Source organism: Mytilus edulis, chromosome 8, assembly GCF_963676685.1.
Source record: "Mytilus edulis chromosome 8, xbMytEdul2.2, whole genome shotgun sequence".
In the NCBI taxonomy this organism is placed as follows: Eukaryota; Metazoa; Mollusca; class Bivalvia; order Mytilida; family Mytilidae; genus Mytilus; species Mytilus edulis.
In genome coordinates this window covers 79,175,716-79,234,464 of record NC_092351.1, presented here as the reverse complement: position 1 = coordinate 79,234,464, position 58,749 = coordinate 79,175,716, and the positions used below count along the sequence as shown (strand labels likewise).

The following is a 58,749-nucleotide window of genomic DNA, read 5'->3' as shown; positions in this document are numbered from 1 at the left end:
GAATAAAAGGAGGACATGCTGGCACCCTAAATTTATGCGAACAAAAATTTGAAAAAATATGGCTGATTTACTAAGGGGGTATATAGATTTATAAAAAAAAGTGCACACATGGTCAGTTTTGGTCAACACGGTCAAATAATTTTGTTGCACAAGTCAGCAAGAGGTATCAAAACTACTGAAATTTTGTTACGTATCAATATTTTGAATAAAAGGAGGACATATGCTTGCACCCTTAATTTATGCAAACAAAAAAATGTTGTTATTGTATAGCAATATTGCTGTCCATTGTAATATACATTGAATCCTGACATAACAAATATGGCTGATTTACTATGCTGGTATATAGATTTACAAATTAAAGTGCACATATGGTCAGTTTTAGTTGATGCAGTCATATAATTTTGTTGTACAAGTCATCAGTATGAGGTATCAAAACTACTGAAATTTTGTTACGTATCAAAATTTTGAATAAAAGGAGGACATGAGGTATCAAAAATGTAACTAAATTTGTTTACGCATCAATATTTTGAATAAAAGGAGGACATGCTGTCACCCTAAATTGATGCGAACAAAAATGTGTAGTCATGTGTTAAAATGATGCTTTCCTCTAAAATACTTCCTTTCATAGATATACATATAAATAAGGCACTGGCTACGGTTACATGGAAATGTAACAATAATAAAAATATTATTGTTACATTAGAGACTAAATGCCGGAATGCATGGTTGGGTAAGAACCTGATTAATTATGAATGTAACAATAATTATTGAGGCTACGGTTACATTGCGTTATTGTTACATAAAAAAACCAGAAATGTACGATGGAACTAGTAATATTATATACTTAATAATTAATGTTGAAGACATTTATTTTATATTTACGATATGTACAATTATTACATACAATTTCTTTAAATTTTTATTTACAATGACAGTTTCTACATATCCAGTAAGTGGTTTTTGGAGCATTTTAATATAAGTCCGACACATTTATTATTAAATCACTCCAAGCGGCCATCACACACTAGTGATGCCGCATTGTGAACGTCTGTATCGCAAAGCGTGCAATTCCATTCTGCGCGGATATCCCTTTTAGAAGATAAGGCAACCTTTAATGTTTGCCATGTTTCTGTTGAGAAATACTTTTTTGCTTTAACAATGTTGATATCTTCATACAATATTTTGGTTGGAAGCATGTGGTGTAGTTTCATTTCGTCTTTCAATGTGATCGTATTACGGATTTAAGGTTTACTGCAGATTTCAATATCCAACTTAGCATAGCTGGAGAAAAGACCCAATAAATCATAAAAATGCAAGTAAATTGTCAAAAGTTCATCAAGTATTAATAAATAGCGCCGTTGAATTATTTTCCTTTTTTTCTTTTTTTCAAACTGACAACGCCATGGCTAAAAAATAAAAAGACAAACAGACAAATGACAGTACACAAGACACGCCATAGAAAACTAAAGACCAATCAACACGAACCCCATCAAAAATTGGGGGATATTCACTGTCCGAATTTTAAAAAAAAGTTATTTACCTTCTTCTTTTTCCTTTGATAGTCTTTTCAGAAACGGCATGACTCTCTTATTTATTATTTATTATTATCGCTATTTTGTGCATTTTTCTTTTGATCTTTTTTTGTGATAATTTTCATCTCATGCTTCTCGCTTGAGATGGAAAATTATCGCTAAAAACTAAGGAGGCCACGTGGCGTTGCTAACGAAATTGACATGAAATTGACAAGGTCGTCATAGGTAAAATAGCGATAAACAGATTATCATTGGTCATCTCAACTCGATTGCTTTTCTCACTTTCGCTGTACCAGCTCAAGCGAGAAAATTAATCTCGTTGAGATGATCAACGATAATCTATAATTATTACAATTATTATTATTTAGTACATGATATGAAAAAAAAAAAATAAGCAACAAAACTATAGAGGATTTCACTTTAATAAATCTAGCGTACATTGCTGTTTTTCATGTAGCAATAACGTTAAACACAATGTAACCGTAGCCTCAATAAATATTGATCATTATTGTTACATTCGTAATTAATCGGTTCCTTACCCAACTTTGCATTCCGACAATTAGTTTCCAATGTAACAATAATATTTTTATTATTGTTACATTTCCATGTAACCGTAGCCAGTGCCTGTAAAGTGCAAATATGGTTGAATTTGATAGGTATTATTTGATTGGAATATATATTCAGTGCCCGTTATCATTGTAACCAAGATCGTTTTTTAATTTATAGATTGGCAGATCACAGATAAAGTGTTACAAGCAACGTTTTATGCGTACTTTATTTTCAAATATTTGTATTAAATCCTGTTTATATAACGGAAGTATTAGTTTTACTTTATTTTCGATGTTTATACTACGAAACAAAGATATTAAATTTTTGTTTTTTAAAATCGATGTAGATGCTTGCACCGAATAAAAAAAAATTATACAGTTGTATTAGTTCTGTTGATTGATGAAATGTAATCTGTGAACTTACTTAGACGTACCGTATTTTTTTTATACTTTTTTTTAAATTTCGTGTCTGTAATTGAAAACTTACCTATCTGGTTTTGAAACTTTTGTAAACACTATTCTTACAACACAGCATAGGATCCGTAGGTGGTCTGTTGCAAGGTAAAATTTCTGTCCATATCCATTATACCCTCATTTCTAGTTCAAATTTTCCCGACCCTAGATGGCCTCTCTTGTGACAAGACCTACTTATTGTATTTATTGTGAACTTGTTCTCGTCCTGAATATGCATGAAAAATTAACACTGGACGCTAAGCAGCCAACAATCAATCAATCAATACAACACAGCATATACGAAAAAGGACAAAAAGGATACTCTCACTGCTCGGGGCTCTATTCAAAAATATTTGCATATATACTTTTTTTTAGCCAGAATGGAACTAACAGGAATGCTCGTCAAAAACTAATTTTGAAAATTCATGAACTAAAAAAGCAATGCCCAATTATTTGTTTAATATAGATAAAACGGCAGTTATGATTTGGAAAGGAGTAGAGGTTATTTCAGTTGAACAAGACATTTTAAGAGACTTAAACGTTTTTGGAAAGGACTGATCAACTGCTCAACCACAATGTCTATTTTATAAATAAAAAGATTCTTCAATACCAATTAATATGTTATACTGCTTTCTTCATGTAATAATAATAAATCGAAATTGTTAATCAAAGTTTACCGAAAGTTTAAGTCGAATGACATGTGTAAGCTATACAGAATTATAAAAGTATGTTTAGTAACAAAAACAAAAAATACTCAAAATATCAAAAAGATAATAACTAAAAATATGTAAAAATATGAGAAAAAAAAATATGAATAACCAAACAAAACATGACAATACGGATTTTTTTTGGGTTATTAAAATTTGCTGTTACAAAATGACAGAAATTATTATAAATTAAGGAATTGGGAAAAAATTTGGTTGCTTATATAGGGAATCGTTGAAGCGTGACTAGAGCGGGCCCCCACTTATGAAAATTTCTGGATCCGCCACTGTATAGCGTTTACAACATGTACAAGTTTCGCCTTAAAACCGGAATAGCTAATACACGCACTTCGCCTAACCAAAATGGCCTAGATACATTTCTACCAAAAAATGAAATGCATCAATCAATAACAGGATGTTTTTGTGTAGAGTTGTAACAACATGCGATTGTTTAACTCTTTACCGTTCCTATGACCCGAATTCGGGTCATAAGCACTTTTTTGCGTAAAATTTAGATTAAAACCTTAAGTTCTCTGTCATTTGACTATCAACAGATTTCACCAAGGGCTTAAATGAAACCTGTGAGTTTCAGCTACACATTAAAACGCCAGTTGTGTATTTTGGGGTTGATCTTTATGGTAAAATAAAGCAATTAAACTATCGTCGTTTTTTTTAAAAATCTGCTAAAATTTTGTAGAAAAAACTTTAGGATTGTGTAAATCTTGAATTATCGAAACATTGTGTTTGGTTTCTATAAACTGCAAAAATCGGTTCTTAATGGATTGTTTTCTTTCAGTTATGTTTTGAGCTTTATAAAATGAAGGTTCAATAAGTTTTCTTATGATTAGTTTCTACGAAAAACGGATACAAACAGTTAACATTGTCAATATGTCAGTAACTTTCAGCAACTATTTCTTAGAATTTCTGCCAATACCACTTAAAAACGTGCATATTGTTGTGCCAGAGGCCAAATAGTATAAATAAAATGCATTTCTTACTACTTGTGTTACTTGGTTTTGACATTAAATCATAAGTACCCCCCCCATCCCCCCCCCCCCTTCCACCCTCTTCCCTATTCTCTCCGGGTTCACACACCATTCCACATTGTGTGTTGTTTTGAAAATGTAAAAAAATGCAGTTTTGACGTCTTTCTTAGTATCTTATTATAATCTAATATTTGTATGTTAATGGTCAACTTATAAATAAATATTATAAATAACATTGAAAATAAGTATGAATTTAATCGAATTTAACTGTCTGCCTCCGTAGCTGAGGGGATGCATCTAAGGCTAGTAATCAAGCGATCTGAGTTCGCATCCCGCAATGGTGAATGTACGGTTAAAAAAACCCAACACAAATATTAAATATCTTGACTTGACTATGGCGCTTATTTGAATATTCTTTCAACCATTCAAATACTACATATAATATCAAAGTTCTCAAAGACCGTGTCATAGTTTGCATGATGGCTCAGCATTACAAGGTAAGATTTCAAAATTTTATATGTAATGAGGAATTTAAAAATTCTTCTGAAAGAAATAATATTTCTATGGGTTCCGAGTCATGTTGGAATCGTTGGAAACACAGCTGTAGACCTTGAGGCAAAGAATGCCCTGGGTGACCCTCTATCTAACTGTGATATACCATATACTGATTTTAAATCTAATATTAGAGAATATGTTTTTAATATATTGAAAAATAAATGGAGTAAAAAAGATGATAATAAATTGCATGAAATTAAACCTAATTTAGGCAAACCTTTTAATAATATTATGTGCAGAAAAGATCAATGTGTTATTACTAGATGTCGTATTGGTCATACTAGAATAACACACGAGTATCTTTTAAAAAATGAAGATGAACCACAATGTGTTCCTTGCAACTGCAAGTATACTATTAAACATGTTTTAATTAATTGTATTGACTTTGCTGATATTCGTAAGAAGCATTTCAATGTCAATAATATGTATGATTTATTCAATAATGTTCCATTTACAAATATTGTTGCATTTTTAAAAGAAATTGGAATTAAGAAATTGGAATTTATTATAGAATATAACTAGAGGCTCTCAAGAGCCTGTATCGCTCACCTGATTCTACTTGGGGTTTTGAAATCATATAAAAAAATATAAAATTTGGCTAAAAGTGACAACACAACCTCATTTATAAGGAAAGGAACATGTTTAATTTCATTCAAAAGTCCCCCACTGGCGGTCATCTTGGATGACGGATCGGCTACAAAGTAACAACACTTGGTCAGCACCTCATAAGGAACATTCATGCCATGTTTGGTTTTATTCCATTCAGTGGTTCTCTAAAACAAGTCATTTGTATGCATTTCCCATAGGGTCATATGTTAAACTAAGTCCCCTGCTGGCGGCCATCTTGGATGATGGATCGGCTACAAAGTAACAACACTTGGTCAGCACCTCATAAGGAACATTCATGCAATGTTTGGTTTTATTCCATTCAGTGGTTCTCTAAAAGAAGTCATTTGTATGCATTTCCAATAGGGTCCTATGTTAAACTAAGTCCCCCGCTGGCGGCAATCTTGGATAATGGATCGGCTACAAAGTAACAGCACTTGGTCAGCACCACAAGGAACATTCATGCCATGTTTGATTTCATTCCATTCAGTGGTTCTCTAAAAGAAGTCATTTGTATGCATTTCCAAGAGGGTCCTATGTTAAACTAAGTCCCACGCTGGCGGCCATCTTGGATGATGGATCGGCTACAAAGTAACAACACTTGGTCAGCACCACATAAGGAACATGCATGCCATGTTTGGTTTCATTCCATTCAGTGGTTCACTAGAAGAAGTGATTTGTATGCATTTCCATTAGGTCCTATGTTAAACTAAGTCCCCCGCTGGCGGCCATCTTGGATAATGGATCAGCTACAAAGTAACAACACTTGGTCAGCACTCCATAAGGAACATTCAAGCAATGTTTGGTTTAATTCCATTTAGTGGTTCTCTAGAAGAAGTCATTTGTATGCATTTCCCATAGGGTCCTATATTAAACTAAGTCCCCCGCTGGCGGCCATCTTGGATGATGGATCGGCTACAAAGTAACAACACCTGGTCAGCACCCCATAAGGAACATTCATGCTATGTTTGGATTTATTCCATTCAGTGGTTCTCTAAAAGAAGTCATTTGTATGCATTTCCCATAGGGTCCTATGTTAAACTAAGTCCCCGGCTGGTGGCCATCTTGGATGATGGATCAGCAACAAAGTAACAACACTTGGTCAGCACCTCATAAGGAACATTCATGCCATGTTTGGTTTCATTCCATTCAGTGGTTCTCTAAAAGAAGTCATTTGTATGCATTTCCCATAGGGTCCTATGTTAAACTAAGTCCCCCGCTGACGGCCATCTTGGATGATGGATCGGCTACAAAGTAACAACACTTGGTCAGCACCCCATAAGGATAATTCATGCTATGTTTGGTTTTATTCCATTCAGTGGTTCTCTAAAAGAAGTCATTTGTATGCATTTCCCATAGGGTCCTATGTTAAACTAAGTCCCCTGCTGGGGGCCATCTTTGATGATGGATCGGCTACAAAGTAACAACACTTGGTCAGCACCACATAAGGAACATTCATGCCATGTTTGGTTTCATTCCATTCAGTGGTTCACTAGAAGAAGTCATTTGTATGCATTTCCAATAGGGTCCTATGTTACACTAAGTCCCCGCTGGCGGCCATCTTGGATAATGGATCGGCTACAAAGTAACAACTCTTGGTCAGCACCCCATAAGGATAATTCATGCTATGTTTGGTTTTATTCCATTCAGTGGTTCTCTAAAAGAAGTCATTTGTATGCATTTCCAATAGGGTCCTATGTTAAACTAAGTCCCCCGCTGGCGGCAATCTTGGATAATGGATCGGCTACAAAGTAACAGCACTTGGTCAGCACCACAAGGAACATTCATGCCATGTTTGATTTCATTCCATTCAGTGGTTCTCTAAAAGAAGTCATTTGTATGCATTTCCAAGAGGGTCCTATGTTAAACTAAGTCCCACGCTGGCGGCCATCTTGGATGATGGATCGGCTACAAAGTAACAACACTTGGTCAGCACCACATAAGGAACATTCATGCCATGTTTGGTTTCATTCCATTCAGTGGTTCACTAGAAGAAGTCATTTGTATGCATTTCCAATAGGGTCCTATGTTACACTAAGTCCCCGCTGGCGGCCATCTTGGATAATGGATCGGCTACAAAGTAACAACTCTTGGTCAGCACCCCATAAGGATAATTCATGCTATGTTTGGTTTTATTCCATTCAGTGGTTCTCTAAAAGAAGTCATTTGTATGCATTTCCCATAGGGTCCTATGTTAAACTAAGTCCCCGGCTGGCGGCCATCTTGGATGATTGATCGGCAACAAAGTAACAACACTTGGTCAGCACCTCATAAGGAACATTCATGCCATGTTTGGTTTCATTCCATTCAGTGGTTCTCTAAAAGAAGTCATTTGTATGCATTTCCCATAGCGTCCTATGTTAAACTAAGTCCCCCGCTGGCGGCCATCTTGGATGATGGATCGGCTACAAAGTAACAACACTTGGTCAGCACCTCATAAGGAACATTCATGCCATGTTTGGTTCCATTCCATTCAGTGGTTCTCTAGAAGAAGTTCAAAATGTAAATTGTTAACGACGACGACGACGGACGACGACGGACGACACCGGACGACGACGACGGACGACGGACGCCAAGTGGTGAGAAAAGCTCACTTGGCCCTTCGGGCCAGGTGAGCTAAAAATGTTATTATATTTAAATCGTTTTTAATTTTTATCACGTTATTTTACTGTTGATTTTTATTTGTATATAATCAATTTGCTTTAGTCAAGAATTTTAGTATATTGAAGGACTTTTTGACTTATTTTAAAAATATGCTTTAAATTGTAAAAATATTCGAATTAGCTCTCGCCGCGATAAAGCCTTTTTGTGCTAATGCGGCGTAAAGCAACCAACAATCAATCAATCAATAAATATCAAAGTTCTCAAAGACCGTGTCATAGTTTGCATGATGGCTCAGCATTACAAGGTAAGATTTCAAAGTATTCAGTAGTATGTAGTTTTTTCCTTTGCTTTTGTGCATGTTTAACATGTCTTGCCATCTGATGCATCCATCTTTACTGCTGAAGCAGAAGCAATAATTTTGGCTTTGAAATTTATTGCTTCTTTAGATAAATCAAAATTTATTATATGTTCGGATTCACTTTCATGCTTACAAGCTATACGAAATACTAAAATTAAAAACCCAACAATTCTCAAAATTTTATATGTACTGAGATATTAAAAAATTCTTCTGAAAGAAATAATATTTCTATGGGTTCCGAGTCATTTTGGAATCCTTGGAAACACAGCTGTAGACCTTGAGGCAAAGAATGCCCTGGGTGACCCTCTATCTAACTGTGATATACCACATACAGATTTTAAATCTAATATTAGAGAATATGTTTCTAATATATTGAAAAATGAATGGAGTAAAAAAGATGATAATAAGTTACATGAAATCAAACCTAATATAGGTAAACCTTTCAATAATCGTATGTGCAGAAAAGATCAATGTGTTATTTCAAGATTTCGTATTGGTCATACTAGAATAACACAAGAGTATCTTTTAAAAAATGAAGATGAACCACAATGTGTACCTTGCAATTGCAAGTACACTATTAAGAATGTTTTAATTAATTGTATTGACTTTACTGATATTCGTAAGAAGCATTTCAATGTCAATAATATGTATGATTTATTTAATAATGTTCCATTTACAAATATTGTTGCATTTTTAAAAGACATTGGAATTTATTATAGAATATAAAAATGTTATTATATTTAAAACGTTTTTAATTTTTATCACGTTATCTTACTGTTGATTTGTATTTGTAAATAATCAATTTGCTTTAGTCTATAATTTAAGTATATTGAAGGACTTTTTGTCTTATTTTAAAAATATGCTTTAAATTGTAAAAATATTCGAATTAGCTCTCGCCGCGATAAAGTCTTGTTGTGCTGATACGACGTAAAGCAACCAACAATCAATCAATGTCAATATTGTAAAATGTTTGACTGATAGTTAGTTGCTTATCCTCCAGTGGCAAATAATTCATACATGTTCAGGACGAAAATTATTACAATATAATTTTTATCCATAATGTACAGTAAATTAAAATTATGTTAACCAAAGTACATAAAATGGTTGGTTTTGATTTGATAACTTTCTAAAAGATTAAAGGAGTATTAACTGGTATCTGTCAACTGAACAAAGTTACTTACTCACTAGAAACGGCAAAACTATTTACACATACAGGTAAACAAATAAACGTCGGTATTACCTTAACACCACTGCAGAAGGTGTATCTAAAGACTGGTGGCTCTTCAAATTTATCCTGTCCTAATTTTTAGCGAAAAACGATATTAAGTAAAATCGTTTACATATGACAAACATAGCGTCGTGAATGTACACGATAAATAAATAAATTGCATCTATCATGATTATAAAATAAAATGTAAAGATGGAAAAACGTTTTTTGTTGTTTTTGACTTTTAGGTGGCACCCATTGTCATGTTGGTTCCATGGAAGTAATGCAGTAAGTTTATTTTTTGCCAAAAAACCCCAGAATTTCACATTACACATGGAATAGAATATTAACTTTGATATACACAAAACTGCAGGTTCGGAGAGGAAAAAATGACGGTGTCCACATGGAAAAAAATCTAGCAGAGATATACAACATAAACAAATTGGTTCATAAGAAAAGCTAAACATAAATCCTGGAAGCATGATGGACTCTGCTGTGTCACTGAGCAAGTTACCCTCTTTGCACCAGCATGAATTTATATTTTAAGCTCAGGGAGGGAATTGAACCCTCGTACATAGCCCAACATTTAAAAAGGTATGACAGCTGAAAACACTTTCTTAGAACGTGAATGAATAAGTTAGTGGAGAAAAACACATGTGGCAAACCTGAATATTTTTCACTTCAGTCCTACATGTCAGAAAATTATCAATACTAAAATCAACTTTTGAGACCCTATTTAGCCATGAAATTTTCATTGAAGACTAAAAACTAGAGGCTCTAAAGAGCCTGTGTCGCTCACCTTGGTCTATGTGAATATTAAACAATGGACACAGATGGATTCATGACAAAATTGTGTTTTGGTGATGGTAATGTGTTTGTAGATCTTACTTTACTAAACATCCTTGCTGCTTACAATTATCTCTATCTATAACAGTACTTTCTGTGGAAAATTGTTAAAAATTGACTATAAAAGGCAATAACTCCTTAGGGGGTCAATTGACTATTTTGGTCATGTGACTTATTTTTAGTTCTTACTTTGCTGTACATTATTGCTGTTTACAGTTTATCTCTTTCTATAATAATATTCAAGATAACAAAAAAAACAGCAAAATTTCCTCAAAATTACCAATTCAGGGGCAGCAACCTAACAACCGATTATCCGATTCATCTGCAAATTCCAGGGCAGATAGATCGTGACCTGATCAACAATTTTATTTCCTGTCAGATTTGCTCTTAATGCTTTGGTTTTAGCGTTATAAGCCAAAAACTGCATTTTACCCCCATGTTCTATTTTTAGCCATGGCGGCCATCTTGGTTTGTTGGCCGGGTTACCAGACACATTTTTTAACTAGATACCCCAATGATGATTATGGCTAAGTTTGGTTAAATTTGGCCCAGTAGTTTCAGAGGAGAAGATTTTTCTAAAAGATTACTAAGATGTACGAAAAATGGTTAAAAAATTGACTATAAAGGGCAATAACTCCTAAAGTGGTCAACTGCCCATTTTAGTTATGTTGACTTATTTGTAGATCTTACTTTGCTGAACATTATTGCTGTTTACAGTTTATCTCTATCTATAATAAAATTCAAGATAATAACCAAAAACAGCAAAATTTCCGTTTGGCTGTGCGGGATGTATCAAGTTCGCAGTCATGTCCGGTCAGAAGGGGGACGTTAAATCCGATGTCTCGTGTAAGGAGAGTGCCACGCGCTTTGCACGTTAAGAACCCTTGCAAAAACTCTTTGAGGGGTCCGTAGGTGGCCTGTTGCAAGGCCAAATTTCTGTCCTTATCCAATATATCCTCATTTTCCAGTGGCAGTCCAAATTTCCCCGACCAAGATGGCCTCTATTACAACAACCTACCTATTGTATATTTTGTGAACTTGTTCTCGTCCTGAATATGCATGAAATATTTGCCAATGGACGTTAAACAACCAACAATCAATCAATTTAGGAAGTTATAATGTTTACACCAACTCTGATCATGTTTTTGTTTCTTTCTATTGACTGTCAGCTGGTATCCATCCAAAAAAGGCAATACATATGATACTCATCCCCACCCTTTCCCTTTTCAAATGTATTTTTTACAGAACAAATATAGAAACTGGAAAGAATATTTCATTAAGATTTTATAATTTGTAGGGAAAAAGAAAAGGGAAGGATGGCTAAAATCTAACTTAAACAATTTAATGGTTGATCACACAGACCATCAGTTGATCATCAGAGAATCACATTCAGAAGCTCGTGAAGCTAGTCAAGCTACACCAAAAAAAAACCAGAAAAGAGAGATAGTGATTGATTGATTGATTGTTGGTTGCTTAACGTCCAGTGGCAAATATTTCATGCATATTCAGGACGAGAACAAGTTCACAATAAATACAATAGGTAGGTTAATTTTTGTTGTAATAGAGGCCATCTAGGATGATGGTCGGGGAAATTTGGACTGCCACTGGAAAATGAGGGTATATTGGATAGGGACAGAAATTTAGCCTTGCAACAGGCCACCTACGGACCCCTCAAAGAGTTGTTGCAAGGGTTCTTAACGTGCAAAGAACATGGCACTCTCTTTACACGAGGCATCGGATTTAACGTCCCCTTCTGACGGACGTGACTGCGAACTTGATACATCCCGCACAGCCAAACGGACGCCCCACTTCAGCAAGCGTTTTACTGCCGGTCGGGAGAAGACCAAGTGACCATATTTCTATACCCCAGTCACCCTTGGGGATGAGAGATAGTGATGTAACAACTGAATTGGAAAAGAAAAAAAAAAGATTATGAAAAAGAAGAGCGAGATGTTAATGGTAATTTCGATATTTTGTAGGCACATTTATATCTTGAAATCAGTAAGCATATCAATCTTATACCATTCAATTTTATCTTTAATGATTTTCTCCATGAACATATGTCATTTGTTGCTGAACTCAGCAAGTTCTAAAACGGCAGTCAGACGGAACAATTTTGGACTAGGGCCTACATGTACCCTTTTCAACTTAAATTGTCCAGCAAAGTATTAAGTCCCAAAGAGGTTAGGTTAAGACAGGTTTCACTGCACTGTATGTAGCTTTGGTACTTCAAGAGATACAGTCAATTAAAAAATAATGAAATAGATTTATTAATGTATAAAATGAACTTTTTGCAATAAAAGTGTTTCTCAAATACTATAAGAAATTGGTATACTATATTTGGTGCATGCAATGATTGTATGGTACATTCAGTTTGTATAAATGTCTGTCTGACTGCAAGGATTAATCTGACCTTAATTTGCCTCATTTACATGGATCAATGTTTTAGTATAACCTACCTCTTCAGGACTTCAACATTAATTAAATCATTATGTCGCAGGTCAATGCAGAGTTACATATAGAGATCAGTATCTGTGTCATCATTGTCCATGTAGGCATCACACTCATTTAAGTCTACGTGGGGCAGTCTTGCTTTTGGGCTCGAATTTATCCAAATGTGCTATAGTGGTAATACAATGTGTAACAACTTTTTTGCTATTTCTCATCAACTTCCTGTTTTAACTTGTTGTTTCTTGCCGACATATGTCCTCCATCGAATACTCACATCAGTAAAGCAGGCATTTCAGCTTTTAAGTAACCGTCTAATTGTGTTTAACATTTTACATGTTTGATAAAAACATAAATGAAAAGTTATTCTACAAGTAACTGTTGTACATAATGTAGCAGCATTTGTCTATAACTTTATTGATCTCTTTCAGTTGTGTTTCAGCAAAACAGTTCAGTGAGCTGAACGAGGAAGTGGGGCGACTACGGAAATAATCTCGTTTGATAATCGTAATTTCTCGATCGATTAATAGTAACTGAAAAATAATAAACGTGTCTGAAACCCGCTGCAATTGTGTGCACCTGTCGTAAGTCGGGAATCTGATGTTCAGTAGTTGTCGTTTGTTGGTGTGATTCTTATGAGTGTTACTCGTTTCATACATATATATATATATAGCCCAGGTGGTCGTGTGGTCTAGCGGGACGGCTGCAGTGCAGGCGATTTGGTGTCACGATATCACAGTAGCATGGGTTCGAATCCCGGCGAGGGAAGAACAAAAAATTTGCGAAAGCAAATTTACAGATCTAACATTGTTGGGTTGATGTTTAGACGAGTTATGTATATATATATATATATATATATTTAAACGCCTAAAAAAGTGTACACAACAACTCCAAATACAAAAAAAAAGGTAACTATAAATGTAACTATTTAGAAATATTTCGGATAACAGATATCCTTCGTCAGTCAAATTAGATTGATGGTAAATCACCTGATTCCCAGATGTTATTCATGAGCTGCAAGAAAGCTTCTAGCGAGGAATCTGGCAAGTGTTTTAAGAGTTGGTAGTGAATATTATCAGGCCCACAAGCTGTATCATGGGCTTTTGACAGAGATGTTTTAAGTTCTTCAAGAGAAAATAGTTTATTATAATTTTCACCATTTTTTTATTTAAAGTTTAATTTAATTTTTTCTTTTTGTTTTTTTACTTTTTTAAAGTCTTCCCTGTAGTTGTTACAAGAAGAAGATTTCGCAAAAGTTTCACCAAGCTTGTTGGCAATATCCTTTTCAGATGTTAATAAATCATTGCCGTCTTTCAAATGTTTTACAGTGGCTTTAGAAGTTTTACCTTTTATTTTGTTTACCATATTCCAAACTTTTGTCATCGGAGTGCGAGATGTAATCCCCGAGACAAATTTTTTCCAGGATGTTCGTCGGGCTTGCCTACAAGTCCGCCGTGCCTTAGCGCGAAAAATACGGAAATTATTCAAGTTTTCCGTCGTTGGTTGTTGATTGAACCGTCTTTCAGGTTTTTTACGGTCACCTATGGCTTGATCACAAGCGTCATCAAACCATGGTTTGCTGTGATGTTTCGGATTTGTCGAGGTCTTAGGAATAGTTCTGTCAGCAATTGACGTCAAAACTGTATTAAAAGTTAAAATTGAATCGTGTACAGTCTCAAACATCTTTGACTGAAGTTCCGCTTGACAGAGATTCTCAAACAAGGACCAGTCCGCCTTGTCAAGTTTCCAACGTGGTACTCTCTGTTGGGCAGAAGTAAAAAGATGTTCAAGTACTATTGGGAAGTGATCACTTCCACATAGATCATCATGAACACGCCATGAATAATCCAGAAGCAGAGAGGGGTCGCAAATAGTGATATCAATAGAAGAATAAGACCCGTTTCCAAAAAGATAAAAAAAAAAAAAAAAAAAAACCCGAGTTTTTAAGTTAGTTATGCTTCTATCATTTATGGAAACTTTTATTCTTTCGTTTATAGATTGTTAGTATTATTTTTTAGATATAAGATTGCAAAATTAATAAACACTCGGTTTCTTATGGATTGTATAATGTGTTAAAGGACTATAACATCATAATTGGTTACATAGCAAAGTGTTTTAAAGGGTAAACAACCCTTATTATGCCAGATAATATACATGATTTTAAGGAAGATCTTTTTGACTTGCATTTAAGAGCATCTCTAACGCGCAGACACATGGATGTTCACAAGTTAGTATACATACATCATGAAAATACAAACAAAGTAACTTAATGAAAATTAATAACATTTCTCAACAGTTGGGTATAAGAATATTTTGTCCGACAGAACCTTGACATTAGACACCAGTCGTTAATCTTAATAGGAAAAGGGGGAGGGTGTTTAAAAGTAAACCAGCGTAGACTCTTAATTCTTATTATTTTTTGAAGTAACAATGTATATGAGAAAAGTCATATGAAAATATATAACTTATAACAGGATGATTAATACATCTTTTTTTTTAATTTTTCCAGATGGTAAAGATGCTGCAGACATCAGATATCACTACTGGACGAAAAAACAACTGTCCATACCAGTAACAGTCGTTGTACGACTGTCTTAGTCTGTAAAAGACAAGTAATGACTGTCAAATCTGTCATGTTTCGTTGCAACAGTTCATTTATGTCTGTCCCAACTTTTCTACGGGTTGTGAAAGTCAAAAAATGCTACCATCAGTCATTTCAGAACTGTTGCAGTGGTTTACGGTGTTGTCACAGTCAAAATATATTTATTACAGTCTTTCTAATAGTTGTGGCAGTTGCATAATGTCCGTCCCAACCTTTTAATAGTTGGGACAGTTAAAATTTGTTTGTGTCAACTTTTCAGACGTTGATGCAGTCAAAAAATGTTTGTCACAACGTTTTTAGAGTTGGGACAGTCGTTAAATGTTTGTTACAACTTTCTAAAGGTTGGCACAGTCATTAAATGTTTATTACAACTTATAAAAGGTTGACACAGTCGTTAAATGTTTAAAACAAACACTTCAAAGGTTGATACAGTCGGTAAATGTTTTAATACAAATATTTTAGCGTAACGGTAGTCCATCAGTGTAAAAAAAAATCACGTCTGACCCGGCTCTCAAGATTTGATTTTGTTGTGAAATAGTCCATTACTTATACTATTATCGTCTATCGGGCGATTGTAAACTTGTTTTGCTGTTTATTCACTTATTTTGCGATCGTTGTTTGTCTTTTGTCGTTTTCCATTTATTGCCGTAGCATTGTCCTTTCATTTTTGACAGTCATGTGCGCTTGACTTTAAATAATCCTTTTGATATCCTTACTTTTTATTTTATAATATCTGTTTTATAACATTTTCGTTCATAACTGGTTTTAAAAACCAGAAGCTTTCGTTTAAAATAGAGTTTTAATATTATTGCAGAAGAATGAGAAGATGATAATGGATTCATTCAAATTCATATTTGATAAATTCTGCGCAATAGAAAAATGTACAAGGGTGTACCTGAAATAAATTTAAAGATTATGACTAAGTTACCAATATTGTACAGCATAATAAACCCGTTTTAATTCGAATTACACCAAGAGGGACATTTCCGATGATTAAAAAAAGGCCGGCACCGGCTAAATAGCAAATTTGCTATTTGACCGGCACCGGCAAAATAGCAAATTTGCTATTTAGCCGGCACTGAATAAAACTTCATTGATGTAATAAGTAGAAAATAAAAAAGCTTAATAATAATTTAAAATCATTTTATCACAATATCAAGCATTAAAAATACAGTACAATAAAAAATAATAATATTGAAGATGTGTAAAATCTATGGTTTAAATATCCTGCCATGCTATAAAAATAGTGTTATGTAAAACTACACCGTACATCTTAAAAAAGACAATATTAAAAGTTGTTTGCTACGAATTTCAAAAGGACACATGATTTAACATTTGCAATTGTTACAAAACCAATTCTTTGCCTTTGGAAGTTGTTTTAATCTAGCACAAGATAAATGTTGCCACTCCAAACAGGAACTTCACATTACACTGGCTTCCTTTGAATCTGCATCATGTGTGCATATGTTGCATATGTAGGTAGGGTTCTTTTTCTTCTCTTTATAAACGCTCTTAATAGCTTCTCATGCATCTTTTCGACAATAATTAAATCAATGTTTACAACAGCCCATTTGCCAATTACCGATTTGATTCTATTATGACACACTTTTTAAGACTTTTGTTTGTTTGTTTCTCTGTCCTATATTTTCTCCTATTTATCTGTTTATTTATTGTAACCCTGTCGTGTAATGTTGTCATATTAATGTTATAATTAACCACGTAATTAACAGTCATTAAAGCGGGAGGTTTGGCATGCCACAAAACCAGGTTCAACCCACCATTTTTTCATAAAATGCCCTGATTTCTGTGGAACTTTTCTTATGAAATGGCACACAATTGCTTTTTCGGGTACTCTTTTTTTGAAGACCGATGACAGTTTGGGTCAAACCTTTTGGCCTTCCACGTTTCTTCATATTTGGTGGAAGTAATATATGCGAAACACACGATCCACAAAGTTCAACTGGAATCCAATAGGTGTTCTTCTTGTTGAGCAGTATCTCGTTCTTCTTCTTGCGAAACTAGTTTTCGTGATTTTTCGAATATATGAACATTATCAGTATCATTTTCTTTATTGTCTGTTACATTTATATCATCATCATGTAACAGAATTTGTGTCTCCCTGTGTTTTGTGCTTTGAGAAATTTTTCTCACTCTTTTTGGTGTACATATGATAGAGCACACTGATGACTGGCAGTGGCGGATCCAGAAATTTTCATAATTAAGTGGGGCCCACTGACTGACCTAAGAGGGGGCCCGCCCCAGTCACGCTTCAATGATGCCCTATATAAGCAACACATTTTTTTCCCAAAAAGGGGGGGGAGGCCTGCCCCCCACTAAATCTGCCTCTGACTGGTATCATCAAATAATCTATGTGATGTCCTGACTGTGTTAATCTTCCAACGATCTGACACTGCTTCAACAAACAAATTTTCGTGATTAACTTCTCTTAGTTTGAGTATATGCCTACACGGGAGAAGCACACTTTGATGAAAGATACAAGAGTAACTTTTTGAATTGACCCTCATTTGGCCTTGGCTTGTTGTAGCTGTCCATATAATCTCTCTTTCTGCTCCAGTTTTACTTCAGACCTGAGTGAAAACTGTTTCAGGATATATGCCCAAGCATATGGTGTCACCAACTCTTGATATCTATATTCAGGTGAATCATTCCGGAGAATGCTGAAACAGTCCTCTTTTGAAATATACCACTTGTCTTGAGGTCTCGTTCTGTTCGCAAAGAATTTAAGGCGATCAGAAAGTGTTCAGCAAAATCTGGTAATGTGGAGTAGTGATGTGTAGTACAGATTTTTTATAAATATTTTTTAGTAAAAAATATATTTAGTAATGTTACATACAAATGTGTTTTCATGCTTTTAATTATTATTATAAAGTTATAAATTATTTATTTATGAACATCTTCAATAATTTTTTTTATTGTACTATATTTTTAATGCTTGATATTATGATAAAATGATTTTAAATTATTATTAATCTTTTTTATTCTCTATTAATCACATCAATGAACAGTTTTATTCAGTGCCGGCTAAATAGCAAATTTGCTATTTTGCCGGTGCCGGTCAAATAGCAAAATAATTAGTAAAATCTGTCAAGTTTCATTAAAAACGGAAAACAATTCTTCACCGTAAACGATTTATCCACTTTAATTTTTTGTCGGCAAAAAAACAAAAAAACCGGGACCTCAGGTCGGCAAACTATATTTTTACACAGGTAACTACAGATGTTAGACCACATGTTCAATAATCTGAGCTGGAAAATACAATCGGTGAGTAGAAATTATCAATATTTTAAAGCATGTCTATCGAATAATCATGGATTCATAATTTTGAAGGGAAAATGTGCACATTTGTCGGCTTACAGATCTACCTTACAATGTGTTCTCATTGGCGGATCCAAAGGGGGGGGGGGGGGGGTTCCAAGGGTTCGAACCTCCTTTGTTTTGGCCGCTCAATGCATTTAAATGGGGACATATAGTTGGACCCCCCCCTACCCCTGTTTCGTTCTGGGTTGGACCCCCCCCCTTTTTAGAATGGCTGGATCCGCCACTGATCCTACGGAATCTATATTGAGATACTCCGATAGGCTATATATAGCTATGAATCGACGTTATATATTACCACACTCGTGCATAGTTGCATGTTCCAGGGAAAATATAAGCTTTGAGCCACCTTTAAGCTTCAATGTTAAAGTTGTGCTTAATAATAAATCATTGAAAGTCATGAAGGACACCGTCCCCCCCCCCCCCCCCCCCCCCCATTATCATGTGTGTGTCATTTATTCCCTTAATTATTTTGCATACATCACCCTGAGTGGAATACATAAAAGGTTACTCTATATCTTCCCCTTTTTTGTGGGAATAATTTGGTCGATTGTATAGGGAATCACTCAAGCATGACTGGATCCGTGACCCTAAGGGCAGTCAGGGGCCCTGTCCCTTATGAAAAGTTCTGGATCTGCCACTGACCATGCTGACCTATACATCATGTAGTGTACATATTGTATGTTAAAGTATTGCTAACTCGGGTCATAAATTTGCATGAAATACTTGTCACTGGACATTTTATAACCAACAACCAACCGATCTTTACATGTACGTATCCATATAAATGTGTTTCTTATCATGCTTATGCTGGATTACTAGTATTTCCCTAGTTTTGCTTTATCAGCTGATAGTTTTTGTTCTATTTAGAATGCATTGTGACGTCACGATTTCGATTAAAAAAAACCATGCATAGTACAAACACATATGATTTGATCATAAAATGTTAAGAAAATTATTAACTTTAAGATTAAATAGTGACTTATTTAGCAAGTGTCCATTTTCATTTAGATTTTAAATAATTCTCAAATCATGGACAACAAAACATTAATATATTTGATAATACATTTGTAGCATGCATATGCCAGGCATTGAAAGTGAATAGATATTTTAAAAATGGTTTAAAATAGCATTAATCATCAAAATAAAACAATATTATTAAATTAATGTTCCTGAAACAAGGCACAGAGTCATAAACAGTTGTCATTTAAACACAGTTGATTAAACAAATTGTGCTAATTCAATTAGTAATTGTTTTATCATGTACTACATTGTTTAAAAAACACATATTAAAAGAGCAAAGCTAGCATCATAATTTTATTCTTTTTAGATTTAACATAGAATTTATATTAAATCACTATAATTTGTTAATACTTTGATTGAACCCAAACTATATATTTTCATGTGAAATTTTTATATAAATTGTGCCCTGTTAGCATTGTTTTTCAAAATTCATTTGTGCCATACATGTTATCTAACTAACAAGTAGTAACATTCAATGGTCATTATATTTATTCCGCAATGATTAAGGACCTTCTAATCATAAGTCATATATATTTTTCGACAAGCATTCGGCCTAAATTAAAATATTGTTTGTTTGCCCTTTTCCGACCCTATGTTTTGAAACAGGGTAGGTAGGTAGGTAAAATATTTTATTTTTTTCCCAAAAAAAAATAATTTGGCTCGGTATATTTTTTGTCATGGGTAGGCAGGTAGGTATAATATTTTATTTTATGTTGCAAAAAAACATGAAACCCTGACGGGTTAAAATGCAAACATAGTACATTGTATACACAACATTGCACAAGTGACAAGAAACATAATATACAAAATCTGCATAATGTCATTTTTGTCTGTTTTGCTTTTGCTAATAAGTTGATGGGGCTATTAGTATAATAGTCCCAGGAAGTTTTGAAAAAAAATATCATGTAGAATGTGAAGTTAATTCATATGCAAGACTACTTTGTTTTCAAATATCAAAATATAGAGCTGTGCCGCATATTTTCAACGTGTATATGCCTGGAACTTTGAAGAGTTTTAACTTGCACTAATATTCTGTACTACGTACCTTGTACGCTGACCTCTACCTAAAGGTTTTCTGTATATTATAAGCGATTACTTTGTCCTGGTAAAATATGTCCGGGCAGAGATACATTACTAGTAGAAAAAGTCTCTAGAGTGTTTAAATTTTCGTGTTTGTCTGGGTTTCCAATAAAAATGCTACAAGACTTGAACTCAATTTTGAATCTGAATAAGTACGTTGCAGGGCCAGTATATATGGCATCAGTGGCAACGGGAGAGAGGCGCTGGAAAATTAATCCAACGTTGTGAGAGCAACCGAAGTTTAAAGCTCTCAATTGTCTTAGCACACACGAGATTGTCTGGTAGTCTATTCCATTCGGGTACGTATTCTACATCGCAATTTATAAATGATCTGTTTGGAAAACTTGGGAGCTTTTACTGCCAAATATTCTCCACTTTACAGGCTTTTGCCATCTTTGGTTCATGTCAGATATAAATAATACAGCAATGCTGGTCGAAGGCATCTTTAACATAATCATCCTGATCTACGGATCACAAAAGGCCATCCCTACTGTAGATACATAGAATACAACGTCCGTTTACAAAAAAGTTTGTACACACGTTGATAATTTTGTATTAAACGAACTTTTTTGTAGGTGAACCCTGCTCTCCAAGTATAAAGATACAGAGTAACGTACGTCATATCTAGCTGCGAAAACGTAGCTCTATTGTCCTTTGATTTTATTTTTTTTGCCATAGATCTATGGTCCGCAAATATCAAAAATCATCAAAAGGACCTTAAGAGCTACGTTTTCGCAGCTAACGTCATATCATCATGTTTTCTCAAAGCGTTCAACATCGATTTCAAACAAATGCTTTGAAACTCTATATGCAAGTGTTCATGTCAAACGCTCACGAGATACCAAACGGACTAGGCCTTATACGGTAAAGATAAAACCCGAGGATTCCGGTAAAAAAGTTTTGAGCGGGAAATACAAATATAAGATTTTTGGTAGGAACGAAAAGATAAAATAAAATAAAATCTTGCTGTTAAATACAAATAAAAGATTTTCAGGCGGAACGAATTGACAGGGTCGGTCGGTAAAGGGCAAACAAACAATATTTTAATTTAAGCCTAACAAAAAAATCTATCTGTATGCATATTTTTTTTATGTTAACATGGTATAAACTTTTTAAAAGTATTTTATGAAGCTCAAAATATTTTTTATAGATATACACAAATGTAGTATTATCCAGTAAGTTCTCATAAAATTTACTGTGTTAACTGCATTGTATGTGTTGTATCTACTAATTTAGTCTAAAACAATTTTTTTTTAATTCAAATTCAAAATTAACAATTAAAATATTTGTATTTACTGAATATGACCATGCAAATGTGACATTAAAATAGGTAATAATCAGGATGTTAACACTGGATATGCGATAGGTAATAATCAGAAATTCTTATATACATGATCTAGCTAATATACAAATTAAGACACAATAGTTTATTGCCCTGGGGGATGATATTTAATCTGTCATTGGTATAATGATACAATTTTATAATAATGTTCACAAATTATCATGATTAAAATTGTCCTCTTCAAAATTTTGATAACTTTTTCAAAACAAATTATAATTTAAGAAAAATATGAAACAGCAGGATATATATTATTTTGGATATTAAAATGCAAATTTTAAAAGTAATCTGAATATTGATTTATTAAAATAAAATTGGGTAAATAACTAAATTAAATAAAAAAGTGAGCTGCAAAGCAATATTTAATGCAAGCTGTTATAACAAATGAATAAGTAAAAAGTATTCAGGGTAACACAAAAGATGTAAAAATTATTAAACTCAAGGATTTAAAACATTAACTGGGATGGTTAAGTCTTGGAACAATATTTTTACATCACAAAGGTTTATTCATTATATGCACTGGACAAAGGTAAAGTCAATATCATCTACATGTATATAGTAACAGGGCATTTATTTATTTTATTTTTTCGTTCCTTAAACTTTTCTTTGTCATGTTTGTAGTATCAATATATTTCATATTAAATCATAAACATAATTAAAATAAACAAAAGAAATAACCTGTTGTGTTTTAGAGAGGAATAACTATGTCCATGATGTCTGCATGACTTTAAAGAATTGATGACAAAAAGTATGGTGTGAGCCTCAATGAGACAGTAACCCTTCAATGAAAGTACATAATCACACTTAACAAATCATTAATGCAGGAAAAAAGACAATACTATATAGAATTTAGACCCCCTTAGAAGATTTATTTTTCTTGTTAATAGGGACTTGAAAATAGAATTGTATTAGTGCTAGAATTTTTTGGTCAATCAAATGAGAAGTGCTAGTTTTATCTAGGTAAATACAGTTATTGTAATTAACTTTCTTATTATTGCACAATGTATATACATGTAGTATTATTTATTTATTATTAGTTAAACATTTACTGTACTTGAGTCTAAATGTATATTTTATTTTGTAGAATCATACTGAATATGTATTGGTTTGACCATGATTCCCACTTTAATAGAATATGACACCTGCTAGTACATGTGCACTTTGATGCATAGAAAATGTAGATGTCACTGAGTCGCTGTATAGCTGCAAATTGTGAAACAATGGATTAATTCATTATTTAATGCTAGTTATCTATTGTTTTTGGAAATTATGAATATGGCGTGCAGCATTATTCCATGATGATAATGTGATGTTCTGATTAAATTGGACAAGAAGAAAATTGTGCCTTGTACAAATAGGAAAATTACAAATTGTATTAAAGGAGGACCACATTACTGGAGGACTAATTACCTTGGATTATCATGATCAATTGTGAATTTGGAATAACAAAATTTCGTAGTTGCAGTGAATATTAATAGTGCGATCATACATGTACATTATTTCTGAATTCCATGAATACCCAGGATAACTATTCATTTGAAATAGCAATTTGGAATAATGAAAATGCATAGTTTCAGTGAATACTACTAATAATAGTGCATCATATCTGAATTCATGAATACTTTTAATTAGTGGATAATCAGTCATTTTAACATAATAACAATATGGATAATGTGAATTTCTAGTTTCAGTGAAATTAACAAAACAGTACATGTATATCACATCTGAAGTTTATGTTGGCATTGCAATTGTTAACTACCGCCAGCATGTCCAGGGTGTGTAAAAAGATCTTAACCAACTATGAGGGTCTCGTGCAGTCCGTGTCAATTGTTTAGAGTCAAATGACTGCTTGCTGTACTTAAATTATTAAAGTCTGAATTAGAATTAAATAAAAATCTTAATTAGCATGATTAGTCATGTTAGTGGCCAAGTGTTCATGGTTTTTGAAACAAATAAACCATGCACATACATTAAAGTATAATTTTATTATCCCTCCTGCAACAAAAGTTGAAGTACATGCATGCAAGCCAAGAAATATGTATTACAATCTGGCAGTGGCTACAGCGTACCGTTTTGTATTTAAGCTTCACCAGATACATTTTAGAAGCTGAAATGCCTGTATACTTCCTTTAAAATGTTTTGAAGTTTCTGTTATTTAATTGGTCATTGCACTTCACCTAGTTTTCATGGTACACTACATGTACATGTAACTGTTTACAAAAAAATATTACTGTTTGAACAGTCACAGTGAAATACACTTGAAGTCTTAAATGTATAACGTATGTATATTAATTGAGTTACTGGATTAATTGTTATGGTATCTTGAAAGGTGTACATGTCTCAGTGTCTGTCAGGCAGGGTTGGCCTGATCCTGACTTCATTTCATGGATCAGTGATTAAGGTTACTTCAGTTACATGTAATTTGTCAAGTTTGTTTCTCACACATGTTTAAAAATACTACAAGCAGTAGGAAAAGTAGGTCAACTATATTTGGTTTATGAAATGAGTGTAAGGTGAATATGTCTAATTGCAAGACTTACATCAGACTTTGACCCCAATGAAAATGTCATGGTTCATTGAACAATGCTTAGTTTTTGTGGTTTGATCTATTTCAAATGTTTCTCAGATGCTACAGTATAAACTACATGTATATGCATGACATGTATAGGATCAATATTTTTGGCATATTATTGGATATTCATAAGTTAGTTTTCATGGTTTGGATGTTAAGAATGTTAAGTCTATTTCACAGACAGTATAAATCGCTAAATTTTGGGTATCATGGGTATGGAATGTCAGTTTGTAGGGTGTACATCATCTAGCTGTCTGGCATGGTTAATTTGACTGCAACTTCATTTTCAAAGGTTAATGAAAATTGAAAGTTTATGTGATACTTGTACATGTAGTAAAACATTCATACATGTAGGCAAAGCAGAGATGACATTTCAGCATTTGCACAGTCACTCTTGTTTACATCTGACACCAGTGATCATGTCTACATCTTGATTATACACATGTACAGTAGCTGCTTTTTGATAACAAAAGTCTGACAACTATTAACAATTGTTATAATTCATTTGATAATACTAGGTATTTTAGTCTTGTATAACATATAAAAAAGAAGATGTGGTATGATTGCCAATGAGACAACTATCCACAAAAGACCAAAATGACACAAACATTAACAATTTAAGTAACCGTATGGCCTTCAACAATGAGGAAAGCCAATACCACATAGTCAGCTATAAAAGGCCCTGATAAGACAATGTAAAACAATTCAAACGAAAAAACTAACGGCCTTATTTATTTTAAAAAATGAACGAAAAACAAATATGTAACACATAAACAAACGACAACCACTGAATTACAGGCTACTGACTTGGGACAGGCACATACATAAATAATGTGGCGGGGTTAAACATGTTAGCGAGTTCCCAACCCTCCCACTAATCTGGGACATTGGTATAACATGTATACTGTATGATAACCAGAATAAGGAGATGTGGTATGAATTTCAATAAGACAACCATCATGAACCGTAAACCAAGACAGGGATCTCCATGGATGAACATTGAACGATGGAGGAACTTCAAGTGAAGTGATGTTATTGTTAGTAACTGTACATCCTTCAACTATGAGCAAAATCAGTTCCCCATAAGTGTGATAATGAAAAACCTATAACAGGCCTACATGTAGCTATATTAGATAATGTAACACCGTGTAAACAAGTTCAGATGAGAAACCCAAGTTGGATTTTTATACCATGTATACAAAAGCAACATTGATACGTCAGTGATGACAAATATAATATTGTGGTTAATCAAAGACTTGTACTATAATAGTTGATCATCTGCCCTTTAATATTCATGTTTTTCTACAAATCAATTCTATCTGCTTTTGAATAAATGCCTTCTTAATATATATCCCAAGATGTTAAGCAACATTTTCCCATTGTTTTCCATAGACACAATAAGCATTACAAAGTCATACATGTATAAAGCACTAAACCATTATAGGTCAATGTATAGCCTCAGGCGTGGATCCAAGGGGGGGGGGGGGGGGGTCCAGGGGTTTGAACCCCCCTTTTTTGGACGATCAAGGCATTTGAATGGGTACATATAATTGGAACCCCCCTTTGTCTTGGGTTAGTAACAACTCCTTTTTAAAATGGCTGGATCCGCTCCTTGGCCTTCAACATGGAGCCTCGGCTCACACCGAACAAAAAAATATAAAGGGACCCAAAATATTGTCTATTTAATTATCTATCTATCTATCTAGTAACATTGTTAGTTTTCTTTACTGATTGAATAATATGTCATTATTGTACAAGCATTTATGGGATTAAATAATTTGAATTTGAACAATTGAAATTGGAAAATATTTTGGATAAACGTTAGTACATCTGATCAACTGAAACCACACAAGAGAATCCGATGTCAGTCTTTAGAATTTAATAAGACCGGAGTCTAAAGAATACATCAAGTTCTAAAAAGTGATGTGAAAAAAATAAAAGAATTAAGATTTAATTTCCCTGTCTTAAACAATGCGAGTTTTCATGTTTTGAACATTTGAACTTTCACTTGCGCTAGTTATTTTGTCGGGTCTTGAACAGTACGTCCATCTACTAGTATTTACATAAATTATGTATGGTAAATTCTTTGCGAAAAATCTGGTGAAAATATGAATTTTTCTCGCGAGTGATAATATTTGTTTACCTCAATCATGAATGCTGACGTGCTATTTACCTGTATCATGTGTATCAATTACAATTGAACTTCAAATAGACCATTCCGTACAATGTACAATACAAAGTCGAGTTAATATTGACCAATTCAAAAATAAAATACGGTAAAATAAAATAAATTAAATTCAGATAGATTGAAGATTTGTTTTCCATAGCTGCAAAAGATGTGTTAAATGTCTGATTTTTTTTTTACATGTATAGAAATCAAAATGATTATACGGCAATATTTATAATTTTACAAGAAATGTAGCCCCCCAAATATTAGTGTGTGAAATAAGCCCTCAAGAAAATATAAAGCAGTTTTATGTGGGGATAAGTTTGACAAGTGCGTGTATTAGGAGTTCCCCGCTAGGTTTAGAGTATATCATGTATATTCAGCGTTATTATGAAGTGATGTGATTCGTAAAACTACGGGTATTGAAAACAACCGTGTATGCATGAATGATTTTACACCTAACTAATTTAATAGAAAAATAATTAAATTGTTATTTAGATGATATAAAAATTGTCAACTTTTAATTCAGTTATAAAGATACATTTGGTAACAAATATATTGGGTAACGTTTTTCGATTTTTCTGTTAGTAGATATATCTTTTATCTAGTGAAATTGCAGGTATCTAGTGCTGGTTCCGATTTTATTGGTTCGAAGAGATAAGGGCGAGGAAGTGTTAAAAAATATATAAATTCAGCACATTCACTAAATAACCGAGGAATACAAAAATGTGTTCAGCGGCAAATATTTCAAAATACTTTTTTTTTTAAATCAATATCTATCTAAAATTAATGTATTACATTGGAGTGATAGTTGTTTCTCTTTGTCACAACCTTATATTTCACACAGTAAATTTTTTTTTACAAATAATTGAACCTATATCCCTGACTGTTAGACATTTTGTATCCGTGACTTTTAAGTGTACATGAAGATCAATGTTTGGAGTTGCTACGCCTATAAATTAGCTATGCCTATACAATGGTTGTAGCTATCATATTTTAACTGTTACAACTTTTTCTGCGTTTAAACAATTTATTTATGACTGTTTCAACGTTTTCCGTGTTGGTACAGTAATTAAATGACTGTTACAACTTTCAAATGGTTGCATCAGTTTTAGTACGACTGTGACAACCCTTTAGGCGTTTAATCAGTTTAGTTATGACTGTTGCAACGTTTTTCGAGTTGGGACAGTTGTAAATCAACTGTTACAACTTTGAAATAGTTGTATCAGTCCTTTAATAACGGTGACAGTTATTTCTTGCGTTGTTACAGTCGATTTATGTTGTAGACAAACACTTTTAAAGTTGGGACAGTTACAAAAAAACTGCAGCAGTGAAATTTAACAACTGTTACAACTTTAACAAACATTATCAGTCTTAGAACGACTGTTACTGGTATGGACAGACGTTTTTTCGTCCAGTAGTGTATACAAGTAAGGCGGGGTGTTTGCGAAAGGCCAATATGAATGAAAGTAAAGGTGCACCTCAAAAAACATCTTTTAAGCTGGCTAGTTCATTGCTGCTCCTGTTATTCTCTTGGATGAACTTGCCAATTCATGTGGCCAAGGTTTAAAGAAGGAAATAACTTATGATAAAACCATAACCCCACCTTGAAGTTAGATAGTCGTTCCCTTACTATTATGAGTAAATAGGTTAAACAGCATAATTTCTATTCTGAAAAGTACATTATGTTCATGTTTTCAAGTACTTGTACAGTCAACTATTAATACTTGCATGACCAAATAAAGATAGAAATACTACTGTCTGCTCACCCCTTGATATTATCAATAACTAAGTTATGCATCAGGTTCAGGTCATTGACCTGAACTATATATATACTAATCAATACCTCTGCATTCCTGCAGTGAGTATTGACAAGCTAAAAAGTAAGTATAATGCTATATATACATGTAATTGATGTCAAATTGCATATAGCTGAGAGGAATCTAAATAGCAATCACACTACATGAACATACTCTTGTAATACCAACTCCATTTGTTTATTTATATATCTCTGAAATAACTGAATTCAGTATCAAGCTATCTTCTTAATAACCTATGTATAAATGTTCTTATAAGACTTACTAATTTTACAAGCTAATATAGTACCTTGGATTTTACTTCCAGAATGAACACAATACAGGCTCTCAAGACAAATTGAAGGAACCAACCCTACCATGCCCTGCTTAAGGCAACTGTTGCAAAACAAGGGCAAACAAGAAACTACCAGCTAGATGGAAGAAGCAAATCAACCACCAAAATTGGCCTTGCTATTTTACGATTTTCCGTTATTTTATATTATCTTATATAGCAATTATACTATGACTACGATTCCGATTTTTAAACTAAAATGGTCGAAAGATTTCAGAGTAGACAAAAAAAAACTCTATGGTCGGGTTCTTGTCGCTTTGACACTTTCCCTATTTCCTTTCTCAATTTTAATGTCCATTTGTACACGGACAGAAGCCTAAACACAATTTATACATTCGAGATAGGTATTGGCATTTATATGTAAGGGGCTTATATACTCCTGTTGTAATGGCTGTCGTCATGATAGGGCAAATTGGCTGCTATGCAAATTAACCCAAATTTTGACATGGGTATTTTATAGAAATATCGCCCCTACATCTAAAGCATGTTGACCGGAAGTAGATGGACATGTGGCATTTTCTTTTCATTAAATCTACTGGTCAACTTAAGCCAATGTTGTCCTTGGGTTCAAAGTTAATTCGAATATCTCGGTGATTATATCCTCACTTGCGTAATAAAATAGTTATCAAAGGTACCAGGATTATAATTTTTAAATACACCAAACGCGCGCTTCGTCTACATCAGACTCATCAGTGACGCTCATATTTAAGTTAAAAAAGCAAAACAAGGACAAAGTTGAAGAGCATTGAGGATCCAAAATTCCAAAAAAGGTTGTGCCAAATACGACTTAGGTAATAAACTGGCTGTTCTTTCTCAATCTAATTAAAATTGAATCTCTCACTCGCTCATTTTTTAATGCTTGGTCGCTGCGTGGGAGATCTAACAACATCCAGTTCAAGTTCACGTCAGAGGTTAACATCGATTATCCAATCAAAATCAAGCTCCCAAAATCTTCGCTGTGAAGTAGACTGACCCAGTCAGTTGCAATTTTCATCGACTAACCGCAAAGGGAGATCACTAATAGCAACATCCGGAACAAAATGGTAGCCTCCAGTAAAAATATCACAAATGACTTCAGGTGAATTCTCTACACCTAGACGAATTTTAGTCGATCAAACATCTGTTCTTTGTGTGTAATTTTTTATTTATTGTGACAGAAATTGACCAAAATGTTGAAGAAATAGAAAAGAAGCTCTTTCATGAAAAATATAAATTGACATCCGAGAGAGAATTTGCAATTCGTAAAGTAATCCCCGATTTTCAAACTGATGTTAATATTACAAACAATGGGGTCTGCAAGAAATGCTTTCGCCGTATTGAAAAGGTGAATCACTTACGAGAAGAGGCAACACGGCATGAGGCTGATATTATATAAACGTATTCGCAGTGTTCGTCTAACGTTTCCAACATTTCTTTGTCAAACAAAAGGCTTTTAAGATCCACAGCAACACCTGATCCAAGTTAAAAAAAAGAACAAAATTTCTCTAGTTTAAAGCCAGAAAATTGGTGAAAATACCGAACTTGTAAAAGAGGGACGAAAGATACCAAAGGGACAGTCAAAACTCATAAATCTAAAACAAACTGACAACGCCATGGCTAAAAATAAAAAAGACAAACAGAAAAACAATAGTACACACGACACAACATAGAAAACTAAAGAATAAACAACACGAACCCCACCAAAAACTAGGGGTGATCTCAGGTGCTCCGGAAGGGTAAGCAGATCCTGCTCCACATGTGGCACCCGTCGTGTTGCTTAAGTGATTACAAATCCGGTAAATAGTCTAATTCGGTAGGTCATATTCATGAAAGGGAAGGGGATTGTAGTTACGACGTAATGAACATATCCGATATCATTTGTGAAACGGTTATTCCATAACGGTCAACCAACTCGTGATGGCGTCCGTAAAATTTACGAAGGGATGATTTCAACTTCACCATTTGGAACTCTTGGTTTAATAGCTTCCTTGTGAGCAGCAAACCTCTATCAAGAAAATCATGATAGGAAATGCAAGCACGGGAATATCGTATCAATTGGGAGATATATACCCCGTATGCAGGTGCTGCTGGAATGTTGCTACTTAGAAATGGAAAGTTCACAATTGGAAAGCTGAAATCATCTCTTTTGTCGTAAAGTTTTGTTTTCAACCGACCCTCATTGTCAATTTCTAGATGTAAGTCAAGATATGAAGCCGACTTAACTGTATCTGTAGTATCCTTTATCTCTAGTTCGATTGGATAGATGCGTTCCACATAGTCACCAAATTTTGAATTGTTTAGTGAAAGAACATCATCTATATAGCGGAAAGTAGAGTTAAAGGATATTGCTAACTTCTTATCTTTCTTCCTAAGAAGTTCCTGCATGAAGTCAGCCTCATAATAATAAAGAAACAAGTCGGCGAGTAGAGGGGCACAGTTTGTTCCCATTGGAATGCCGACAGTCTGTTGAAAAACACGTCCTCCGAACGTAACAAATATGTTGTCAATCAAGAAATCAAGCATCTTGATAATATCAGTTTCAGAGAATTTTTTGTTTGAATCAGAGTGATTCTTTACAAAGTAGGATTTATCCCTCCCTAAGACAAGATACTTGTATCTACGTTGGCCATTCTTTTTTATGAAGCAAAGTAATATCAACTCTTTCAATTTGTCTTTTAGTTTGGAATGTGGAATACTTGTGTACAGGGTAGAAAAGTCAAATGTTTTAATACTGTTACAAGATGAAAGAGAGTTAGATTGTATGTACTCTAAAAGATCTTTTGAATTTTTAAGTATCCACATCTGATTCTCGCCACCTCTAGAATAGGCAGTTTCACAATAACTTTGAAGCCCGTCTTTGATTGCTGATAAAATAGATGTTAATAATTTAGAAAGAGGTTTCGTGGAGCACTTGGAAGACCCAGCAACTTGCAACTTTAAATCAGAAGACCCAGTAACTTGCAACTTTAAATCAGACTCACAGTCAGAGTCGTGGTGGGGTTAGACCCCTGCAACCTACATGTACCAACTTGCCAGAAGCAACCATTGCATTGCCGCTTAAAGTAACACAGAAAAGCACTAATATTTGAACATTGGTATACTACTGTTGCCTTTAATGGTCAGTTTACAATAATAAGATACACAAATATGGGGCTCAAGTTTGTACCTGTTGCTACTACAATGTAGTGCTTTTTAAAAAAAAACACTGTTCTTTATTTCATGCAATTGGTCCACTATTGGGCAATAAGGGAGGCTTGGGATATAAATGTTGCTTTTCAATTAGTGATTGACCCCCCCCCCCCCCCAAGGTTAACTGGGGAATAGAAATATGGTCACTTGGTCTTCTTCCGACCGGCAGTAAAACGCTTGCCGAAGTGGGGCGTTCGTTTGGCTGTGCGGGATGTATCAAGTTCTGAGTAACGTCCGGTCAGATTGGGGACGTTAAATCCGATGCCGCGTGTTAAGAGAGTGCCACGCTCTTTGCACGTTAAGAACCCTTGCAACAACTCTTTGAGGGGTCCGTAGGTGGCCTGTTGCAAGGCAAAATTTCTGTCCCTTTCCAATATACCGTCATTTTCCAGTGGCAGTCCAAATTTCCCCAACCATCATCCCAGATGGCCTCTATTGTGACAAGACCTACCTGTTGTATTTATTGTGAACTTGTTCTCGTCCTGAATATGCATGAAATATTTGCCATTGGACATTAAGCAACCAACAATCAATCATTCAATCAATTAGTCTTTGCAATACTTCTATGACTTAGTTCTTTCACTTTGGGGGCACTAATTGGAAAAAAGGCATTATTTCAAATGCTATTTTTAGCGACATTGAGGTCCTTGACCACCACTGGAGGGATATAATTTATCATGTTTGCCTTGGTCATAACCCCTACCCCCTGCTTTGGCAGGAGATGTAATGGTATCAAATGGAAATCAGAAAAAAGCTAACTTCTGTAGCGGAATAAGGAAATCATTGTTTGTAAATGATGAGACCCCTGGTATTTTAGCTATTTCCCGTTGCGAAAAGCGGATAGATTTGATCGACTGGATAGCAAAGGGAATCGATTTCGGACAAGTTCCATTCGGCGGAAGGATCAAATGCCTATTCCACATATTATATGAAAGTCTCCGAACAAGCATGGAAGGGAAGCTAATCTGTACGCCATAGTTAAAGGTGGTACATATTGCGCCAGAGCGCCAAGCACTTTGTGTAATGAATCATTCGTCAGCAAAAACCGGATCCGTGGGATCAATGTATACTTCTGGAGTTTTAACAACTACCACACCAAAAAAATGCAAGAAAACTTGTTTTCGTATAAGTAAATATTTTGCGATGATATACAGTATTATGATTACTTAATGTTGTTCATATTTCGCTATGTGGTCCCACGCATAGATGCACTACGCGTTGAAGCAAGGGCCAGTGTAAATCCCAGTTATCTCCCCTGAACAACCAATCAATAATTATCTTGAGCATTTCGAAGCTGTGGTATCTCGTGTAAGATTTAATTCCGTTATGGTTCTTAAACCGGCTATCAAGGGGGGCAACGGTTAGGATTCCGTGCAAGGGCGGTTTTTCCATTGTTTAGAATTATTTGAGGTAAATATATTTATGTATTGTTTAACATGTGTATACATGTACTTTGAAAAAATAATTGTGAAAGCAGAATATGTCTTCAACTTATATTTCAGTGTGAGGATATAAACTGACATTCAGTCAAGCAGAAGTCTCCGACGAGTTGGTATGCCATGCCGCTATGTGGTCCCACGCCAGAGCCGGACCAAGAGCTAATCTCAGTTACCTCCCCAGAGCCAGTCCCAGTTAGCTCAGTAAGCATTTCCAAGCAGTTGTCAATACTAATGTAGAATAAGTTTCAAAAATATGAACCAATATATATTTTTTTAAAAAATCCATGTATATCTATTAAACCAAAATAATGTTTATATTTTGTTTTACTTATTTAACAGTGATTAATCAAATGAAGACTATGAAAAATCAAATGGAAACAATGAGGCTGACACTTGATAAAGTGGCAGCTGTCAATTTAAAACAAGAGGAAGAAGTTGGGGGAGTCTCTGGAAGAAGTTCTTTCAGAACAGATCAGCACAGCTACCATGATGCATGATCTTGAAACAAGACTTAAAGAAGATGGGGAGTTCCAAACGTTTATTTATTTACTGGCTGTTCTTGATTTTTTGTCGCTCCCTGTATGCAAAAAAGTCAATCTAAAGTCATTTTTGACGTTAGAAATATAAAATTTTAACAAAAACATGACCACGGCAGACAACGGTATTTCGATGAGGTTTGTTCTCCTCTTTCCAATGATATAAAATATAGCCGTGTGTTATTCCGTTATGGCAAATCGATTAAATTTGTTGATTGGGCAGCCTACTGTAAAGTTTTATTATATTTTTGTAGAATTAACTGCCAAGACACAAACCCTCTTGTTAACGAAGCTTTTGCAGTAAATAATTCTATGTCTGAAGTTGGTATACTTTTGTCAAGCATATTTTAAAGAATTAAATATTGATGGAAAATTTACTGAAATTTTAACCATATTGTGAAGAAAGAGTATAATATATAATTTAGTGCTCGCCTACATTAAATGATGGTTACCGATTTGATATAGAAGAATATGGTGCCAAGACCGATGAAAAGGTTAACCAGACGACACTGACACAGTAGACAGTAATTTGGAATCTGTTATAGATTCGGTTTTACACAATATATGTGAAACAGTTCAAAGATGGAATCGAACGGTCTGATTTTAAAACAATAGATGAGGACCATTTGTTATAGATTTTTACACAACTTCCTTACATTCTAAGATTGGTAAATATTTTGCGATGATATACAGTATTATGATTACTTAATGTTGTTCATATTTCGCTATGTGGTCCCACGCATAGATGCACTACGCGTTGAAGCAAGGGCCAGTGTAAATCCCAGTTATCTCCCCTGAACAACCAATCAATAATTATCTTGAGCATTTCGAAGCTGTGGTATCTCGTGTAAGATTTAATTCCGTTATGGTTCTTAAACCGGCTATCAAGGGGGGCAACGGTTGGAATTCCGTGCAAGGGCGGTTTTTCCATTGTTTAGAATTATTTGAGGTAAATATATTTATGTATTGCTTAACAAGTGTATACATGTACTTTGAAAAAATAATTGTGAAAGCAGAATATGTCTTCAACTTATATATTCAGTGTGAGGATATAAACGGACATCCAGATGATCAGAAGTCTTCGACGAGTTGGTATGCCATGCCGCTATGTGGTCCCACGCCTAGAAGCACTACGGGGTGACGCCAGAGCCGGACCAAGATCTAATCTCAGTTACCTCCCCAGAGCCAGTCCCAGTTAGCTCAGTAAGCATTTCCAAGCAGTTGTCAATACTAATGTAGAATAAGTTTCAAAAATATGAACCAATATATTTTAAAAAAAAATCCATGTATATCTATTAAACCAAAATAAGGTTTATATTTTGTTTTACTTATTTAACAGTGATTAATCAAATAAAGACTATGAAAAATCAAATGGAAACAATGAGGCTGACACTTGATAAAGTGGCAGCTGTCAATTTAAAACAAGAGGAAGAAGTTGGGGGAGTCTCTGGAAGAAGTTCTTTCAGAACAGATCAGCACAGCTACCATGATGCATGATCTTGAAACAAGACTTAAAGAAGATGGGGAGTTCCAAACGTTTATTTATTTACTGGCTGTTCTTGATTTTTTTGTCGCTCCCTGTATGCAAAAAAGTCAATCTAAAGTCATTTTTGACGTTAGAAATATAAAATTTTAACAAAAGCATGACCACGGCAGACAACGGTATTTCGATGAGGTTTGTTCTCCTCTTTCCAATGATATAAAATATAGCCGTGTGTTATTCCGTTATGGCAAATCGATTAAATTTGTTGATTGGGCAGCCTACTGTAAAGTTTTATTATATTTTTGTAGAATTAACTGCCAAGACACAAACCCTCTTGTTAACGAAGCTTTTGCAGTAAATAATTTTATGTCTGAAGTTGGTATACTTTTGTCAAGCATATTTTAAAGAATTAAATATTGATGGAAAATTTACTGAAATTTTAACCATATTGTGAAGAAAGAGTATAATATATAATTTAGTGCTCGCCTACATAAAATGATGGTTACCGATTTGATATAGAAGAATATGGTGCCAAGACCGATGAAAAGGTTAACCAGACGACACTGACACAATAGACAGTAATTTGGAATCTGTTATATATTCGGTTTTACACAATATATGTGAAACAGTTCAAAGATGGAATCGAACGGTCTGATTTTAAAACAATAGATGAGGACCATTTGTTATAGATTTTTACACAACTTCCTTACATTCTAAGATTGGGATATGCACAAAGAACAAGCCTGTTACTGCTCATAGAGTCCTAATTTGAAACAGTTGATTCCAAATCATAGTTTTGTTTGCCTCCTATACAAATCCTTGCTCAAACACAAAAAAAAAAACAACAAATAAAATGCTGATTAGACTTTGTTTAGACATGTTTTTTTCACTTGTAGGTGAAAGAACATAAACCGGAGAATTTGAACCTGCAAGTATTGGAATAAAATTTGATCTACATAATTTAATTGTCAAGTACATTCAACTATGTTATTTTGTACCAAATTACAGAGAAAAAGAAGATGAAAGTATTTTTATAACATGGCCGAGACAAAATGAGGTTCCGGTAGATTAGAAAAACTAAAAGCAATGCAACAAACTAATTCTGAGTTTTTGTCCTGTGTGATTTTTTTTCTTGCGACTTTTTGTTTGTTTACCCCATGTACGAGCAACGACAACATTGTTTACCTGTGTGATCTAACTAGATGAAATCTATGATGTTCATCGATTCATATTTGCTATTCAAATTCATTAATGCTTACGACACAATGTTTATGATATAATATCGATGCTGTTGTAATTTACAGCCGGCTTACTTTGAAGAGCAATTTGTATTAATTGAGTGATGTGCATGTACTAGCAACGACTATATTTATTTTACATGCGAGTGTAAATAAATTTGTCGTTGCTTGTAAGTAAGTGATTTATCGAGCTGGCAGAATCCAGTTTCTTTACAAGATATCTTAAAAATGTTATGGATTTATATATGATTCAATTGGCTCGAAAAATCTTTCAAGCTTTGTCAAGTATGTCTAGTTCAATGGCTATATCTTGATTATGTCTCATACGGGATTCTATGGATATATTGCAATATAGTCAACAGACTAGCAACGACTAACTTTTTACATACACAGTTAAAACAAATTAGTCGTTGCTAGTAAATACATTTTGAATGTAGGACAGAAAGTCACAGGACAAAAAGTCACAGACAAAAAGTCACAGGACAAAAAGTCACAATTCAGTTTTGAGATTATTTTTCTTTGAACAAGATTACACTATTTTTTTTAATATATTTTTTGTTTTTTCTTGAACTATTTTATATGAAGCAACTTTGTAATTCAAAATGTGTTCAAAAAATATCAATTATGATCAAATAATTGTTATGAAAACAAAATTTCACAGTGGCTAATTACCTAAATGGCTTCATTCTGCCAAGAAATATGTCCTTTGTATGATTAATTTTAATAAATTTTCATTTATCAAGGCTTATGAACAATTGCCTAAACTTAGAAATAAATATATGTTACAAAAAGAAAATATTTCAAGATCTTTCTCTCGTATATTCAATCAATTGTCAACAAATTATTTGTGACTTTTTGTCCTATCAAATTTGTGACTTTATGTCCTGTGACTTTTTGTCCTGTGACTTTCTGTCCGTTTACCTAAATACACACCATTACACAAGGTCAATCTAAAGATAAGTAGCCTATCAAAGTAACCCTGTCATAATTTTAACGATAACGATATCAGGTTAAATAGTTTCAATATTATATACATGACGTCGTAAGTATACACCAATTTTTGACATTGCATATAAACTGACAATACATGGTACAATTACAACATCTTCTCACTGGACAGCATTGGACCAACGGCAGAAATGTGGGCGGATCGCGAGATTGTGGTACTGTTGCATCACTCATTCTTTAATATAAATATTAATTACAACAAAAACGCTTAAAGTCATTACCCTTCAAGTAATTATTAAGTATTATTACATACATATTTAGATACGCATGAGTATGACTGTCCCTCTGGTATTTTTCGTCCCTCTTTTGTGTATGTTTGATTTTATTTTTGCTTATATTATTTGTTTCAAACTTATTGTTCAAAGTTTACATGACAACAAATATTTCAATTGAACTATTATAACACACAGTCAATATCATGTATTTACTTTCATGGTCGAAACACAAATCTGAAAATCTTTTGATCACCTACAGTATAATTGATTGTTGTTTGCTTAACGTCCAGTGGCAAGTATTTTATGCATGTTCAGGATGAGAAAACTTAAACAATAAATACAGTAGGCAGATCTTGTAAAGATGGAGGCCAACCGGGTGTTTGTCGGTGGAATTTTGACTACCACTGGAAAATGAGGGTGTTTTGGATAGGGGCAGGGATTTTGCTTTGCAACAGGCCACCTGCGTACCCCTCAACGAGTTGTTTCAAGGCATCGGATTTTACCTCTCCGTTCTGACTGGACGTGGCTGCAAAAAAAAAAGGAATATCACAGAAATAGAATGTATATGTTTGATACATTTTAATTCTTACTTGTTTGACAATATTTCAAGTCATGAAAGTTATGCCTTAAAGTAATAAATGTTAAGTGAAAAATAACTTAAAATTCTTTTTAGATGTTATTGTTTCATTCCTTAAAATTGCATCGTAATACTGTATAAACTTACCAGAAGCTACATGTACTGATGTTTTTTTGTAGACTTGCCATCTGAGTCAACAGACAACTACCAGCACAACATACCTGTACAAGGTAAATGACAGAGTAAAATGTTTCTCAATACTACTACAATCATGCTAATATCAATGATCAATCTTAAGGTAGATAGGGTGTCTTCTTCCATCTTGGATTTCGGAATACCAGAAAACAAGGTCTAGATCTTTAATAGAATGTGCAAATTTTGAGAGTAGTAGGTAATTCATGTGTAAGAACTTTTATTTCAATATAGAAAATGGCATGTTGTATCATATTTAGGGTTGTATTTTACAAAAAACAGTAAACTTTTGTTAAATTACTTTTTTTCTAATTTTGCCACATAAGGGGAGGCAACTCAAATGCAAGGGCAGATAATTCAGATTAAGGTACTTTAACAATGGAATGTTTTAGGAATTTACCTGTTTTATTATGTAGCAAGAAAACGGGTCTGGTGACCCCATTTTTTCTTTTTCTTTACTGAAAGCACACTATTAAAGTTATATTCTCATAGGTTATCTCAAAATTCTATGGCGTAGATTATGATTTATGGTCCAATTATTAAAAAATTCTATGAAATACAATTAAGACACCCCATCTACCTTAAGTTAAACTTGTTTTTCTCCATTCATGTTAGTTGATAGACAAATTTTATGAATCTGGGAAAAAAACAAACACAGAAATAGTTCTTTGTATAATAAGTTATAAATGTGTCTTTTTATCTTTTTATTTTGATATGGAGAAAGTAAACTTGATCGTTGGTTTTCCTGTTTGAATGGTTTTACACTAGTAATTTTTGGGGCCCTTATAGCTTGTTGTTCTGTGTGAGCCAAGGCTCCGTGTTGAAGGCCGTACATTGACCTATAATGGTTTACTTTTTTAAATTGTTATTTGGATGGAGAGTTGTCTCATTGGCACTCACACCACATCTTCCTATATCTATTTTCCAATTTGTATACTGTCTTTCATGTCAATTGTATAGCATATGTATATATAATTATGTCTATCGAGTTTAGCAAGATCAACAAAATCAATATTGGACAGAAAAACTGTTCAGTATGATTATAAGCATCATAATTATAATTCCTTACCTGCATTTTTTTGTTTATTTTTATTCTCCATAGAATTTCAAGGCAGTAGTGGCACCAAAGAACCTGCCAACGAGGATCAACCATCAACTTCGCCTGAAAAGAATTTAGAACAAGGTATATTACTACAAAGGAAATAATGTATTAATATGATGATTATGTTCTTAAAAGGTGCGTGTTAACTTCATTTGATTGTTTATCTAATATAAATTCAATCACCAATAAAGTTCATTTCGCATATTAAAAACACAGGATTATAAATACTTAAGATTCTTCAGGCAAGAAAGGTACAGCCTACAGGTTAATATCCTAATCATATTTTGCCCTTTTTTGTTGACACTTTAGTTTAACATTCCTTTCAGAAAATGTTATGTAATCTGCATAAATTTTATTTCAGTAATCTACATAAATTTTATTTCTTCTTAACATTTATCATAGATCCAGATCAAATTCCAGACATAGAAAATGAACTTGAGACCAGAGAGGAAAGAGAGAGGAAACTGCTTGAGAACAACATTAAACATTTGTACAAATCACATATTAAAGGTAATTAAATAATTCAAATCAAGTAGAGATTCAAATTGATGTGACCATTAAGTAACCTAGAACAAAATTGTATTTTACCACAAGAGAACAGATTCATACAGACACCCACACCAGGAACATGCCTACCTAATAATAGTGTAGGCATAGCATAAAAAAGACTTCTAAAATTCTTCTGCGCTTTTTTTTTTTATTGATGGACATGATGGATTTATTCCTGCATCATTAACATACATACATTGTTCCTACATGATGCCTTTAATAAAACATTTTTTTTATATTCTTGTACAAATATATAAACAATAAGCATCTGTTAATGACATATAATTTTATATATGTTCAAACTTCCTGGATTCATATTACTTCATAACTCAACATCTTATAGCATGTATAGTTTCTGTAAAGGCTACTCCATTAAAATGGTAGGAGGGTAGAAGTTTAATTATTCCATGGTTTTTTTGTTTACCATTATGCATAATCATCTTCCACCTACATGCATTTAATGAAATAGCCTTAATAATATCATAAATTTAATAACTATTTTAAAGGAATCTATTTAGTTATATCTATTGACAGGTTTCCAAATTAATATATGTTTAATTTCAGTTTTAAAGTGGACTATACAGCCTAGCAACATCAGTGTCCATGAAAGTGTTACCACCCAACGAACAGGTATGTATAGTCATTTTACTTAAACTTCAGACTCTCCTTCTTTAGTGTCTTATTATTGTATATATATATATAAATAAACCGAAATTACATGTATGCAAATACTTTTCTACTTTGTTTTGTTGGATTGCTGTCTCATCTGCCTTTTCCATACATGAAACCATTATTTTTAATTTTCAGTTAACCGAAAACCATCAACGTGCAAAAGAAAATTGTTCGAATCTGAAATTTCGAACACTGAGACTGGTAAGTAAAGGTTTCCTTATATAAACTTTCTCAGCTAAAATAAAGAAAATTGGCAATATTTTGTGACAAAACATTAACTATAAATACAAAAATTAATCACTGATTAATATAATGCATGTTGTTAATTAATATTGTTACAAGCTTAAGTTGTGTGCTAAATTAAAGATTATTATTAGAATGATAGGTATGCAGCATCTAATATTTTAGGAATAAAACATACATTTTCATGTAGCTATTTTTGTAATTTGACTAAATTAAAAAAAAAAAAAAATAAAGAATACTTGTGAAAAGGGATGTACGTTAAAATTCAGTATAATTTTACTGTGATAGTATTTACCTTTTTATGCTTCAGCACCACGTAGAAAGAAGACAACATTCGATCTTGTTGTCCAACTACTCGGCCCATCATCAGATGTGGATGACTGCATTAAGTACAGGGAATTGAAGCTAAAACACCCTGGTCATAAATCCTTCGTATCAGCTTTTGATCAATCTTTCACTAAGCTACAGATTGAGGTCAGCAAAAGGTATTTTGCCCTGAAAGATAAAACAGCAAAAGATGAGGGAAAGGAGAACAGGGAGAATCTGTGAGCCGACAAAGAGATTGCTCAAAAGCTGCTTGATCACTGGGGAGTGTACTACTTTTAATGTCCAGTGCACTACATAATAATTCTTAAAATGTTTAAATGTTGCATATAAAATAATATTACTAAATGCCATACCTACTAAAGTTTTAAAATAAAGAGATGTGGTATGATTGCCAATTGCTACAATGCAATGACTAAAAGGACATACATGTAGATGTAAGCAGCTATTGGTCACCATGGAGCACAAGAAATTCAAGAAAAGGCAATTTTCTAAATTCTACTTTATCATACTGCCTGTTTTATAGCATTTGACTTTTGTTATTTCTTAAAAACATCCAATGTAGGCACAATATATGTATCATAGCATGATTCAATTGGAATTTATATTTTAATACATAGTGAGTGCCAATGAGACAACTCTCTCATCCAAGTCACAAATTGTAAAAGTATTTAAAGGTCAGTGATGTCTTCAACACAGAGCCTTTGCTCACACAAAACTGCAATCTATAAAGGGTCCAAAACATGATTTCAATGGTAAAACCAACGGTCTTAAAATAACAAGAAAAACTTAAAAACCACATCAACAAACGACTACTACTTAACATCAGGTTCCTGATTGAGAACAGGTGCAAATACATGGGTTTAAGTTCAGATAAATTCCATATTTCTTTAGCATCTTGGCAGTTGTTTAACCGCAAGTGGCAAATATCACATGCATATTAGGACTAGAACATATTAATGTTATATGCTTTAATTTATACTCAATAACCACTACATTAATGCACATTTAATAGTGAATTGACCAATCATACAATTATATAGAGTACTTTAATATGTAAAATGGTGCACTGGATATGTTTTGTTTGTGCACCCTTAGTGGCTTGGATCATAAGGCTATTTTCATAAAGGCAACTTATATAAAAGGGGAAGGGGGCAGGTTGTTAAGAGCATACCCTGGTAACACTTTGAAACGGGGAATAATAACAAACTACTAAAATATGTGTGTTGAATCCTCAGAATAATTTCTACTGCAGATGTATCATGATAAGGGCTGGAAAGAGGCAAGGAATAAGGAAATGTGATATAATTGCAAATGACACAATTATTCTTGGTAGATTGACTGGAATGTAATTTCCCATTAATATTAGTATGATAAGAATAAGGTAATGTGATAGGATTGCAAATGACACAATTATTGTTCACAATACATGTATAGTCATAAAATCAGAATAGAATATAATTGTAGATTATTGTTTGGGAGGGCCTTTAACAATGAGCAAAACCTATACCAGGAAGCAAGATTCAAATCAAATCAGTAAATCTATTGCCCGATAAGTGCTATTTAAAGCAAAATATAAAAAAATTAGGCCGACAGCATCCCATGTAAACAACAAAGAGACAAAACAAATGGTAGTTTTAATGGCTGCTCTTCTATGTGAACATTAATCACAAACTGACCTTCGATAGGAGCATTTACTTAACCATGTTGCAACTATATTCATTTTCAAAGCCTGCCCCTGTATTTTTAAATAGATCTTGTGGTTAATATGAAAGGGGAACTCTTCAATAGACAGACATGGCTGATACTGTATTCATCTGTAGTATAAACTGTTTGAAATTAATATATTTTGTAATTAAGTCCAGGAGACTGCATACCTGTAAATCTGAAGAACAACCTATCAAGAATATAATATTGAGACTTATAAGTGTAAGGAATAGAAGTCATTAACATGTTTGATTTCAATATAGTTTCATACAATTGAAAGTTTGATTCAAATACAATTTTCAAATACATGTATTTTAGGTGTATAATGAGAATGTTAAATTCAAGTTTGGTTTAATAATAAGCATGGTTGGAATCTTTTTCCTAAATTCCTTTTTAAAACAGTGAATACAGCATCAGCCTCATTACCTGTACTTAAGTTACTGCCATGAGTACAACCAGAGATTCGTATACCAAGCTTCCAATAACATCAGGATGATACCGCTGTCAGGATATGACAAAAATTTACCTAATACATGTATGACTAATATACTTGATATGACAATGATCTACTCAATAATCCCAGGGGTGCAGAAATTCTCAGTTCAACCCATAGGACACATATATTCATGCAACAGGACAAGTATGTTTAAACAAGTTATAAGACAACATCTGAATTTAAGAGTCCTTCCTTTAACTATCAGATATGACTAGTATCATATCGGTCAGTGTGGGATTCCGCGCTATACCATATATAGGAGAAGCTAGGTCATAGATAGGGTTCTGAAAGAATTTTGGGTCAGTGTGGGTTTTCTACGCTATACCCTTATTCAAATTCTTTGCTCAGAAGGAAATTTTGGAAGAGACACAAAGATCATGAAACACCTCATCAACCATGTATCTAGAATTTAGACAGAGACCCTTGTACATACTTGCTAGATGGATGCTGCATTAGACTTTCAGTACCAGACACCCCTGGGATACGACAACATAGTTTACCGAATATGACTTTTCTCTTGATTTGACAACAATTAATGGATATGACTTGACTCAATAATGTCAGAAAAGTGTTTTAACTTTTCATCTACGATTTCATAAATAATCTACTAAAATTTGATGTTTATAATCATTAAATAAAGTTTAAAGATGTTAATGTTTTGTACACAGTTCTTGTGTGCATTAAAAATTTCTCCTTTTGAATAGTTAAGTTTAGAATATTATCATATAAACAAATAACGATCGAAAAAATATTAAAATAAATCAAAGGACCAAGTATTACAAAAAAGGCCAACAATAAAATCAGAATGACTGGCAATATAGCAAAAATTTATAAATGATTTTTTTAAATTGCAAATTATTTAGTTTATTTGTTTCAAAGAAGCCTGAAGGTGCAATAAAAACAGTCGTTTCAAAAAAGAAGTAATAAAAACAGTGGTTTCAGAAAGATGTGAGTGGCATTTAAGGGTTTACTTGCTGTGTAAAAATTCTCAATGCTACATTTCATGCTATATTTTGTCTTGCAATATTTCATCAGTCCAAGTCAAGCACTTTCAGGAACTTAAATCAAACTGATTTTTTTCTCTCCTCATATATAAAGTTTTATAAATACAATGTAGAGTAAATGATAAACATGAGAGTAAGTCATTTCTTTCTTATAAATTTAAATATAGGTCAATGTTTTAAAAAATATCAATTATGTCTGCATGTAACCATATTCTTCAAATGATAGCAAGCAGATTAACTGCATTTAATTTGTTTAAAAAAACGTAAAAATAACAAGTACATTTTGTAATTGAAATCAGTATCGTTTCTTCAGACTAAAATAATAAAGGTTGGCTTCAAACATGGGAAAGTTATGTAATCATTTTGTTATAAAAATTACAATTAATACATATAGATAGAAAATTTAACTAATTTTTACACAGCCATTTTGATAAAAGTTAAAAGTATAAAATAAATTCTCTTGGACTGAATTTTGCAGTGTGGTGGTGGGTGGGGAATGCAGCCAAGATATTTAAAATCTTGCCAGTCACAAGCCTGGAAGGAAGGTAGCTTCAATAGATATGGAAGTAACCTTCTGAATGCAGAGTGAACCACCATAAGAAGTTGAGTGTTATTTTTCAGATTATATAATAAATTTGTAAATAAAAAGAAGATTCTGTCTATCATCTTCATTATAGTTTACTTTTTAAATATTTCATCTGGAACCATATAGAATGACCATGAATTTGTCATTTTAGAATAGAAATAATTCATTGAGTTATTTTTAGACATGGTATTCCCCATCTGCCATGGTATTTGCTAGGGTATTTCCCATCTGCCATGGTATTTGCTAGCTAAAAATTTGGACCCTTTTGGACCCTAATTCCTAAACTGTTGGTACCAAAACTCCCAAAATCAATTCCAAACTTCCTTTTCAAGTCATTAACATGTGTTTGAATTTCATAGATTTCTATTTACTTTTGCTAGTTATAGTGCAAAAACCAAATGACTTCATACGACGACGCCAACGTCTTACCAATATACCGCAAAACAATTTTCAATTTTTGCGGTCGTACATGTATATATATGACTATAGAGAGCAATAACTCCTTATGGGGTCAATTGACAATATTGGTCATGTCTGAATTATTTGTAGCTCTTATTTTGCTGAACATTATTGCTGTTTACAGTTTATCTCTATCTATAATAATATTCAAGATAACAACCAAAATCTGCAAAATTTCCTTAAAATTAATAATTTCGGGGGCAGCAACCCAAAAACAGGTTGTCCGATTTGTCTGAAAATTTCAGGACAGATAGATCTGAACCTGATAAACAATTTAACCTCTCATCAGATTTTTTCTAAATTCTTTAGTTTCAGAGATATAAGTAAAAATCTACATTTTACCCCTATGTACTATTTTTAGCCATGGTGGCCATCTTGGATGTTTGGCCAAGTCGTCAGACACATTTTAAAACTAGTCACACCAATGATGATTGTGGCCAAATTTGGTTAAATTTGACCCGATAGTTTCTGAGGAGAAGATTTTTTAAAAGAATACTAAAATTTTAGAAAAATGGTTAAAAATTGACTATAAAGGGCAATAACTCCTTAAGGGGTCAACTGACAATTTCGGTCATTGTTACTTATTTGTAAATCTTACTTTGCTGAACATTATTGTTGTTATAGTTTATCTCTATCTATAATAATATTCAAGGTAAAAACCAAAAACTGCAAATTTTTCTAAAATTACTAATTTTGGGGCAGCAACCCAAAAACGTGTTGTCCGATTTGTCTGAAAATTTCAGGGCAGATAGTTCTTGACCTAATAGACAATTTTACCATTTCAGATTTGGTTTCCTAGTTGTAAGCCAAAATCTACATTTTACCCCATGTTTTTAGCCATGGCGGCTATCTTGGTTGGCTGCATGGTCAGGCCACACATTTTTTAAACTAGATACCCCAATGATGATTGTGACCAAGTTTTGTTAAATTTAGCCCAGTAGTTTCAGAGGAGAAGATTTCTTTAAAAGTTTATGGACTACAGACGCCGGACGCCAAGTGATGACAAAAGCTCACTTGACCTTAAAGTTAAATCTATTTCAACATGTATTATACTGTCATGATCAAAAACTTAAAGCTACATAATTCAGTGGCGGATCCAGGGATGGAAAGGGTGGTTGCCCCCTCCTTTTTTGGAAAATTTGTCTCTCCTCCAACCCCATCCCCCCTTTTTTAATTGTCTGATTCCCCCCTATTCGCCCCTCTCTCCCCACCCGACTTTTTTTTTAGAGTGTCTGGATTCGCTGCTGATTATACACAATAAAAATTAAAACTACATGTACTTACATGTTGTGCAAATTCCATATTGAAGACAGTTACCATCTGTCACAGAAAGTCGACACACAACTTCACTTGAGAGACATATTTTCTTTTCTTTTGGTTCATCTAAAAAGTAGTAAAAACATATATTCTAATGGAAATTTTGATTGGACAGTAATTAAAATTTCAAAGCATCATATGTACACGATTTACAGTACACGTACATGCTTAGTGAGTCCAAGGTTTCATTAATATAGAGATAACCATATTGCATTTCAAAATCACAGTAATAAAAGCATTTTAGAATTAACTGTTTATTTTTTAAAATGCAGTATAGAGAAGGGATCTTAAAAAAACACATTTGTGCTCCTTTCCTAAATCAGGAGTATTTACTTCATTGGTTTGCCCTTGCATTGTACATGTTAAACCTATTATTCTAAAAAAAAAAGATATCTCATAATCTGGCCATGTGCTGTGTCCTTAGGTTTAATTGCTCTTTTTTTTGTTTTGGGGGAGGGGCATTCAGAGCTGGCCGTCTGTAAGTGGGATATATATATACCCTGCTCCATTAAAGTACATGTTGTAAGCACTCAATTTCTTTTGTATTGCATTTAGTAATTTGTTGTAAAAATTAAATTTGTTTTAAAATATGAAGAGTTTGCCACTATCACGGCTATCTTTTAAAAATTAATTCCTACATTGTGCTGTGTATTGTCAATAACTTGCATAAAGAAGTTTTAAATGCAACCTGAACATCACTTTATATATATACATGTACAACATGATTCTTGTTCGCTCATCAAAATAACTGATTTTTTTTTAATTGAACATGATGAACAAAATGTCAAATGATTTTTTTTACATACCATCTTCTATGTTTGACTCTTCATTGTCTTCATCACAAAATGTGAATTTCAATAATTCTTTGCTGTGTTCTTCTCTGCAGCCTCTGCATATACCTGTAAATTATAAAGAATGACTTTTTATATGTGCATGTAAGTTAGCATGAATAATTCATTTTTGACTATTGTTCTTGTTTGTTAGTTTTAAAGAATTATTACTGATTTCACCAAATGAAAACAAATTATGCCAACAATGGGAATTGGGGGTGGGGCACTTTAAAATTTGTTTAAAAGTTAGTACAGGTGTGCCTCTGGAAGAGCTCTCTGGAATATGAGAAACACATTCATATATTGTCTGTAGCCTAAGACCAAAAAAATGACCTATTCATATATATTTTGCATAAAAAAATGTTATCTACATACATGTAACCATATATTTAGTCCAAAATTTCAGCCGGGTCATACATTTGTCTGAAAATTAAAGCCCAGTCATACATTTGTCTGAAAATTACAGCCAAGTCATACATTTTGTTCTAAATATTTGGGTCTAGTCATATATTTCGTTTGAAATTTTCAAGCCAGCCATATATTTGACATCTTGAAAAAGCGACCCATAAAAGCACCAAATTCTGTTCCTACTCTCATAAATGAAAATTAGTGTGCTGCTTCATAAAAATAGGTAGATGATATTAGGTAGACAGAGTGTCAGATTTAAATATTTTATAAAGATTAAAATGGGATACATGATGATGATGTATTTTTTTTTGCTTTAATGGTGGATTGGCCTTTGCCAAAAACATGGTAGTTTGGTAATGGTCAAGACTGCTTCTGTAGGGATCCACCATTTATTGAAATCATTTGGATGGCCTACATGAAACTGAACAGCTTACATGAAGCATTTTTTAACCCCCCTAATATTTTCTTGCAAAATTTCTATCCCTCAGATACCAAATATGACACTTACCCCTCATTTTTACATAAATATATAGATGTTCCGGACCATATGAGTATTTGGACCATACGCGTATGGTCATGACCATATGGGTATATACTCATATGGTCCGACCATACGCGTATGGTCGGACCATACGCGTATGGTCGGGGTAATTAACACGTTTACTGTTAAGACTTTACTTTTAATAAGGTATGATCCTTCTAGTTGTCACGTCATTGAGAAGACGCTATCAAAGGTCGATTAATTAATTAATTAAACAATTATCTTAATACAAATAAACAGTTTCATATACGCAACATCATTCAAGTATAAAGGTAACCCCATATGAGGCGGTCTTTGGTCAAAAGGCAAGCGATGGGGTATTTGTAGGAACTAACGCAACTGACGAATTTATCAACGAAGAAGCAATTGAAATGTTTATAAGCGAGGATATACCAACAGACATAGACTCACAGACGGAAAACGGTTCACAGACCGACATTGACTCACAGACAGACAACGATTCACAGACCGACATAGACTCACAGACGGACAACGATTCACAGACCGACATTGACTCACAGACCGACATAGACTTATATTTACAGACGGACAATGACTCACAGACCGACATAGACCTACAGACGGACAATGATTCACAGCACGACATTGACGCACAGAATGATCATGAAACCTTTGAATTATAAAATTAATCTATTTTCATGTTACCAAGATTGTGTTTTTTTATGGTAAAGTTTATTGCATAATTTCAACGTTTCTTGTACATATTTGTAAAATACCTATATGGTCCAAATACTCATATGGTCCGGCCCGTTTATAACCAAACGAGTATATACTCATATGGTCCGACCATACGCGTATGGTCGGACCATACGCGTATGGTCGGACCATATGAGTATACCCATATGGTCATGACCATACGCGTATGGTCCAGATACTCATATGGTCCGGAACATAGACAAAGGACTAACAAGAAAACAAATTGGGTAACCCTTAGATATAAACAATGCTATGACTTTTGATACCACTCACTCAGAAAGTAACCCCCCCCCCCCCCCCCCCCCCCCAAGTTTCGTTTAGATTTTTAGTGGAATGGCCATTTCTTTATAGGCTACAATGCATAAAGTGTGGATCCCCAAATGTTTTAATTTTTTATCTAACCAAAAATATAACATACCTGATCCAATGGGCACATGCTCTCCCCAAAAAAGGAAAATCTCAACCGAGCGCTTCAGTGAAATTCCTCTATCAGCCTTTCGTTTGGACGAACCATGCAGTGGATGCTTGCAGCCATTTCTGTTTGATCTTTGCCAATAGATACCTAGAGTGTCTCTGTGGGCTTGGCATATGTTATATGTACAACTATAATTGAAAACCGCTCCGACACGAGATAAAATAAGTGTTGATTCAGAAACGTCTGAGTTCAGATTATATGAATGTAGTGATCTAAGATGGGCATCAGTGTTCTTTTCACATTCATTAAGCTTATAAAATTGTTTGGTATCGTTGTAAAAGTTAGAAAAGCCACAATCCACAGCATTAAACTTAGAAAACAAACATTTGCCACTCATCTCACTCATCTTCTGCTTCTCTCCATCATTTTTCTGATGCTATGTTGTTATGGTTATCTCCTAAATTGAAGAGCTAATGCCATTTAGCTAAAAACCAAAACAGCAACAAGAGTAACAACCTTCCTCTTTGAAATAGAGATTTGGTCCTAGCAGCATTTTTTTTGTAGAAATGTGAATAATTCGTGGAAAAAGGAAAATGATAAGGTTATTACAATAATTATGCAAACATCTTGAGGAAACATATCAATTTATTTCAAGTTCAGAAAACAGGGACCTAGAAAAGTGATCTTATAAGTCAATGGTAGATGAATTTGTCTATTGTGGTTACTTGTTATTATATATCTCCACTAAATAGCATAGGTGTAATATTTTAACCTGAAAAAAATCTCATTTTTACTCCCTAATGTTTCATTTTTCTCAAATTCGGTTACTTAAAATCTAAAAACTGAGGCATAATAAAACGGTTGCCATGGTAACGTTAATAAAGAGCCCAGCAAGAAAAACCTGTCATAAATAAAATAATATCCTAATATCAACATGCAATTGCAATTTCTAAGTTTTGTTTTGTATATTGATAGAAAACGATTTTTTAAAACATGCAATATTGCAGATTATTGAAAATAGGTCAAATGGTCATATTTTGGGTTATGGGGGGAGGTTTTTTTTAACAATTTGAAAAGTTTGATAAATAGATTATTTTGAAGAAAAAACATCATATTTCATATTCCTTTTAAAAAAAACCAGAAAAAATAAGTTTTATTCAAGTTTTAGAAATCTCCATTTTATAACCTTTTATCATGATAATATGGCAAAATACTCTTCAGTTATAGATGGCGCTATAATTCTATAAATAGTAACATTTTCAATTTTTTTTTTTTGCATAATTTTTTTTTATCTCATAATGACCCTTTGTACTAATTTTCATCAAAATCGGGGGATGTTGCCTGTGGCACCTCTTATTGACATATTGCATGGTTCTATGGTGGATTTGGTGTTAATATATAAATTTGCTTTAAAAATAAACTGAAATATATATTTATTTTATGATTCGATCTGTGATTCTTGAATATAATTTGAAACATGCTACTTTTAATGTAAAATTACACATGGTTTTCATTTTTAGCCATGGCGATGTCAGTTTATTTTAGATTTACGAGTTTGATTGTCCCTATGGTATCTTTGTCACTCTTTTCAAGCGCAGGTGGCAATGGCTCCATAAAGGTTATCATGGTTATAAAATATTAATCCCTGTGGAAACAAAAATATTCCAGAAATTAAAAAAAGGTAACTGTGTACGATAAAAATGTTGATTCGGTTTTGGATGTGTTGGAAGTCAATTTCAAAGATTTCATTGGTCAACCTAATAAAAAATGTTCAATAAAATTAAGAGATAACTGTATTGTATTTGAAGCTTTAAGGATGTCCATCAGTAGTTTTACTGTCGCAAATTTAGGAGATAGAGAATTTTACGCTTACTGTCATCCAATCAGAACCATTGATACAAAATAATTGCATTAGAACACAAATCCTCCTTAGGATAGTATGTAAGCTTTAAACAAACTACAAATGCAAGAAAACACAAAAAAGAGATGAATCCACAGCATATTATAATTTTGGAATTCTTTTGAACTTTCACTTCATGAAAACTCTCAGGCACTAAAATTTCAGATGTCCAATGCATGTTTGTACAGAAACAACCTTTACTTCTCATGCTTGTAATAATATTATGAAAAAAATTCAAAATAAAATTCAGGAGATTTGGTATAATTGCCAATGAGAAAAATTATCCAAAAGAATCCAATTGACATTGATTTAATCAATTCTAGGTAAATATATACAACCTTTAACAATGAGCTGAAACCATACTATGTAATAAGAGGGCTCATATTATCGACAAGTCAAATCAAAACTTTACTCATCCGTATTAAATTGTAATTAGTGATATTTGTATAATTTATACATATAAAATCAGAAGATGTGCCAATTATCAGGGAAAAAAAATTCAGAGAGAAGATCACAGTTTAACTATATGTCACAGTGTGGCCTTCAACATTGAGAAAAACCCATACGGGAGGAATAGGACCTTTATTGGGACTCCAGGATCAGGTGTAACCACATAGACAAATGACAACCACTGAATTACCATGATTACAGGCTCCGGACTTGCAACAGGCACATACCTAACTAAGCTACATGTGTGAAAGGCATGAAACATGTGAAATGACATAACAAATGTAAAGCAATTTAATTAAAAAAAATATATATAAAATGACCATACAGCATAGATAAAGGAGATAAAAATCCAACAAAATATTCAACGGACATCTAGAGGGAGATTTTGCTACATTTTTACTGCAAACTGATACCAGAGAAAACAAGGTTGGCAAAAAAGTGGTCAATATTGACCATGCCAGTGGTAAATACCAGTAATTACCGGGAAATACTGGCAAATACTGGGAAAAACCGGCAAATACTGGTCGATTGAAATTTTGAGTGGTCATTACTATGTAAACCATTCTTTACCTGGTCAATTATAATTACTATCAATAATTAAATATAGAAAGTGTTCAAATCATTTTTAATGCTTTCAATTCCATTTATATTGTAAATTCAAACAGGGATCTATATTAATCAATGTGTAGTAAAAGATAAAAACGTTTTGCCCCTGCTTGGAAATTTCTATTTCCAGCATGAAGAAGGTTTTGTCACACAGTTAAATAGACAGGAAATAATTTATTGTTTAAGGGAGTCTTCAAATATCACTTTTATTACTTTCAACCCATGTAATGTCAACTTTTATTGGGGGCTGTTGTTTTAGTAATTAATTTTTCACACCTAGCAATGCCAGGTGATAGGTAAAAAGACACATGTAACTTCATTTACCTGTAGTTTTATTTAATTTTAATTTTAGAAATAAAATGTAAATTTTTATATATATCTTAAGTATACAATATAAGTATATTAAACTTTTTATCAATTTATAACTTCAATCAATAGTAAAAACAACCATGAAAATTTCAATTGACCAGTATTTGCCAGTATTGACCACTTGGGGAGTATTGTCCGGGGCGGTAAATACCACTGGTAAATACCGGGTGTGGTATTTACCACCCAACCTTGAGACAAAAACGCCAGATTAATTATCAAAATAATGAATTTTAGATAGAGCAGTATACAGGTCATATATTATGTACATATGAATGAGTTAGCAGTTGGGAGTCCCTTATAACAAGGAAAGAGAGGCTTGTTTAAGGACCTTTTTTGGGAAGTCAGATTTTACCCTTTTGAGGTCCAAGTGATTCCCTATATAATCAACCAATTTTATCCCCTAAAAAGGGGGGGGGGACCCTTATGGATTTTATTCACCATCTATGGACCCATAGGGGGTCAGTAGTTAACCGTACAACGAATTTATCGCACGCTAGACTTTTTCTGCTGCGTTTTGATAAAAATCAACAATGAAACACAACATTAATAGATGATGTCACCATTAACGTGCCATGAACCCCCTACTATGGTCTCATAGGGGGTCACCACGTGACGGCATTAAACCAATCACAACGTCATAATTTACCCGCTGTGCGATAAAAGCCAATATTGGAACTTTAATGACTTTACTTGATAGTTACCCAATATTTTCACATATTCTAAAGCTGGAATTTGAAAAAAAGACTTATTCAGTGACTGTTAGGCACTAGTAAGATAAACTAGACAATTAAGTATATAAAAAGTTGAACTAGCAAGTTTTAAAAATCTTTGCTTAAAACATATAAATAAAATGACGGAAAACAGGTATTTTCGTTATCACTGAACTACACTGTAGTATATACATAATATATATGTTTAGGGGCCAGCTGAAGGATGCCTCTGGGTGCGGGAATTCTCACTGCATTGAAGACCTATTGGTGACCTTCTGCTGTTGTCTATGGTCGGGTTGTTGTTTCTTTGTCACATTCTCCATTTCAATTCTCAATTTTACTTCAGACAAGTAGTCAGAAAGATTTTTGGTGCAGAATATATACCTATTCCAGCAGCACATAATACCAATGATAATATGTGTAAAGGAACCAGGTCTTGCAAGGTTATATGTACATGTATTTTAATTAGGGACGACATCAAAAGTTCAATGAAGGATAAAAAACTTGATTCACATAGTTTTTTCACCAACCCCTACATCCCCCCTCTTAAATTAATTTTGGAAAAATTGATTGACCAATAGGGATATACATGCATGTAAAATCGATTTTGGATTAACAAAACTTGCAGCAATGTTGACCCCCACCCCCAAACTATTTGATTTAAGTTTTTTATCCTACATCGATCTTTTGATGTCGTCCCTTATTGTCTGGGTGTCCCAGAATATTTTTTTTTATAGCGGTCATAATTATTTTGACTAAAGTAAGACGATATGTTACCGCCAGATTGCAATGAGACATGCCTATCAACCAGTGACCAAATAAAGTAAATATAAGTAACCATTGGTCCTAACAATAAACAAAACCATAACTTGTACCAAGCTATTATACTAAAATAAGGCCTAGTCCAAGTAATTATGACATCTGGCAAGGCTATTTTAATTTTTATCTTGGACGCTAGGAAGGTGTCCCAGAAAAAAATTAAAATAGCCTTGCCAGACGTCATAATTATTTAAACTAAATGAAATAAGGCCCAGACAAAACGAAACATAAACCAATTCAAACAAAACACTGACAGCCTAATTTATCAACACGACTACAAAAGAACAAATATGATATTCGCATACTGACTTCAGATGCACATACAGAATAAGGTAGGGTTTTGTCTAGGCATGGTTAGATATGTTATTAGAAAATGAGGGGGGGGGGGGGGGTTAAATCCTCCTCCATCCATATCAATTAATTAAATAAATTAAGACTTTTGTAAGGCTAATTTAATTCTTATCTATGATATATTGATAGGCTGATTTTTTTGTTTGTTACTAGATAATAAAATTATAAATTGATCACCAGAAATGATTATCTGAACTAGGACAAGCAGGTGCTCACATAGCTGCGGTATCGTAGCTATTTAGGTCCTTTTGTTATTTTTTGACTATTTGCGGACCATCCGCAAAATAAAAAAAAAATAAAAAAGGACCATAAGAGTTACGGTTCCGCAGCTAGTGCTCACAACAAATAAATAACAATTTTTACGAAGCAACCCTTTGACAGTGCCGTAACTATCGAGAATGCAAGTGGTAAAAGTGGTAGCATATGTACTAATTCATTTCACCCGCTCCTCTATCAATTTAAAAATGAAAGTCAATTACACTTTTTTTTAATTTCCCCCATCTGAACACGTGTAGCATGTTTGCCAAAGCTAAACTTGTTTTTAACTAACTCTCCACCTTTTTTCATCTACTAAAATGGATGAATTACAAAGTAAACAATTTACATTCATTAATGCTTACATATTTTGTAGCTGTCACTTACTTTTGTCGGTATATTTTCACACATTAGAGAAAATAATTGCTCCAGCAAGGTGCTTTCCATTCTGCAAACTTCCAAACATCTAATGACGGCGATTTGGGGACGATCGGCTTCTCATTGGTTGCTACTCGGAAGTAGGCGGGGTGTAATCCCGGCAATAAAAACATCTATTGCAACCATTTATTATATATTTTCAACAAAAAAATGCCGTAATCTTGTTTTAATAATCAAATGACATCATACCAGTATCCCTTTTTTATCCGCATGCCTGCATGCGGATTTGTATTTTACAATTTTATCGATGGACGCTGCTTACGGAATCCGCCATTGATGAATATATAATGAGGTATTGCGGAGTTACCTACCCCTGACAAAAATTCCGCGAAATTCGGCGAAATTGCCTTAACATCACTGCGCAACTATCGACATGTTATTTTTTGTTTTGACCGCAAAAGTTTACAATTTGCCAGTGTGCCGTTTACATTTTGCACAGACAATAAATCATTTAAACACTTATTTGCCCTGGATTTATACACATCAGAATCCAGTTTCACATACTTAAACTTTATAATTCTTACCAATTTATTTTTTGTACCAGCATTCCAAGGGACATAACCCTTTTTAAAAACATTTTGAGGTATTTTTTTATTACTCTTTCTCCCCATTTTCTAATGTAAAATACAAGAAAGTGGATTTTTGTGTAAATCTATTAGAATTAAACTGTTATGAATAAATAAAAAGACTTTAATACCAGTAACAATTAATGATTGACTGAAAGGGAACCGTTATTTGTCACACTAGGGGAACAGACCAAAAACTCAAGTTACACATAAGGGCTTATAGAAACTTCCGTGTAGACTGTTAACATTTATAGAGACAGTTCTTTCAGCTAAAACACTTTAATTATTGATTTAACAGTACATTTATTTCATTTTTGTAGGAAAGTAATCACATTTGTTTTATTTTTTAGACAAAAGATATCAAGTTTTGATGAAAAAGGAAGGAAGGAAGAAAAATGGACCAAAACAGACCTTCAAATGAACTCTAAAAGGTGCAATAAACTTGTTTATCATCTTAAAATTGTCTTTTGTATTCTATTTAATTGTTTGAATGCATATATCATGAGTTTATGATCAGATATTAGTCCACACTGCATTTTATTATGATACACTGAAATTAGGATTTTTCGAAGAAATTAGACTGAAATTGCCGTAGGATATGGCCTTACATTATAGTGATTTTCTCTGAAACAATAGCTCTGACTGAGACAAAACGTCACAGTTATGCTTGAAATAACTTGCAATTGAAGGGAAAAAAATTAAATTAAGTTTATTTGACATTTAGGTGTTCTTAAGGTGTAATACCACCAAATCATGGTACGTCACATCCGGTTGCATACGAAAGTAGGCCTAAAAAAATATTCCCTTGAATTTGACAGTTGTAGAAAATTAACCCTGCATTTCAGTGCACTTAAATTTTTCTGAGTCGTAAATATGTATGTTGGATGTCTGAAAGCAGCATTCTTTTTTTATTTGATGGTCTTATAAAATATTTTGGAGCGTTAAGGTTACATAGTTACCAAAGCAGGTAACCAGTAAATAACAGTGTAAAAATTGGGTTGTTTACTTCCGGTGCTGGTTAGTTTCTTATATGCAATGAAATGTAGTGTGAAATTTTCACTGTATCACTGGAAAGGATTAAACTTTATACATGCAAAGTATTTCTTTGGTTGAAATAAAGGTAAATACTATTCAATTTTTTTAAAAGTGCCAATTTAACAAAGACTAATAGGGAAAAATCAATGGTGGTATTACCCCTTAATAGATTTTGTTTCAACAGATTCTTTTTCAAACTGAATTTTGTTCATTAGAAGACTATATATTTGTTTTTTAAACCGATCATTGTATCCCAGTATGATTTTGTTCAGTTTGGGCTTCTGGTTCTTGAACGTGATAAAAGGTCTATATAATCGTGTTGACTATTTTATTTATTGTGTCTGTTTAGTTAACGCATCATTTTTAATTATAATGGAATTTGATGAGACTGTCATCAAAGTGAGAGGGTTAGCGCTATAAAACCAGGTTTTTTCTACCATTTCTACATTTGAAAATGCCTGTACCAAGTCAGTTCTTATCCATTCGTTTAAGATGTTTTTTTGATTTTGGCATGTGATTATGGACTTTCCGAATTGATTTTCCTCTAAGTTCAGTATTTTTGTGATTTTACTTGTTGCATGTTAATCGTTTCTTCTGTACACAGTACTCTGTTTAGGCACTTTGTAACGCTGACAGTGACTTTGGTAACCAATTTTTCTAGAATTTTTACACATTTTGTTAATATGAAACCTGACACTTTCACTCTTTTCATAGAAGTGTCCTTCCGTTCTCTGTTGTACCGTTCTCCCTTTTTTGGTCATCCTACTAGTTCTTTGATCTCTAGTTTTCCTCGTAACCGCAATTTGTGTCATTTCTGTTTGGTAGATCAATTGGGCTTTTCATCCATCTGAGTAATTCTAGTAAGAATGTAATTTTGCTATCTTCTAACATCATCACCAATAGTTTAATA

General features: G+C 33.5%; 2 protein-coding genes and 1 long non-coding RNA gene across 3 annotated transcripts; 2 read left to right on the top strand and 1 right to left on the bottom strand.

Annotated features, from left to right (window-relative positions):
• Positions 1–18,548: 18,548 nt before the first annotated feature.
• Positions 18,549–24,132, top strand: LOC139486352 (uncharacterized). Its single transcript, XR_011655558.1, has 2 exons — positions 18,549–18,731; positions 23,312–24,132. It is a non-coding gene; the product is annotated as an uncharacterized lncRNA (long non-coding RNA).
• Positions 24,133–33,841: 9,709 nt separating this feature from the next.
• LOC139484398 (uncharacterized) lies at positions 33,842–44,849 on the top strand. The gene is made up of 10 exons (XM_071268133.1): positions 33,842–33,922; positions 34,683–34,751; positions 35,300–35,394; positions 36,049–36,119; positions 38,958–39,008; positions 40,073–40,153; positions 40,475–40,582; positions 41,186–41,251; positions 41,429–41,494; positions 41,847–44,849. Exons 1-10 carry the CDS (start codon positions 33,842–33,844, stop codon positions 42,083–42,085), a joined length of 927 nt encoding a protein of 308 aa, XP_071124234.1. The 3' UTR covers positions 42,086–44,849.
• Positions 43,645–50,749, bottom strand: LOC139484397 (uncharacterized). The gene is made up of 4 exons (XM_071268132.1): positions 50,344–50,749; positions 48,236–48,328; positions 47,397–47,495; positions 43,645–43,757 (listed from the first exon to the last, which is right to left on the bottom strand). Exons 1-4 carry the CDS (start codon positions 50,744–50,746, stop codon positions 43,645–43,647), a joined length of 708 nt encoding a protein of 235 aa, XP_071124233.1. The 5' UTR covers positions 50,747–50,749.
• Positions 50,750–58,749: the final 8,000 nt, after the last annotated feature.

Bases quoted from the DNA above. Each gene is read 5' to 3' on its own strand.
- LOC139484398 (XM_071268133.1), top strand. From the start codon at position 33,842: ATGCCGCTATGTGGTCCCACGCCAGAGCCGGACCAAGAGCTAATCTCA. The intron at 33,923-34,682 runs GTAAGCATTTCC...TATATAATTTAG, and splicing joins AGCCAGTCCCAGTTAGCTCA to TGCTCGCCTACATTAAATGA. The intron at 41,495-41,846 runs GTAAGTAAAGGT...TTTATGCTTCAG, and splicing joins AATTTCGAACACTGAGACTG to CACCACGTAGAAAGAAGACA.
- LOC139484397 (XM_071268132.1), bottom strand. From the start codon at position 50,746: ATGAGTGAGATGAGTGGCAAATGTTTGTTTTCTAAGTTTAATGCTGTG. The intron at 48,329-50,343 runs GTATGTTATATT...TATAATTTACAG, and splicing joins GCATGTGCCCATTGGATCAG to GTATATGCAGAGGCTGCAGA. The intron at 43,758-47,396 runs GTAAGTACATGT...TATTCTTGATAG, and splicing joins ATATGGAATTTGCACAACAT to GTTGTTCTTCAGATTTACAG.